The 72089-nt window shown below is 36.0% G+C and overlaps 1 protein-coding gene across 1 annotated transcript; it reads right to left on the reverse strand.

The window, feature by feature from the left end:
* Nucleotides 1–1648: 1648 nt before the first annotated feature.
* LOC149303057 (versican core protein-like) lies at nucleotides 1649–55509 on the reverse strand. Its single transcript, XM_089481816.1, is given in 14 exon segments — nucleotides 1649–1779; nucleotides 2241–2423; nucleotides 2933–3077; nucleotides 12039–12121; nucleotides 12223–12381; nucleotides 14498–14611; nucleotides 15178–15294; nucleotides 15934–24870; nucleotides 31143–33665; nucleotides 39045–39338; nucleotides 43530–43657; nucleotides 43991–44165; nucleotides 45221–45598; nucleotides 55440–55509. Coding segments are annotated over 14 exon segments (13437 nt in total).
* Between the last annotated feature and the right edge of the window lie 16580 nt (nucleotides 55510–72089).

Consider the following 72089-nt stretch of genomic DNA (forward strand, 5'->3'; position numbering starts at 1 on the left):
GTAAGGAAAAATAAGTGTGCTTGGCTTATGGAACTTTTGTCATTAATCTAATTTTTGGTTCAAATAAAAACAAGAAGAAGAAATCAGTGGATAAAAAGGTGCTTATACATTTGCCAGAATTTGAGAGCAAACGTAAATATAGCTCATTCAGGTGGACTTTGAATTTCAGTTTTAAGCCCTAGTACACGAGGTAGAAGCAAAATGTTTAGAAGAGGCCTAAGTGGAAATGATCATATTTTCACTTCTTTTTATTCAGTTTGTGCTTGTCTGAAAGCTATGGGGGGAAATATCTACTATTATTACTTTTAGATTTTGTGGCCTTTTTGTTGCACTTGTAAACGTTCTGAAATAGACACTATACACCACCTTGTCATAAACAAGAGCTGATATGTTTATACCCAATGCGTGGCAACTGTACACCCAATAAGTTAAATCAGTATGGCTTTTTAAATTTATTTGAGTATGCTTCACAGCTGCCGCATATATCAATAAACATTCAATATTTTATTAAAAAAGACCTAAAAATGATTATATGTACAAAATTATTTACCTTTTTTTTTTTTATTACTTTTAGTTTTACAAAAAACTTTAAAATGCACCTGTAAGATACAACAGTTAGTGTTTTCAAAGACACTCAAAGGTCCCCAATTAGTAAAAAAAAATTGCGATCTTATCAGGTGCAAATAACTTGACACAAAATCAAAGTTGACTCAGTTTTATGAATTTTTGTTGCATCTATTCAAGCAGCAGTCATGACTTCATTTAAACCTTAACATCAAAAAAATGATGTATTTTTTACATAATCTGATGCAAACATAGGTGCATCTGTGTCAGATCTGAGCTTGCATCAACAACCATTACAAATAAGTCCATTAATGAGCTAATAATTTAACTTTTTCGGTGTCAAATGAGTAAACACTCTCTGGCACCAAAAAGTTTCCTATAAAAAAAATGACTGTTCCATTCTTCAGAATAGTGAGTTTTTTGTAAGTGGTCATGGATGAACAGGAGTTATTCCTTTATTGCAGTCTACAAACAGGCTTAATTTCAATGATCTCCCAATTATTATGTTCTACAATAAAACCCCTATATTTGGCACACATATTTATATGATGCACCTTTGAAAAATGTCTCTTTCCTAATTGTTTTGTTTTATTTCCCGCCTCAGTAAACTAAAATCAGTTTTAATGAATGGTTTGACATTTATGGTATCTAGCAATTATTAAATATGCCTGACTTTAGTTTGACTATTTAATTTTATATACAGGATTAGAAAACATATTTAAATCATCTTATTTACAAATGTCATCGGTGCTACTGGTTAGCAGTTTAAATAATAAAGTAAGCTCGTATTAATACAATAGAATGTTTTGCATTGGTGACATATGCAAGCTAAAATGTCTAATAGGCTGGAAATTATTATTTAGGCCTACATCTAGTTTAGTTCCCTAAAACGACCAACATTTTAGTTCAAATTGTTCTTCAAATTGTTTTGTCATTTTTTGTTGCTTTTTTTGTATTTTTTTTTTTTTACATGCCATTGCCCTAAAAAAGTCCAAGACCAGACAAACAACATCTTGTATCAAAGGCACTGTAATTAAGGACTTTGGCAGCTAAAGTGTCCGATGGTGGTTCTATGAGAGCACATTCAGCGTGGTTAGTTCTGCCAGGTCCTGCTCCAGCGATGGTAATGCTTTGGAGAATTTTGAGAAGTCCTCATCTCAGGTGGAGAAAATTTGTAGTAATATTTCTTGGAATAAGTCCTTTGGTATAAGGAAGCTGCAAATGATGAAAAATCATGAAAAAAATTTAATAAATGAGCACATTTAATAAGTAATATCCATAATAATTCCATGTATAATAAAAAACATCAAAGAGAAAATTGAGAGTGGGGTAAATAACGAACCAAATGTTTAATTAAGTAAGTTAGCAAAAAAACTTTTATACTACAGTCCAAAATCTTAAGATTCATTGGATGTCATTTTTCATTACTTTGTATGAAATAAGCTAAACAACCCACAGTTGCTTCCTTCCATACATAGTTTAACTTGACTGTGTTCCGTAAAACAGTATGTATTTTGGGACACATATAACACAATTGCTGTTAGTCAGTCTTATTGCATGATATTATTTTATGAGCTCACAGAACATTAAGAATAAAATATGTCATCAGATTAAACTATTCTGGAGAGGTGCAGTTACAGGAGGTTTTTGTGTGGTTTTGCTAATGATGTACTTACGTTGCATACAGGTAACCTTGGGTAGATCCCACCGTCCGTCACCTCTGCATCGAATAGTTGGCATATGACGTTGAACAAAGCCATCTTTGCAGTGATATCTAATCATGGAATTTATCTCATATCGGGGTTTCATTTTTCCAAATGTCTTTGCATTTTCTACCACAGGTGGCTGCCCACAAGCAACTAAAACACAATAAGCAACAAAAGGAATATTGTTAAGGTAATGTGACTTGTATTTGGATGATGAAACACATCCAAATAGTATATTGTATAGAAATAATCATATATAATGTGATTATTAAAGAAAATTATTCATTGATTAGTTTAGTCTTCTCGGTTAATCTCCCCATATAAAGGTTTTTAATAATTGGATCAATGAGAATGCAGGTTTCTTATAAAAAATAAAATATTTTACTTGCAAATGCTGATTATTTTTGTTTTTTTATCATTTTCTCCTCTAAAAGTTTATTTTGTTTACTAGCTACCACTCTTTTTTTAATATTCTTGTATAGAAAAATATTTAAACATTAAACAGATAATATCAAGCTATCTGATAGCATATTTCTGTCTCGTAGCTTGTCCAAAAGAGACAGATATTAATTATAAACATTCTTATTTCTCATAAATCTTTCCCTATTGTACAAACAGTATCTTTTTCCAAAGACTCGAAAATATGAGAGGAATAGCTGTACCTGTTCCCTTCTTGCAGGTGTATGTAAGGTGATAATTGCAGGGTACATCATTCCACTGTCCATTTTCGTGCCAAATAATGACTACGCAGTCTTCTCCAGCAGAAAAGAAACTGTCTGGCTGGTTTGGTCTCCAGTTTTCATATTGCTGCAGAATAAAAGAAGACAATTGTGGTTCATATTTCTTATTTTTTTTTCCATTCATGTGTTTAAAATCTTGCAATAAAGGAATGACTTATAACCACATTTGCATCAAAAACAAAACAATTAAATGAATACATATATATATATATATATTTTTTATCTAATAAATTGCTATCTTGTTTATCCTCCCTATTCTGTTTGAGTACTTTTTACCGCTGCTACCTACTCTTTTTTTTCAGTATTCCTCTTCCTACCATCGCCATTTTTCTCCCAAGTGTATATCCCTATAAATCATTTGGTTTAGACCCTGTTGCTATACCTTAAACAGATGGACTTTGATGCCAGTGACAGAATAGGTGATTTTTAAAAAATATATGTATATAATTTGATGTTTTCATATGAATTTGAAGTATTCGTATGTATGGAAAAATAAAGACTTTTTAAAAACTATGAGACAGTTGTGCAATATGCAAATTAGAAAATGTAAGGTGGTATTGGTAAAATAATGTGTTTAAATAAACAACTGTTATGTTCATTCTTATTACATGTTTTATTCATCTAGAAATGTACTCTAGACCAGTTGGTGACTGCATTGAAATGTAAATGTCGTCATGTATGTTGATAGTGGTTATGTCTGTAGTTAAGCAAAAATCTTCTACAGTCTCCCTATACCTTTTCTTTTATTTGAGAGTCTTAGTTTATTTGTTTTTACTATTTATGGTCATAGATTAGCGATTTTGTTTTGCTTAGAATGTTTGTCTCCATGAGTGGCATTCTATTACATCACCAAACACCTTTATCTTAGCTTTAGTGCTTTGGTTTTTCTCAAGGTTAAAGCCAAAAGCCTTTAACACACACAAAAAAAAATGGAGTTGTATTTTTATCTTCCATTAGCACCTTGGCAGCTTTCCCAATAAAATATTTTATCATGATTTCAAAGAAAAGCAATGCAAATATATGATTTTTCACAGTTTCATGCTTTAGTGGACAGACTCGTATTAGCAATTAAAGTTTCATATATGTATAATATTTTACACTCAACAAAATCTTTAATATAAAAATTAATTATGATGGCTTGAAAACAGATTTTTTTTCAGCATGCTTATTGCCTGTCTGCTGGCAAGCACGATTCCTTACTGAATTGTGACCAATTAGATAAAAAGGCTCCAACCTAATTTGGTTCAAGTTTTCCAAAACTGTAGAATTACTATGCACATACAATGTTGGTAAGTTTATTTTTGTGCAAGGCTTACTACATGGTCATTATATGACATTAATTACCCAAGATGTTTTACAGAACAGACCGTTCAACGCCAAATTATAGTCTAAGAAGTAATTTCAATTTGTACCCTATAAGACATTTTTTTGTGTTTTTTTTTTTCCCATGATAAAAACACACCTGTCTTATATTCAGAATACTGCTAAATACTTAGTTAATGTGCCAGTAAACCTTTGGAGAAGTCTGCTTGTAGACAATGATCTGGTCACAACAGACACTCACTGCTCCAGCAATGCAACTTTTACCAAGAGCTGTAGAGAGGTAGGTTACCTTTTACCGTGTATGAGCTGATACAACAGTAGTAGCAAAAGAAGACCACCCCGACTGCCTCTTCATAGATACACCATCAATTCTGAAAATTTCTACAGCTATTGACAAATACGTTTGGCTTAAATCAGAGATGCCAAATTTATATTTAACATTTACTGGCTCTTTTTCCTAATTTTTTTTTTAATGTTTTAAACTTAGTTGTGTCTTCTACTCATGCGTGTCTTATATTGAAATAAGTATATATATAAGTATATAATACAGTCCAAAAATACTATTTAAGAAATATCTTAAATATATCAGACTGCACAAAGTCTCAGTGGAAACAGCATGATGTAAGTCTACTGAAATACTTCGGATGCAGCATTTTTATTTTTATGGGTCAAGCTATTTCAACTTTTTAAATGTCAGCTGACAAGCCTATTTCATCAAACAGTTCAAAAATGTAATATTGAACTGTTTCTGTTCTTTTATCTGAAGCGTATGCAATATTATGTAGCATTCTTTGCATTTATTGTTAGAGATGAGATGTCAGGTTGATGAAAGGATCGATTGAATACTGGGAGATTTCCAAGAACTATGAGGCTTGGTCATAATTGTCCTTGAAAGTACTTTATAATACTGCAGATTACAAGACACAGAGCCTAAGCAATAGAGAGTATGTATCAGCATAAAAGAAGAAACAAAACTGAAATGAAAATCTTAACCTTAACAAATGTAGCCATAATTACCTTCATACCTCTACTAGGAGACCTTTTGCAATTTAAAAAATATAAGCAGTCTTAAATTTCTTGAAGCCAACAGCTGATGCATAGAACCGCAATAACACTCCACGGGGTCTTAGAAAAGGTACCAAGGCTGGGCCCAATAGCTTTAAATGTGGGACAATTTATCTTTTAGTTTCTGCTTGATGGGTTGGAGTGGAGTGACAACAGAACGCTAACTTAAAAGAACCCGCTAGAGTGATCTGTTCAGGTCCTTAACAATAGTGTCAACCTTCAGACAACCATTAAGAAATATGTACATGACCAGGCCTCACCAAAGCATGATTTTTGACCACAGTTTTGGACTAGCATCACTGTACATGTAGGTCGACCCACGGTGAGCTATGCTGTTCTTTGTCAGGTTACATGTATTTCATGTATACTTTGTGATAACATTACCAATAAATGCTGAACGATTATTAACCTTCTTCTATAGAAGGATGCAAGTGTTGTTACAACTATATACAAGAGGATACCTTGATTGGCTAACTGAATTATAATTGATTGCAAGCTTTCAAGACTATCTAGGTCTCTTCTCCAGGCAAATTCTCAGAAGAAGACACCTAGATAGCCTTGAACGCTTCATTGTACTTCAGTTAGCCAATAAAAGTTTCATCTTTATGAATGTTGCCCTCTCTCATTTTAAGGCTAACAAGGAACAACTTTAACTGTTTACATAAAAGACAAACTGGTACAGAAAACAGATATCGGCTGGCATCTTTCAGACTGGGAAGTAACAATCCCTAAATATTTTGCTATTAAAGAGGAACCATTGTTGCTGTAAGGAATTAAGAAAGTTATAGCAACAAAGGTGACAAAGACCTTCCCCTATGTCTGTTATGGCCATTAAGTTCCACCAGCTTCCTCCAGGTGTATGTGACCCCTTCTATTTTAGGATGCCTGATAATATCTTACTTTACTTTCAATTGGCACGCATGTGGAACATTAATAATGCCAAGTAATTATACGAGACAGTAAACTATACTTTATTTCCAAACATAAGAAAATAATTACGTATTCTCATGTACTTCAGAAAGAAAAACATACAATATATCCCAAGGCATCTACAAATAAAAACCATAGGTATCATAGATAGTTATAGTGTCCTCCAAGCATTCAGAACTTTAGAGTGATGGTTTAAAGAGATGTGCATTTAAAAATCGCATTTATAGTAAACCTAATACTACTGGTATTTTTATTGTTGATTTATCAGTCATTTATTTAAAAACAGGGAAATTAGATTGGTCATTCTAAAGGGGACCTTTAATCACACATCCTTTCCTTATTGTCCTAAGGTTTATACGCTACTTTATGCCTAATCACTTAAATAGCATGATGTTCTTTTGATGATTTCCTTTTTCACTAGACGAGCCAGACTAACCGTTTACACGAATGTACACAATGTTATATATATCTTCAGTTCACAATGTTATAGTTTGTATATGGTCTCAGTTCTTGTAGGTCGAATTCCAGGTCTCTACTGCCACCTATAGTCTAAACTTAGTATATATGCAATTCTACCCAAACAGAATATTAATCCATACAGTAAGATCAATACACATTCTACTGGGAAAAAAATGAGAAGGGGTGATACCTACGAATGTTAAATGTCTGGAAGACAAAAGCACCCAACGACTTATATTTCTACACCTTGCAAAATGATCACAGATGGGCACATTTTACACCTCCGGTATTATAAATGATAAATTACATTATGGTATTGGTGGCAGAAAGTCATACGAGTTGCTGTCAGCAGCAACTGGTGTTACAGTTTGTGTCGCAGTCATTATGAGTATTTATGATGAAAGTTCTAGAGGATAATCTATCAATGCCAACATATATTGCAATATTTAGAAACGGTATTCTAGATGTTATTAGTTAAATAAACACTGATCCCATTATTGTGGTACCTAGAACGCAGATAATTCACATCAGAGAATAAGGGAATAAACTTAGAGCATCACGATATGGAGATAAAAAGAGAGGTGTTTGGTTTTTTAATTGTTCCTGCTGCATACTGCACTTCAGAGCTGTTCTTTTAAACAAAGCACATAGCCTTTTATATGCCTATAGTCTCAGATGATTCTACAACCCTACAACACCATCTGCTGGGTACTTGAATAAAAGCTTTTGTAACCATACATGGCCACAGAAACTGACATATAGCACATTATCGTTAAAATTCTGTGCAAATCTAGTAAAATGCTTATGTGGGACATCACAAAGGACTAGATTACACCTTGACACATCCATCACTCATGTATTTCATTACATATATTAGATACTGTATTGAGATAAATTACCATTATTTTCTTTCACATATGTTAACTAGATTTGACTTTAACATTACAACTTGAGTTTGGCACGAAGAACTGTACAAAAAACTGAAGAAGTAATAGCCACGGACAGCTAACGCCAGACTGGGCTTTCCACTGTAAAGGTCTATTTGTATAGCCTGTATGCCACGGGTAAACGATCACTAATGAGTTGAATTCTCGGGTAGACACTTTGCATCCTTCTATGTATATATGTAATCATTTGAGCATTAATATAATAATGACAAACAACATGATCTGTTTCTTTGTTTTGGTCATGAAATAATCTTAAAAACCCCAATTGCTTCCTTGGTATCTCTGGAATCTATTAACTAATGTTACCATGGTTTTTACTTCTGGCACATACAAATGCCAGACTCTCAAAAATATAAATACATTCTATGACTAATCTATAGAAATCTAAAATAATAGCTAATAAATCTAAAATAGAAATATAGGTTGTGCAGACAGACATATTCTATATCAAATATATTTTCTAATGTTCTATTATTGTAGTGATTCTCGGTTATTGCATGTCCAAAACCAATATGAATTTAGGGAAACTTAACTTACTCCCTGTCATCTGTGCAACTTGCAAAAAATGCTTCATGTGCTTCAGTTTTTGGAGTCTAAGCTACTAAGAAACTTGGCACATTTCCTTTTGTTGGTTGGCCTCTCAGATGTTTTACTGAATACCCATAGATGGAATTATTCATTTTGGGCATTTTGTGATCCAACTATTCTCAGAGAATACACCATAATTCTACTGAAAGAAATTTTCCATTTCATTTTTCATCTCAGGGTCAGGGGGGTGTTCTTGAGCCAGCATTCCATACATTAGTCTAATGTCATCAATGTCCATGACATTAGTGCATAAAGGGCAAGTGCCGAAATGTCCACTATAATGCCTGATAATGCCTACCTCTGGCCATTACAGCTCTCTTTTAAGTAGTTAGAGCAACAGATGACAAACTAAATCCCTCTGAAATAAGCCAGCAGAAGCTTACATATATATAATGGGCGCTAGAGAATACATGATGCTTCTTATCTGGGCTTCCATTTCTTTAGGACCATTCCAATATGCTCATGTAACCTCTTCATTGCAATGGCACAAGATAAATGCAAAGCAAATGGGTTCATTTCAGGGTATTTTGAACACTCTTACATATCTTATTTTTGCTAGAAAGGTTCTATAAGTGGGAAACAGCACTTAGAATAAGGTGAATGCTTTTCTGACATTTAAGACACGGTAAGCAACAGTATTTAGAAAAAAAAAACATAAATTAAACAAAAAATGTCCACTATAGTTATGGTAGCTTTGGGATTTTGAGAGTTTTATAGAAATAGGACATCAATCATACTGGAGTTGAAATTAAAATGTCTTATAAAGCAACTATCTTTAATGGAGAGGGAATTTAAACAGAATTACTCATTTAAACACTGCAGAAATGTAAAGCAATAACATAACTAGATATGATACTACATATAAATGACAGATGTTTACAATATGTGTGCCTAATGATCTCAGACTAGACATTGTGTTTTAAGCAATGTCTTAAGCATGCCTCATTAGTAAGAATGAATACTATATATATATATTGGGTAAAATGGTATAGGAAAGTCTGAGTTTTTGTAACAATTAACATAATACACTTTAAAACGTTAAAATGTTGCGTGTATTAAATATTGAATTATGTTCTTATTGTAGTGGCTAAAACTGTAGACGCCCCCCTGCAACAAAGACATTAATATGGTTTTTGTATTTGATACATTTATAGTAAACACTGAATAAAGTATTAATGTACAAACATGCATATATGTACAGAAGAAATATATCTGTACAAAGAATGATATATAATGTATTTATTGTTCACATAATGAAATTCTGCCACTTGGTGGCGATGTGTAATCAGTCCTGAACCTTTCTGCTTATACTTAATACTTAAATATACATTCAAATTGACTTTATTCCAGACTTTTTAAATTGATATTAAACATAACAAAGCTGTTGCTGTAATTCGAATGGAAATACTGTTTATTAGGGCTTTGTTTGACCTTAATAATGCATTTCCACATTTCCCATAATGATGGGTTTATTATATCTTCCGGTAAATAAAACAAAATAAATGAAACAATATTTGAATAATTTAGGAAATAAACATTCTCTTAATCCCTCATCCAATGTAGCTGCCACTAAATTGAATTATGAAAAACATCCCTTGTACATATGAGCAATGAATAATACGCAATTGTTTCCCCAATTATTTAATTATTGTAATTATATTATTTAAAAAAAAAATCCTTTTGTAACATTGAATATTTGTTGTATTTTAGCTTTGTTGCTTTTGTTGCCATATGCATAATAATAAATAATTATATATATATATATATATATATATATATATATATATATATACATATATACACACAAGTAAAGATAATTTTATTTCTAGTCCCTATTTTTTTTCTCTGTTATCTCTGTATACTTTCACTCCTATGCTGAAAAAAGATCTATTAATCAATTATTAATTATAATGAATTAAAGGTTTTGCTAAGCTCTGATCTCATTTTACAGTGAAGCTGTCCACACACTTCCTTCCTATAAGCATTTGCAAAGCCATAGACAATGTAGTTAAAGACAATAACCAGTGCTCTGATATGGGGCTAATCTTGAGTTCAATGCTATATACAGTGCCAATTATCAACAGCTTTTTTCCAAAGAATATGAATAGCTTTCAATCAGACAGGGTGTGATCTATTAAACTGACATATCTTGCGTACATACTTAATGGCAAGAGATCATTTCTTTCTATGAAATTGCACATCCATCGACATTCCAACACAGAACAGAAGGTCTGTTTGCACAAAGCATGTATGCTGAAGTATATATATATATATATATATATATATATATATATATATATATATGTATATTTATGTCTTTGGATACAGTTACATGTGAGGTATCTGAGCTTTGGGCAGGACAGAAGTATCTGTTGGATGGTGATGTTGAGAGCTGTAGCTAGGAAAATAATTAAACTGACATATTTCCAAACCTCAGCGGTGTCTTTCCCAAATATCTAGAATTTCGTTTCTAAGTGAGTCTGACAATGGCAAACTGCCTGAGCTTATTACGAGTTCTAAACTCTAAACTGTGCCGTCCAATCCTTTGGAAGGGTGCAATGGATTTTGGCTGCCGGCATCGTGTATGCTGGCACTTTTCTGTTTGTATCCAAAGCTCTGTAAAAGTTTAGGATAATTACATAATCAGGATAAGCAATGTAGTTTGTTTATGGAAAAGTGGCACTTGGCTTCGCAGCACCTCTAACCCACAGTACAGATTAAGTGATCTCACTGAAACTTTTATGGCGTTTCTCCTGAGGTTTTCCAGCTGGGATATTGTCTGTTTTACCAATATATACTTATAAAGCTATCTTGCCATACAGCAAGAGAACAAATCGATGGTCAGGCCATTAAGAAGCATTGGATTTCTGCCTTTTTGGAATTACATTAGCAACATATATTTTTGGTTCATACCAACTGCATGGTAGGTAATTAAATTGCATCCAATTATTTTTAATGTACCAAATTTGGAAGCGTCCTGCGTCCTCGAGGGATGCAAAATGTCTACAGCATAAGATATAAGATAATACTCACTATAGAAGGAGGGAAGTTTACTTCAAAGGAGAAATGTTAGAACAAGAGGTCATAATTTAAACCAAGAGGGCCATAGGTTTAGATGTAACATAATAAAGTTTTACTTTACTGAGATGGTGGTAGATGGATGAAACACCCACCGAACAAAAGTGGTCGAAGCTAATACAGCCAGGGAATTTAAACACACATTAGACCGAATGGTTTATGGCTATCCTTAATTCTAAGGCAAGACCAAGGACTGATTATGGTCTGAGTCTTTATATTAGGAAAAATGGGCAGATTAGATGGACTGCATGGTTCTTATCTACCATCAAATTCTATATTTGATTTTATCTTAAAGATGTTAATTCGACGTATTAGAAAGTCAGAGGATCAAATGCTTAGACGTAACTTTAAAACATAGCAGCAGCACTTGTAGATATGATACATAGCCTTCCAGCTGAATGAATATATTCTTTTACACAACCACCAAATTCTATATTTCTGTGTTTAAAACTATGCAAAACAAAAAGAACAGCCAATATTCCATACATAAACCTGAACTTTGCCAATGAATTAACAAGGTACTTAACTATACAAAACTTGCCATTTTAATAAGTATTAGATTGTATTGAAACATGAACATGATCATTTCTAAATTGTGCGACATCTTATCTGAAAATGTATCCATAAAATGAACTTACCAGTGTACTTCCATCAGACCAGCGGAAATCTTGTTCAAACATCTTATCATTAAGTCCAATCCACTGATAATCATGGCCCAATCCTTTTTTCAAAAGAAAGCAGGAAGAATAGTGTAAGAAAAAGAAACCCGAAAGAAAGTTATTTTCAAAAAATGTGTCAACATACTGTTTGAGAACAACTTACGATTGACAAACGCCTGTTCGTCTTGTGACAGGATACTTGTCAGGTGTCCTCCCTGGACCCGGCATTCTCTCTCAGCAGCATCCCAGGACCGCCGATGAGCAAAGTACTTGTAGCAATGCCCTTGAAACTTGTGCCAGCCATAATCACAAACTTCAGCATCTACAACAATAACACATTCATAACGCGGGTGTTACAATGGATATTGGCAATAATAAAAGTTTGATGAGCCTTAATTTTTTATTTAAAGTAAAAAGGTCAAACGTGTATTCTACTTTCCAAACTAATGTTATTGGGGTATATTTCCATCACTCCATGAGGTCCACCTACCCACTCATCCATTCTCTCAGTAAAACATAGCTGTGTGTTGTAACTCCCAACATAATATGTTCGATTTTGTTTAATATGGAAAGAAGCCTGGTAAGTTACGCAATAATTTAGAAGTAGCAAAAAATCCCTATTGTGGTCACTTAACCCAATCAGCAAAAATTCTGATTAAGTTATGACCTTGTATTGGCCAGATATTATATATTATATATACATAATATTTTATGTACAGAATGAATTCCATTCACATAGCAAGAACCCCCCACCAACGCACACACTTTTGCTTGGTGATGGTAGTCTCCTCACTTAGATGTGTGGAAGATCGGGTATAGCAGTGACAAGTCCTACTACACATTTGTTCTAATTCTGGAAACAGCTGTCACCTAGTTGGACCACTTCATGCTTCATGTCATACATCACAACAGCCTGTCGAAAGCAGAGTACAACTGTCTTTTCTAGTGTTCAAATTAGCAGCGAGAAAAAAACCTAAAAAAGGTACTTTTCAGAAGGAGAAGTGCCTTTAATTTCTTTTTATTTACTTTTTTTCTTTGTAGATGATGAATGGCTTAAACCGTACCATTTTGCTAATGCGGCAGTTAAATAAGCAAGCACAGCTCCATTGTGGAAGCTTCTGCAGTATGGAAAACTTTGCAAACACACAAAATAAAATCTGAAAATCCTTGTAAGCAATATTGCACGTCTTAATTAAAATGCTACGTAATCAAGTTTGTTTTTTTAATTTGCAACATATTTTGTAGTAGACATTTTAACTACTCTATTATAAATTAATTGATAATATGTAAAAACATATAAACAAACCTAGTGGAAGAAATTGGTCATAATAAGTATACAGAACAATACATTTTTAACATATTAGCTCACGGCAGAGCTTTCTAGGTGTGAGAACATTTCAGAAAGTTACAGCACAGGCTGCTATATGTGAAATACAGTTTTGACAAACTTAAAAAGTTATAAAAACTAATCTGAGCAGAAACCCACACCCATCCTGTGGTACGACGTGGTACATGTGCAGTCCCCTTGGCTGTTCTTTAAGTCCATTACATTTAAGACTGACGAGGCAAAATTTAGTCTCCTGCCAGACAAATGTGTCTACGTTACTAATACGGTTTTATTTTGTCTGGCAGAATGGAAATTTGGCTGTGGATACTTTTTCCCCAGTTCCCAAACCACTGCAGAGCCCTTGGCTAAGGAAATAAAAATGACATCCAGTAAAGAAGACCAAAACGTGTTACAAAGAGATAGGTAGGAAACTTTTTAACCCCTTCAGGAAGCAAACTGCCACCTCAAAGAGTGCATATTGACAATAACTTAGTGCTGAGGTGGCATTTTTTATAATATAAGATAGGATGGATGCTTACAAAAGCAACTTAGGTTTTTATTAGAATTATAACATTATTTTCCAGTTATATTAATTTACTGTACATAGTGATAGGCCAATGACATCACTGGTTAGGTTCCCATATGAGATATGTTGAAATCCCAGTTTCAGGATGAGGTCAATACATTATAATGAGTGTTTATTGTTGGGTTACATATTATTGGGATAGAAAGTAAGATTAATCTGAAAAATGTGGTACGATGTTAGCTGTCAGCAACTGAACTGGATAACATTTTTGAATCTTAAAGGGAATTGGGAATGGGATGAAATCACAAAGAGACGAGACTAAAACTGTCTGTATAGCACCACCCTGTGTTGCTCCTTATAGCCAACTGCATGACCCAAAATTTGTTTGAGTTAGGAAATCCCCCTAATACGGTATATAAGATATATAGCATTTCTTATAATGACAACATATATATATTATGTTTGATGAGACATCAATATAAAAATCTGGAGTTCCAGGGGTAATTTGCTTCGATGGTAAGTAAAAGAAACTATAATACAAGTTTTAGTGTTATTTGAATATATTGCAATATAGTTTGTCCATACCTTGCTCACAAAGTGATCCAGTGTAGCTGGGGAGACAGATACATTTGAAGCTGTTTATGCCATCCACACATGCTGCCCCATTTCTACAAGGATTTGCCTGGCATTCATCTATGTCTGTGTACAAAAAGAATTCATAACATAATAATTACTTTATTGAAATTTCAAATGAATTATGAGGGCTGTTTTCATCTAAAAAAAAAAGGTCTTCCGAAACGCATTAACATACCCAGGAACTCCCTGGTTTCACTTCGAGTCTCCGGGTAAAGCTCTGCTTCCCCAGGTCTGGAGGACACTTTCTCTTGGTAGGGGGAGCTCTGACTCCTCACCCACTAACCCTCCCCACTCTCAGGTGATTTAAGGCTATCATGATAACCATGCCCTCATGTTTAGTCACATTAACCCCTTCACCCACTCCCTCTCTCACTACGAGCTAAGTTAGGGCTCTCTGTGGCTAGCCTGCCTCCATGCAAAGCAAGACATACAGTGTATAGCTGAAGAACTCAACCGTCATTCAACACCTGAAATGCAAGTATATTTATCTAATCAAATCTTTGTTTAGCATGAGTACGTGGTATTTTTAATAGACATGGGTCTCCAATTCTTGAAGTTATTGGGGATACAATGACTGTGGTATAATAACAATACTCAATTTCCATTCTACAAATTATTTTGTTATTTACCAATTTCACATAGCTCTCCAGTGTAGCCAGGCATACATGTGCATACAAAAGACGAGCCACCCCGAGAGTAACACGTCCCACCCTGTTGGCAGGGATTCACTTTGCATGGGTCTTGAGCTAAGTTGAAACAAAAAAAAGGAAAAAAAATATAACATTTGGTTTGTAAGGTCAAACAAATGGCTATTATTTACCCAACGCTAATATAAAACATTATTTAAGCACAAGCTATGCCACAAATTGATTTCATATAAAAATATCTGGCACAAATTACTTACGCAATGTATTCATTTTTTTCATAACATGGCAATTATTACTTCCAAAGACCAGAAATGTAAAACATTAAGTTAAAGGTGACTTAGACTATTAATATTTTTCTGGCAAAGAATGAAAGAATTTTATATTCAGGGGCATATTTATTAAAGAAAGGGAGCACTGGTTCTTATATGCATGCCAAAACCCTATTTGTCATGTATCTTATATACATGGTTAGGTTGTTAGATTGCCTAAACTTTAATTTGGATAGGAAAAAGGAAAATATGTTTCCAGTTTGATAGTGTTCATATAGTGAAGTATAGTAAACAATAAAAAAAAATAAGCACACAAATAATGAATGCAGATGATATAGCTTGTTAGCAAAAGGTTAGTGTTAGAAAAAGTAGATATTAAGTATTAAGCAATCACTGAAGCAAAGGAGGTACATAAACACAAATTATGATTGTGAATGATGGTGGTATAACAGTCATGTTAGAGTCTTACTTGTTATATGAAGTTCAGTCCCTTCAACATTATTACTTGTTGAAATGTGGATGTCAGTTTCGTGGGTCACTGCTGCAGCATCAGGCAGAGATGTGACAACTTCGCCTGCAAGGCCTTCTACTGTTATAAGATCTGAAGGCTCTATGTCGCTTTTAACAGTTCTCTCAGCAGTGTTATAAGTCACGGTTGATAATTCTTTCTGCACAACTAAAACTGTTTGTGTATCAACTTTTTCATATGATGGTTTACCAGAAGCAGTTAATGAATGTTCAGGCTTGTATCCAAAAGGTGTTTCTGTGATTGATTTCTCACTTGAGGTGGAGTAAATCAAAAGTAATGGATCATCTGTAAAGGTGTCCTGTGCATCTGGTTCCAAACCTGGTTCTTCAGTGGTTGGTATATGTTCAAAGATAGCAGATGTAATATATTCTGGTGTGGATAGAGAAGCGGGGGTGGAATCAAGTATGGGATCTTTGTCAGTGTCACTTGATTCTGTAATTTCATCTTCTGATCCTATTGAAGCTCCCTCAGAAACATCAGCTTTTCTATCAGTATGGTCTAAGGGAGATTCAGAAGTATCTAAGGACTCTATGCCGTCTGGTTTGTAAGTAATTGTAGCGTCTGCATTAACTTCCTGTTCTGAGACAACGTGATCAGTTCCCGAACCAGCAGATGGCAAAGTACTTGGAATTATCAATCCAGTATGATCAGATGCCCCATTCACAAGTATAACAGTCACAGGAGACTTTTGATCAATGCTAGTAGACTCTTCCGTATAGGTAGCTATGCTTGGACCGCTTGTGCTTTCAGCGTCTACCTCTGATGAGTCCTGGCTAGTATTTTCATCCACTGTATAGGTTTCCTTTGTTAGGTCACTTGGTGTTTCTGTGGTTTTCTCAGTTATGTCTTTGGAACTAACTGAAGGTGTAGGCGAGCCATCTGTATCAGATTCCTGTGTAAGTAAGGAAGGCCTAGTTGTAAATAGCGTGGCCTCATCTTGGTCAGTTGTAGGAATCTTATGTGAGGTTATAGTCTGAGAGGTGCTGGTTAATTCAATTTTTTTAGCCTCAATGGAGAAAGCAACATGAGTAGACTGGTATTTGTCAGCTGACTCCGATGTTACAACTAAGATTTCATCATCTGCTTTAGTAGGACTGTCAATATCTATTATATTTGTTGCTTCAGATGTGCTTTCTGTCCCAGGTAATTCAATAATTGCTATGTCAGTGGTTGCTGCTTCATCAAGTTCTTTGTCAAAAATAGACACTGTTTTGATGGTTGTCTTTTCCATAGCAATCTTTCGGGTTGTTAAATCATATTTGATGCCTTCAGTTGAAACCTCAGTTGGCACAGTGGTTGACATAGATTTCAATTCTTTCTCTGTCGCAACAGGTAACACAGAAGTAGTAGCACTTTGAAAAATTTCAGGAGAGAGAGATTGTTTAGTGGTGAGATCCCGATCAGAAATTATATCTATGCCAGAGCCCTCAACTGAACTTTGGATTTCTTCAGTGGAAGCTGTTGTAAGTTCTTTTTTAATGAAAGCACTGGTAGTATCAACTGAGGTATCATGGACACCACTAATACTTGCGCTAGTTGGGATAACTTCTGATGAATCCTGAGTGAAAACCGTGTCACTTGCAAATGGCTGGGTTTCAGGTGCTAAGGTACTATCTTCTGTCACCTTTAATAATTTAACATCACTGTCTGTTACAGACAATGTAACCAAATCAATTTCTGCCTCTTGCTTAGCACTCACAGTTACAGAATCCACAGTTTTCTCTGTTTCTGTGTATTTCTCCTGCGATGGAGTAACTGAGTCACTTGAAGGTATAGAAACTGAAGATGAAGTTGTAGTCACAATAGAATCATCAGGCTCCCCAGAACCTTGCCCTGAAAAGAACTCAGTTACAAGATCTCTTTCATCGGTTTGTGTTGTGGGCTCTGTTGTATAAATATCTACTTTGTCAGAATCTGTGGTTTTGTGTGTGCCTTCTGTAACAAAAACAAGTGTTCCACTTTCCTTTTCTTCACCTGTTTGTGTAAAGTCTTCAGTAGGAATTGTTTGGGGTTCACCAGAACTGAGCTCTGTTTGATATGTGGTAGGTATAAAAACTATTGTGGTTTTAATTTTTGAATCTACACTTAATGTCTGCGACATCTCTGTAGTATCAGCTTCAACTAAGTGTTTTGGACCAGATGTGCTAGTGCTTTCTTCCACTGCTTCAAGAGTAGGTTTAGTAGGCTCTGTATGAATTTGCTCCACTTTTTCAGAAGCTTCTGCAAAAGCTGTGGATTGGATTTCAGCAAATGTATCCCCAGATCCTTCTTCTGAGGCAGGTGTTTTCTTTGTGGAAAATAATTGTTCTAAATCTTGAGGCGCAGTTGTGCTAGCTCTTAAACCTAGACTTGTCAAATCTTTCTCTACTGTTGATGACCCAATATCTTCTTTAATTGTTGCACTTGATTTGTAATCCAAAATAAACTCTGTGGCTAATGTTGAAGTGCTAGTTTCCCTGGGTTCAGTCTCCACCCATGTGCTACTAATAGTGCTTTCTTCTATAACATCTAATGAAGGTGTTTTTCCTGTACCAATTAAGTATTCATTTTCATCCTCTACATTTAAAGGAGAACTTGTAACAACTTTAATTTGTGCTAATTCTTCTGCACGAGTTTTTATTTCGTGTTGTGGTATTTCAGATGCACTTGTGTGAAAGCTAATCTTCGTTTCTAATGTTGCAGATTCCTTGGTGAAACTGTCCACATCACTAGCAATTTCAACTTTTCCTGCAGTTGGGGAGCTTATTTCCTCACTTGATTCTTCAGTGTGTGTTTTGGTTACAAAAGCTGGAGTCACAGTAGAATAATCTACAGAAACCTTTATTTCTGGGGACAGTGTGATAAACTCCTCACTTGATTCCTCAGCCTTTACCACAGTTGTAAAGGCTGGGGCTATGGTGGAATAATCTTCTTCACCCAAACCTTCAGTCATCAATGGTAAACCAATGCTACTCAGTTTTGCAGGTTTTACTGTGCTTGTTCTTTCTGTAATAACATCAGATGTTTTTGTCTCAGTTATAGAAACCGCAGCTGCTTCTATGGTAGAAGGGGTTTCTGCTTTGACTGTTCCATGTTCAACAGAATCTTCAAATATTCCTGTTGTTTCTGTGGTTCTAATATCAGTCCTTGCAGTAGGTGTCATAACCTTTACTGTTGTTGCAGCAATACTTGATACTGGGGTAGAAACCAAGTGATCAGTGACTAATTCATCTAGATCTCCTGAGCCCTGGTCAGTAGAAACTTGTTCGGTGCTGATGAGTTTTTGAAGTGGAAGCTTAGTAGTGGTTTCTGTTGCAATGATGGCTTGTACTGATGTGACAACATCTGACTCTAGATCAGTTGTTGTGATTTCTGCATCCACACTTTTGGTATGGTCAATGAATGGGAAACTTGTGCTTATAAGTTCTCTTTCCTTTGATCTTGTGTGAATGCTTGGTGTTAGTGTCTTAATCAATGATTCTTGAAACAAGTCATCTTTTTCTCCAGAACCTTCATCAGTGAATATAGAATCAGTGATCATGAGTTCTTGTGGTGGAGTATCTGTAATGGATTCAGTAGAGCTTATGGGTTGTGTTGAAATGCCATCTGTTTTCTTTGAAATGTCTATATCCACAGTTGCCTGTGTTCCGAATTTACGTCTTCCTTTGCCAACAGCCACTTTGGAAGTTAATATATAATCTTCCTTGCTGGTACTTTCTGCTACAATAGTTGGGAGAGTTGCGCTTTCCTCTGATTTTGCTTCAAGACTTGGCGTAGGTATCTTGATCAAAGGTTTTTCAAACAAATCTGCATTATCTCCTGATCCTTGATCAACTAGGAAGGAATCAGTGACAATGAGTTTTTGTGGTAGAGTGTCTGTAATGGGTTCTGTAGAGCTTACATATTGTATTGTGGTGGCATCTGTTGCTTCTAGTTCAACTTTTGAGGTTTTTACATCCACGCTGTCAGTATGGTCAGCAGCTGGGAGAGTTGTACTTAAAATTTCACTTTCCATTGATTTAGTTTCAACACTTGGCACAAGTGTTTTGCTCAAAATGTCTACAACTAAATCTTCCTGTACTGTGAGTAAGGAATAATTGACAGTGGGCTTTTGAGTTATACTTTCTGAAATGGGTTCTGTTGGGCTAATAGATTTAGATGAGGTAGCATCTGTTGCTTTCAGATAATCTCTTGCGGTTACAACATCCACATCATTAGCACGGTCAGAAATTGGAAGAGATCTACTTACAGATTCAACTTCTTCTGATTTTATTTCAACACTTGTCACAGGTGTCTTGATTGAGGATTCTGTGAATAGGCCTTCTGGTTCTCCTGAACCTTCATCAGTAGGAAGGATATCAGTGCTAATGATTGGTTGAGAGGGAGTTTCTGTAGGAGTTACGTATTGTTTAGTGATGGAATCTGTGGTTTTTAACGTAGATGCAGAAACTATGGTTGGCAGAACAGTGCTTATGTGGTCACTTTTTGTTTCATCACTTGGCATAGTTTTAATCACAAAATCTATGAAAGGTTTTTCATGATCCCCTGAGCCTTCATCTATAAGTGGTGAGTCAGTGCTGATTATGTCCTCAGCTTCAGTAAAATGCTCCCTAGAGCTAGGGGGTTGAGTTGTATCAGTTACAGTTGCCTGTGTTCCGAATTTACGTCTTCCTTTGCCAAGAGCCACTTTGGAAGTTAATATATAATCTCCCTTGCTGGTACTTTCTGCTACAATAGTTGGGAGAGTTGCGCTTTCCTCTGATTTTGCTCCAAGACTTGGTGTAGGTGTCTTGATCAACGGTTCTTCAAACAAATCTGCATTATCTCCTGACCCTTGATCAACTAGGAAGGAATCAGTGACAATGAGTTTTTGTGGTAGAGTGTCTGTAATGGGTTCTGTAGAGCTTACATATTGTATTGTGGTGGCATCTGTTGCTTCTAGTTCATCTTTTGAGGTTTTTACATCCACGCTGTCAGTATGGTCAGCAGCTGGGAGAGTTGTACTTAGAATTTCACTTTCCATTGATTTAGTTTCAACACTTGGCACAAGTGTTTTGCTCAAAATGTCTACAACTAAATCTTCCTGTAGTGTGAGTAAGGAATAATTGACAGTGGGTTTTTGAGTTATAATTTCTGTAATGGGTTCTGTTGGGCTAATAGATTTAGATGAGGTAGAATCTGTTGCTTTCAGATCATCTCTTGCGGTTACAACATCCACATCATCAGCACGGTCAGAAGTTGGAAGAGATCTACTTACAGATGCAACTTCTTCTGATTTTATTTCAACACTTGTCACAGGTGTCTTGATTGAGGATTCTGTGAATAGGCCTTCTGGTTCTCCTGAACCTTCATCAGTAGGAAGGATATCAGTGCTAATGATTGGTTGAGAGGGAGTTTCTGTAGGACTTACGTATTGTTTAGTGATGGAATCTGTGGTTTTTAACTTAGATGCAGAAACTATGGTTGGCAGAACAGTGCTTATGTGGTCGCTTTTTGTTTCATCACTTGGCATAGTTTTAATCACAAAATCTATGAAAGGTTTTTCATGATCCCCTGAGCCTTCATCTATAAGTGGTGAATCAGTGCTGATTATGTCCTCAGCTTCAGTAAAATGCTCCCTAGAGCTAGGAGGTTGAGTTGTATCAGTCACAGTTGCCTGTGTTCCGAATTTACGTCTTCCTTTGCCAAGAGCCACTTTGGAAGTTAATATATAATCTTCCTTGCTGGTACTTTCTGCTACAATAGTTGGGAGAGTTGCGCTTTCCTCTGATTTTGCTCCAAGACTTGGTGTAGGAGTCTTGATCAACGGTTCTTCAAACAAATCTGCATTATCTCCTGATCCTTGATCAACTAGGAAGGAATCAGTGACAATGAGTTTTTGTGGTAGAGTGTCTGTAATGGGTTCTGTAGAGCTTACATATTGTATTGTGGTGGCATCTGTTGCTTCTAGTTCAACTTTTGAGGTTTTTATATCCACGCTGTCAGTATGGTCAGCAGCTGGGAGAGTTGTACTTAGAATTTCACTTTCCATTGATTTAGTTTCAACACTTGGCACAAGTGTTTTGCTCAAAATGTCTACAACTAAATCTTCCTGTAGTGTGAGTAAGGAATAATTGACAGTGGGTTTTTGAGTTATAATTTCTGTAATGGGTTCTGTTGGGCTAATAGATTTAGATGAGGTAGAATCTGTTGCTTTCAGATCATCTCTTGCGGTTACAACATCCATATCATCAGCACGGTCAGAAGTTGGAAGAGATCTACTTACAGATTCAACTTCTTCTGATTTTATTTCAACACTTGTCACAGGTGTCTTGATTGAGGATTCTGTGAATAGGCCTTCTGGTTCTCCTGAACCTTCATCAGTAGGAAGGATATCAGTGCTAATGATTGGCTGAGAGGGAGTTTCTGTAGGACTTACGTATTGTTTAGTGATGGAATCTGTGGTTTTTACCGTAGATGCAGAAACTATGGTTGGCAGAACAGTGCTCATGTGGTCGCTTTTTGTTTCATCACTTGGCATAGTTTTAATCACAAAATCTATGAAAGATTTTTCATGATCCCCTGAGCCTTCATCTATAAGTGGTAAGTCAGTGCTGATTATGTCCTCAGCTTCAGTAAAATGCTCCCTAGAGCTAGGGGTTTGAGTTGTATCAGTTACAGTTGCCTGTGTTCCGAATTTACGTCTTCCTTTGCCAAGAGCCACTTTGGAAGTTAATATATAATCTTCCTTGCTGGTACTTTCTGCTACAATAGTTGGGAGAGTTGCGCTTTCCTCTGATTTTGCTCCAAGACTTGGTGTAGGTGTCTTGATCAACGGTTCTTCGAACAAATCTGCATTATCTCCTGATCCTTGATCAACTAGGAAGGAATCAGTGACAATGAGTTTTTGTGGTAGAGTGTCTGTAATGGGTTCTGTAGAGGTTACATATTGTATTGTGGTGGCATCTGTTGCTTCTAGTTCAACTTTTGAGGTTTTTACATCCACGCTGTCAGTATGGTCAGCAGCTGGGAGAGTTGTACTTAGAATTTCACTTTCCATTGATTTAGTTTCAACACTTGGCACAAGTGTTTTGCTCAAAATGTCTACAACTAAATCTTCCTGTAGCGTGAGTAAGGAATAATTGACAGTGGGTTTTTGAGTTATAATTTCTGTAATGGGTTCTGTTGGGCTAATAGATTTAGATGAGGTAGAATCTGTTGCTTTCAGATCATCTCTTGCGGTTACAACATCCCCATCATCAGCACGGTCAGAAGTTGGAAGAGATCTACTTACAGATTCAACTTCTTCTGATTTTATTTCAACACTTGTCACAGGTGTCTTGATTGAGGATTCTGTGAATAGGCCTTCTGGTTCTCCTGAACCTTCATCAGTAGGAAGGATATCAGTGCTAATGATTGGTTGAGAGGGAGTTTCTGTAGGTCTTACGTATTGTTTAGTGATGGAATCTGTGGTTTTTAACGTAGATGCAGAAACTATGGTTGGCAGAACAGTGCTTATGTGGTCGCTTTTTGTTTCATCACTTGGCATAGTTTTAATCACAAAATCTATGAAAGGTTTTTCATGATCCCCTGAGCCTTCATCTATAAGTGGTGAGTCAGTGCTGATTATGTCCTCAGCTTCAGTAAAATGCTCCCTAGATCTAGGGGGTTGAGTTGTATCAGTTACAGTTGCCTGTGTTCCGAATTTATGTCTTCCTTTGCCAAGAGCCACTTTGGAAGTTAATATATAATCTTCCTTGCTGGTACTTTCTGCTACAACTGTAATTTCACTTGTTTCTGTTGTCAGTCCTTCCTTAGATTCTGTGCTTGACAAAATTGTGCTTATTATTTCACTAAATGCTTTAGGTGATATATCTGTTTTTGTTACAAAGGAGTCAGTAGAAGAATCAATTATGGTATCCTCTGGGACTCCTGAGCCCTGATCAATAAGTAACGAACCAGTACTATCTACTTCATAGGCTACTGTGCTTGCAAACCCCTCTTTGGTGCTACTAGAGTACTTTGATGTTTCAGATACGATAGGTATTTCTGTACTGAAAATTATCGTGGCCTCTTTCTTCTCAGTTTCAGTAATTGCTTCAGTTGTGGGTGCTCCTGCACTTTGACTAAATGCTGCAAGCGGTGATGTGTTAGTGTACTTTACAGATTCCAATGCCACAGTTATTGTTTCTTTGTCGTCTTCTTTAAATGATGCTTCTGTTGAAAAGAAAATGTTTTTACGTATATCATCTGTACCTGTTTTAAGCGTTAGATGGACCGTTGATGACTCAACAGTATAATCTGTTACACTGATTGGCTGACTGCTGTCTGTGAGACTTGTGGTATCTAGTTCAGTTCTTTGACTGATGCTAGTTTCGGTGTCAGGTTCAGATTCTGAATGTCCAGATGATTCTAATGCAAATAAAGGAAATGTTTCCCTAGGTGGAGATTCACTTTGTATAAACTGTGTTTCAGGCTCTTGTGATGTAGACTTCACAATACTTTGAGATGGTGGCACAGTAGATTTTTCTTCAGTCAACGTGTCTATGTCACCACTGTATTCTGGATCTTGTATTTTAAGGTCACTTGTGGGTTCCTCAGTACCTGCAGCTGGCTCTGTGAAATTAGAATAAAGTGACTGGACCACACTCATCTGTGTTACTGAAGCATTTTCTGGAGTAACACTCTCAATTTGGTCTCTTCTAGCCTCCTCAGCTTTAGGATCTCTTGGTTCAGTGGTTATTTCATGTTTCCCATTAATAAATTGTAAGGATGGGGAGGTCGGAACAACAGTAGCGTTGTCACACTCTGAGCTCTCCTCGGATTCTGACTCAAAATGCAATATATCAATAAACAATGGGTCTCCGTCTGTTTCATTTCTTGAGTAACCCAATTCATCAAGGAGTGAGCCCACTGGGTCTGATAAAAAACAAATAGTCATTGATATTTTTAGAATGTAAACATGATGAGATTCAAAAAATACGACAGTGTACGGTGGTTAGCATTAGAGTATGTGATATATGTAATACAATGAGCAGCAAATCAACAATAAGTGAGCAACTTAGTTAATGCAGCTATTAATTTGTTTTTGTTTCATGAATGAATATGATGGACAATAAAATGTACTATATAATACAACATTATCAAACACCATGATGGAATGACTGCTAAAATTATTACCTTGAATATGTTTTAACAATTCTTTTCTGCAGGTATATTTTTAATCATGGCAAAATATGCCCGAATTTGCCAGAGAACTATATTTTGCAAATGTGCAAAAGAAGAAACAGGTGATTGCTTCTGTTTTTTTACTTAAAAGTAGCTTGTAACTAAAAATGTAATTAAAATCTTCTAATTCATATAATTCTAGTGATAGGTAACAGGTTCACTAAGACAAACAGTATATACAAGCTGTGTGTCACCATTCTTGAATAAGGCTACATCAAGGTCAAAACACACGCATGTTGAATATAGAACAAAGACATCTATAAACACTATGCAACATAATATGTTTTTCTAAAATATCAAAAATAAAAGTTTTGCAGAATAAATTATTTGTAGTTTCATAAATCATCGAGTGCTGTTGATATTATTTTATTATAAATAGGTCAGTAAAAATAACAAATCGTATAATTCTGAATTTGGGACTGCTAAATATTAATATTTACTGTAGAAAAATCATGTAGAAATATCCTTGCATAAAGAGAATATAACAATTTGCTAATATGAATAATCCCAGAAAACAATGAACAGACCCTGTCTTCCACAGCTGCCTGCAAATGAATCACTTTGGTGTCACGCGCAGTCATGGGTGGGCTGTTTCTTTATTGTTTGTCAATGGCTTGGTCTAATCCACTGCAGTTTTATAGGCTGATCTTGATACTTTAGTCTGTACTAATGTTTATAACCATTTGCGTTCCAAAGCTGTAAGCGTTACATTGCCTACCATTAACTAACCCCTCCAGGGTTCTAAGGTTCACATTAGACCATTTCCAAAAACAATGCTTTGGCTGGATTGCGAGTTTGGAAGGGAAAACACCTGTTCAGATGAACTGTTCACTCGAAGACATCTGTTTTCCATGAGTTTAAGTAACCTGGAAGGCACCTATTAACATAGCATTTAAATTTCATTTGTTATGTCCCTGGTACTCAAGTGGTTAAAAAATGCAAATTACAATTAATAATGACCTATTAGCTGACGCAGCTAAAAATATATTTTAGCAAACAATAATTTTATCTCTGTTAACCTCCGTTAATGACCAATGCATGACACCACTGATAATGGCTTCATTGACATATCCTGGCATTGGGTAACAAGGTTTAAGGCAGCAGGTCCCAGGTGGCAACAGCGTTTCTGCTGCAAAACTGAGGAGGGGCAGATCGCCATTTTGAGTGGTTAACCCCCCCCCTGTGCTGATCCTCAATGGGCAGATACAGAAGAGAGATCCCTGATCTACCCAACTGGCCCATTTATACTATGGAGGCTGTGATGGCGCAACACAGCCTCTGTAGACTGCATTAAAAGGTGTGCAGTGCCTTTAAGACACGGAGCACTGAGATATGACATCATATTCCACTGTTCAATGTCTTAAAGGCACACAGCTCCTTTTATTAAAAAAAAATGGTAGCTTTGAAGAGAAGAAATGGGGGCATGGCCCTCGGCCTGACCAAAGGTAAATACATTACTGGTCTCAACTTGTCTGCCGAACCACAGTTTAGTATTTTCTCCCCAGTGACACATAACATTTCTGCTATAACAAACTGCAGCTGCTCAATGATACTCTGGGAAAAGATCTCCCACAAAAATTATATTATTGTCCCTTGTGTCTATTAGGTAACCGAACCATCTCTTTGGATACTTTATCTAAATATGATTAGCAAAGTTAATGTTTTGATTCAACACGGAGATGAGCAGATAGAGTTACTCTGATGGGTCCGCACTGCCAAAGTAATTAAAGTTAAATATATGTCGGCATTAACTAACCCTTCCTGTATTAAACAATAAATCTGTAACTTTCACACACTTAACGCCCTTGCCAAACATTTTTTATGTGTTAGTCCATTATGAAGACTGTCTCACCATTATAAAATACCCCTACATTGGCGCTCAACTCACCCTTCTTTTATCCATGACCCTTAGTTCTTGCCTCCCACTCACACCTGCGTTCTCTCCGTAGAATTCACTGGCTTTCTCTCAGCATTCTAAATATATAATATAATATTCTAAAGGGATTCTTCCAAGATTAGTTTGTGAAAAGGACTTTTATTTAAATGGCTATTTCCACCAGGTAAAAATTTGGGTCTTGTTTTTTTTTTTTTAGCTATTAATGCTTTCTGATCCAAAATTGTTGTGTTATTTGAACACTGGAATTAAAAAAATGAAAAAGATAAAATATTATTTTTTTATCTTGGCATGGCAGCATAAGGGATTGGAATATGATGGTGCTATATAAAACAATAAATAATAATTATATAATGCAAAGCCACTGTACTCTAGCGACTTTATAGGCACTGTTTAAAATCCCAGATGTTACACTTTATACTCTTATATTTCTTTGTCTCCAGATCCAGGTTTTCTGGTATACTTGTTTCAATGGAATCTCAGAAAGTAAGATGCAAATCACATAACTTGTCTTATGAAGAAAAGCCAATATCGATAACCTCTTTCATTAAATGCTGGTGTTTAGCAAACAACACAAAGCACCATCCAAGCTGTCGTATTATAGCTCTCTTATTTCAAAGTAAATGCCCCATCTGTATTTCCTGCCTCCAGGAAAACCCGTGGTAATTACATACAGGATGGTTTCCTTAAGATCACCTGGGCATGAATAATAAGTAAAGCATCTGAAGCATTACTAAAACAACTTCTACGGTGGGAAAACTACAATAAAAGTTGGGAAGCTTTTTTTTACTGGCAAATCATTATTCTAGCAGTATTAACAAAAATACCACAATTTGCGTTATCGTAATCCTCCCATAGAGTGAAATGGAAAAAAATGAAATTAAATCAGTGATACATTTCATCTTGGTAATAAAACTTGGTAAGTCATCGTTTGAATGATTTTTTCAATCGCAATCTCTGGGCTGTCAGCTATTCAGTGTGAAAATGTGGAAATTAAATGTAAACATCTCCAAAATTAAATTTTTATATTTTATGTATTTTTTTATATCACCTACTCGATAGAATATGCAAGAATGTTGACACAACAATGGAAAATAATGCCCATTTTTCTAATATCAGTGAAGCAAACCTGGGTTGATTCACTGTCCTTGCTTCAAGGAAAAGCTGGGTCCAGGCTCAGCACTGAGCTTAAGGTTGCCCTCTTGGGCCATCAGCATAAAGGCTTACTAGACAGGTTAGGTCACGCACAGAGGGTGATCTTCCCAGCCCTACCTAATGTTTTGTCATCAGTCATTTAAAAAAATAAAACAATAAATAAAAAGTTCAATTAGGCCCTGAAAAGGATATAAACTTTAAAATAGTTGGCCTGTATGCAAATGCATATTTGTTTAAGCGATTAGCTCCCAAAGCCGATACTTGTGTGCTTTAATTTAATTACATAATAATAGATAGGACACCATCGGGAATAATCAAACAAATGACTGATAAATGCTGGATTATAGATTGTATCAAAGCCTTAAGCACAAAAGGCCTCTGGGGAAAAAAAGAGCAAATATGCAATAAAAGCAAGTGGTAATACCTACAACACGTCGGAATATGACGGCGCTATAAAACAATAAATAATAATATTGTCGCAGTCACCATAGCGTACAATGGAATGCTTCAGCCATTTTGTACCAGAATTGCTCGTAATACATACCCACCCATTGTACACCAGTGGGGGTATTTGATGCATTGACCATCCATCTGTTGCCACCTTCACTTAATGAATTGCCTAGAATTTATTGCAATGGAAGCTATACTGAAAGCTCTAAAGTAATGAGCATTTTTACATGCAGTGAATACATAGAGAACCAAAAGAACACTTCAAGTGTGTAATCTTTGTGTCAAACGCTGTCATGTTGCCATGGCAACAGGCAGGCAACAAAAGGAATTTGTATGCTTTCTAAGAGCTGTATGTAATATGATGGAATCACATCGCTGTATTTAATGAAGCCTGCAGAAAAAATGGTAGAAAGTGGGATGCTTTAAATTAGACACTTAAATTATGTGAACGCAGATAGGCGATAGAGTTTGTTATCTATTCAGCATTCCAACACCAAGGAGAACGGAATTAGCCTATTCAAACCATTATAGGAAAGAGAGTCCTATACAGTACCCCACTGAATGCCTGATCTTTCGAGAGCCCCTGACAACGTTTTCATTACTTTCTTAGACACCAAGACAACTCAGAGTATGCCAATAAAATAACCGTATGCTATGTACATTTCCCTGGCATGTTAAAAGGTTCAAACGGTTGCCTGATTTGCAGGTTTTATATTTTTGCGGGTTTGCAATCTGTATATTTCAAATATTATAGTTTATAGATAATATATAATATAGTCTAATCGATCTAACCTGTCACTCACTATGCATATTAAAGGCATGTCACTGTGGGAATCGAGGCAAAAGTCAAATTATAGTGCAGTTGCTGGACTATGATTGGACCTTCATATTAACCCCTTCTCAGGCCAACAACTGAAACAATTTAAATGAGCGGAGCCTGTCCTGCTGTCTGTATAGATCCTCTTATGGATGTAATAGAAGAAAACATAGTGAAGATCGTCACTATGTGGAGTGAGTACATTCTGGGAGTTGGGATACGTTGTGGTACGTAGGGCAGCGTTGTACCCATACAGATGTAGCCTGGAGAGGAGAGGGACCATCACTTTAGTAACGCTTTATATGCTAAGCATGTGTATTTACTAAACTGGGAGAGGTTCACAACTCATCATCATTGTTTTCCTGGAACAAACAGCTAAATCCCAGGGTCTGGGCAGCCTATGGAGAAGCGATCACAGCTAATTGCTACACTTAACAAGGCCTTACGATACATATGGGATACCCTGTGAAAATCAGGGAGCTAAAATGTTCAACCTGCAAATTCTTCCTTTGATGAATACACACATTTATGTACATACACACACACAAATACACTCTCACACACCAATATAAAAGATTTTATATAGACACACGAATGATTGCAAAACAAATCTAAATATATAGAAATAATACATAACGTGCCACGATGCCTAGCCAATAAATCAGTATACATTTTAATTTGCAGCATATATACCTATTGAGTTACATCTGTTTATGTTCAGCTACAGCAGTTCACAATCAGATCACACAAATGTGTCTGAACAAAGAAACCGACATTGCCTTAGTCTAGAACCCCTAATTCTACCATGCCTTCATGTTTCTTCTAATAAGATAAAGCATATCACCACTTTAAATCAAAGTATTTTATTTAATGCTTTTTCTCACTTTTATTTTTAATGTTACCTATTAAAAATAACACCTTAATTTTTTTCACGAAGCCAGGTGTGTAAATGGCTGCTTGGCTAGACAGCAGAGTTTGGCTATTCCCAGGAACCATTTTAACCCTACATTTGTAGCTTATAAAAAGTTTACGAGCAGATAAGTCACTGTTGTATTATTTTTAGTGTCTAAATATAAAGTGCAATTCAGGTTCTACGCTGTCAAACGCTAACAAAAAACACATTGTATGTATATGTTGCCGTGATTGTAGTTTTTATTTTACTATTAATATTGCCACCTGTGCTTTACAGCATTGTAGGAATTCAGCAAATGGCCCTTCTCGCCACACAATGCACTACATTTACAGTTTATTTTGTGAAATAGGTCCTTGTTTTACTTTGCGTACTTGGCTATTTTTATTGTTACACCTGCATTAAACCTCCATACTGGAAAATTTGGGTCATTTATATGATTTATTAATATTAGCACCTGCACATACACTGTCTGGGTTATAGTCATACCCAAAGCTATAAATGTACACATCAAAGAAGATGTACTTTATATGCAACAGCAATAAATATATATACATTTTTGGACTTATATATATATATATATGACCAGTCGGTATCATGACGTGGAAGTGAAAAATCTATATATAAGAAAGAAAGAACATGAACTTGGTCAACTAAGATGACTATGAATTCAGCAAAAAAGGTTTTTAGGAGGGAGTTGCTGAACAAACAGAAGTGAGAAAATAATAAAAATGTACCTGTTAAATTTCCATCCAATGTAACAACGATTACATTGATTTTGTCAAGAGATGGAGGTATCTGCAGACCATTTTCTTCAGAACTCGCTTCAGCAGATCCTGACGTTGATTCAGTTCCATCCTTTGTATCCTCACAACTGGATGTCGGTGTTGGTGTTACAGCGGAAGTTCCACTAGTGAAATATTCTGAATCGATCTCTGTTTCTGTTTTACCTGTCGTGCCAAATTCAGTTGTAGCTTTGACAGGAGAAATAGATTCGCCAATTACAATGGTCCCTTGACTGGTTCCTTCTTCAGTCTCCAAATCAATTAAGCCTGGTTTTTGAGTACTGATTGGAGGGGGGATTAATGTGGTGTGCCCTTCTACTATTTCTTTTGGAGGAGTTATTGCATCACTGGGGCTGGATAGCAGTGTTTTCGCTGTCTCGGTAGATGCAGGAATGCCAGGCTCAGTTTCAGCACCTTCAGTTGAAGATGGTAGTACGGAATCTGTTACAAGAGTTTTTGGCAGACTTGATACCGCAGCAATTGTGCCAGTTTCTATTGTCTCTGTTGTTAAAACAACGTCTTCTTCCTTACTAGGGTACTTTTCAAAATCTGTTGATCCCTTGCTTACAGGAACTGACGTAGTTGTTTCTGTGAACAAAACTGGATGTTGGGCACTAGTTACATCCTTTTCAATTAAATGAGTGATTCTTTTATCCTCTGGTTTATCAGTCCCTGTGGAGTCTGGTAGGCTGGTCTGTTCAAAAGTTTTGCTTTCTGATGTTGCTATACTATCTAATGCATCATGTTGTGTTGGAAAAGCAAATGTACTTGGCATAAGGTCTGAACCACTTCCTTCAGAAACTAAATCTACCTGTTGACTTGCTACTGTGCTTTCTACGAAACTCTCTATTGTACTCAATATTTCTTGTGTGTCACTGACAACTTTGGAAATTACTTCAGTGTATTCTGTAGGTAAGACATGACTTGCTTCTGTACCCTCAGGTACAAACTTGTCTTGTTTGGGGTCTTCGGATATTTGGATTTTTTCTTCAGGGGATTTTGCAATTGTATGTACTTCTGATTGTGCTGATGATAGTTCAGGGATGGCAGTTGTGATATCAACACTTGCTGTATCAGTTGGTACTACACTTAATGGAATCTTTTTTGAATCTGTGCCCTCTGAAATTCCTTTCCCATCTTCATATGTGGTTTCAGTTGTTATTTCTGCAATAAGATCTTTGGGGGATAATGTAAAGGGTTCTTCAGTTTTTTCTATGTCAGTTACTTCAGTTTGTATGTCTTCTTTGGGCATTCCAGAACCCTCTGCTTCATCTGTTGAGTGCAAGGATTCAATTATTGATGGCTGAGTTAAAATTGGAGCTGAAGAAGATGCTACTATTTTATCAGTACCATCCCCTGATATTTCAGGTTCTGATGCAGAAAAAGTGGTTGTTTTGGTTGCCGCTGTAGACTCAACAAGTACACGTGTGACATCTTCTTGTGGCAAGCTTGTGTGTACATCTTGTTGACCTGTGGTGGAACTGTCTACGCCAGCTGATATGTCAGTCACTACTGGGCTGGAAATGCGTTCTGTAGTTACTTCACTGACATCTGTGCTTTCATGTAAGGACAGCTTTGATGTTGGATATACTGATGTCCTGTCCTGTGACAGACTGCTGGTATCCTGGAGGTGTTTAAACACTGTAAAAACATCCAACTCAGGCTGTATACTTGGAGACTCTGGGTCTCTCTTTGTTTCTTTTTCTGTCTGTGACTCTGTTACAGTCCCTCTAATCTCTGTGAGAATTTCACCTGACGGAGTGTGGACTTCTGGTTCACTAATAACATCTTTAGGACTTGTAATATCCTGTGAAATTAAAACTGTTGGGATAACCTCTTCACTTTTCGCTTCCATTGACTCTCTTGGTGGTTGAGTACTTAGCACTAACACTTCTTTTGTTAGTGTAACTGAACTATATGTTTCCAATGACTTTTGCTCTGATATTGGTGTTTGTGCAGGAGGTTCCGTCAAGATGTCAGATGTTTCATCGTTTATTTTGTCTTCTGCAGATGTTGTTTTTCCATACGCAGATGTTGTTTGACTATCCTGAGCAATATCTGGGGATTGTGTGCCTTCAGCTTTGGCGTATGTACTTGTTGAGGGGGCTTGTGAAGGTTCACGTTCACCACTGACACCTGAAGTAACATCAGAGAATGAAGAAACTGATGATGCTTCAGTAATAGTCTTTGGTAATGGAGTACTTCCCTCTGGCTGCTCAGTTCTATGTTTATCTGAAAAGGTTGTTACATCAGATATTGTTGTTTCTTGCTGTAGTAACAGGGCCGGCTTATATGTTGCAGGTTCTGCTGTTGTTTCTACAACTTCTGTTTTTTCAGTTGGTTGCGTTGTGGATAAAACTGGCTTTGCTGTAACCTTCAAGGGTAGGCTTTCCAATTTCTTGATGAGGCTTGCCGTCATGGCTTCTGTAGGTAGTATCAGTCTTACAGACACTGACTCTGTTACATTCTTTTTACCTATAAAAATAAAGCACACAATTCAATAATTCTAGATAATGAATGTATAATTTTTCAGTAAAGCATTTAAAAAAAAACATGGGATTTGTTGCAAGAAAAATGAAACACTCTTGGAATTAGTTGCATTATTTCAATAGATTGGACAAAGCGTAGTCCAAATATGACTATAAAAAGTGCAATTTCAGTGTTTCTCTTTTTCTAAGAAATTAATTTCTTAAAGTGTGCTGAACATATGTCGATAAGAACATTAAGGGGTTTTTTTTTTACTTACATTTCTTTATAATATAAACAAGGCATACCATAACTCAAGTGTTTCCTTATAGGCAACTCAAAAGAGTTACATCTGAGAAATACCAGGATGAAATATATTGAACATGTGATTGTTGTGGAAGACTTAAGAATGTGTTTGACCCTTGGTGGGGGCACCAAAAAGACTAAGAATCCTGCTCAATGATAGCTTACTGTTGGTAAGACAAAAATTAAGGCATTGACACACATTCATAACTTAAGTTTTAATATGATTTTGCTGTATCATCATAAAAAGCTAGTTTAAACGAGCAAGCAAACAACTATTGGTAGATGTTTATTGTATATATATATAATGTTTATTAGGAAACGTGAGAATACATGACAGTACCAGAGGGGTATCCACATCAGGGTCACCCCATTAAGTCCTTGAGGTTCACAGTCCTGTCAGAATTAACTTTCATTTCTTTGACTAACAAATAATGTACCAGCTTTGCAACATTCAAAACCATACAACAATATTTGTAGGTTTCCATCAGAAAGCCATCTCTCGAGATAAATTGGACAGCTCTTGCTTGGAAATGCTTTATACATTGTGCAATTGTAACTGTATCGTGTGCTAACAATTCTTTTAGGGGTATGTTTAGAAAAAAGATTTTCAAAATCGGTACTCGATTGTAACTGTTCACATATGCCATGGCACAAATGAGAAAAAAGGACAATCTTTTCCTTTTATTTATTGTTTCCAATTTCCCCCATCCTGTTTTTATTATAATGATCTAGTGTAAAATTATTCTGGTTAACCCCGTCTGCACAGTCAGAAATCTTACAGAGATTTTAAAATCAAGAAAAAACACTTGGAAAAAAAATATATTTTACAACTGAACTATTAATATAGAAGTTGGCAACATTTCATGATCCCACTTTACTGGCTTTACATGTCTGGTGCTGACAGATGGTTTGTGTTAATGTTCTTATTAGAAAATATTTAATGTTCTAAAAGGTTTCACATTTTCACACTTTTGGAGCAGCATGTAAGTCACTAGGGTATATATTATTTGTTTTGTTGTTTACTTTAATGATTTTAATACATTAAAGGATTGTCCAAGGAGGGCTTTTGGCTCAAAAGTAAAGTAAGGCTAACCAAAAGTTCTACAAAGGTAGTTCTACAACTAAACAGCAGACAGGGAATAATGGGACTTATAGTTTCACTGAAGCTGGACTTTATGTGTTGGTTACTCTGTATGCAGTACAATAAATAAAGACATTGTATCAAGTCATGTATCTACATATCACGCTTACAGAACTGGATTCAAATTTATATTTTTGTGTCTCACCCATGTTTTAGCAATAAACTAAGCAAGTCATGTGACTTGTGCCTCGCTCTCAGGAGTCCCTCATTGGCCACCCTGCCCTCCAGGAGGTAATAAATGAACACACTGTATGACAGCGTTCTTTATTTCATGATCATACTATTGTATACTATAGTTTTATATTTATATATTAGAGTATTGTATAGTTTGGGATTTTTTTTCAGTTATCTGTATTGACACTGGACAAATAGCTAAAAAATACTTATAAAACCCACATGTAATATATATTTTGGTGACCTCTGTAGCCTTACATCCCCAACTAAAAATAATTTTACAAGGTTGTTCATCCTTTCGCTATGCTGATTGTTCATGATTTTTTTTTTGTTTTGCCTTCATCTGGATTCATGTAATTCCGGACATCTTTGAATGGTTGAACTCAATGGACTTATGTCTTTTTTCTTTTTAACTATGTAACAGATGTGGTTGAAGTCATCTAGCGATGACAATACATTGAACGTTGTTTCATAGGTGTGGCTGCATCACCAGGGCAATCGATCACAATAGAGCCGCACGCACATGTATGAGATAACTCGGGAACCCACTTGAAATGTTATCGCTTACAGATCTGGTCAAGAAGCTCTCACTATTCTAAAAGTAAGTAAAAACAAATGTATCAGCTTGCTTAACAATAGCATTTGTATATGCTTTTCATATAAAAGGTTGAATGCTATGCAATCTCACCTAATATTATAAGAATCTAATAATTTCAATAGAAGCAAAATAAAATAAATATATATTTTTCTTTGAGCAGACTTATGTGCTGTACGTGTGTTACCTGCAAGCATTTCCCACAGACTGAACTAACAGCTGCAGCTCAGACAGGAAGTGATTGAATCCCAAGATGTTAAAGAGCAAAACTCTCAAGCCTTGGAGATTTTAGTATATTTCATCATCCTGTTGTATTTCCAGGCAACAGAAATCACATACACCCATATTTTCCTTGTATTGATTTTGGTAACTAACCTTGAAAATATGCTTTTGAGCTGGCAAGTGGGTTAATATTCCTTTTTTTTTTATTAACGAGATACATACGCTAGATAATAATAATAATAATAATAATAAGTAGCATTCAAAATGTAAATGTAAAAATAACATCGGCTGTAATGTTCCAATATATTGTGAAATAAGTGTACCAGCTATTTTTATATAAAATCCCATATATATATATATATATATATATATATATATATATATATATATATATATATATAATGTGTGTGTGTGTGTAAATATATATTATTCTGGTTTTTTTCATGTAAATCTCTAATGAATTAGTTGGTGAAGTTATGATGTCACATTACCACTCCTGGGAATTGTCTGGGTTAGACCTGGAGTCTCTGGGTACAGCCCTGCTTCCCCGGGTCTCCAGGTCAGTCTCTTCTTTCTCTGTACAGGGGAGCTGTGTGTGACCAGAACGAATCCACACATGCTTTCTACTTCCACCTAGTTACCTGCGAGTAAAGTTTGCCTGGGACTAGCACCTCTCCTATGGAAAGCCCTTTCACCAAAAGAAGTAGAGCTCCAGGAAGCCTACCTAGAGAGTAGCCAGTTATGTACATCATTCTCCTCCACTTTGAAATGGATGCGCAATGACATAACCTTTGGCTGAACACTAGTTTTGGCATTAAGCATGAAGAACACCACTGAAAACTATGATTATATACATTACTTTTTAAATTATTTATGACTGATATGTTATCCAAGGGCTTTATTTTCAATAAATAGATTGGGCGCTAGCAGTTTGTAATTCTTATGATTGTGTTAAAAAAAACTTTTGTGGTATTAAATATCAAGTGCATTTTACCTGGAGGCTTGAGAAGGTTTTAGGTGATATTATTGGGAACATACAGGAACTGGAAATAAAGGCTTCAATCAGAGGATTGTACCCTGAAAAGCAGAAGCATTTACTAGCGCTAGACCCTAGTGTTCATAATTCTTCCAATCCTATCTGCCACTAAAAGTTGTATTTCTGATTTGTGCAATTTTGTATTTTATTGAATCTGGACCAAGATATTTATCTTATCCTATTTTAGCGTATGTATCTATTAATCAATCTTGCCAAATATTGAAGCTCAATTACTTGTGATAGATTTGTCTCTAGCATGGATACTTTTTGTCTCCTTTCACTACTGCACAGTTATCTACATAACATGTTTATTTTTTTAAACTGCAAATGACAATACTAGACAAAAAATGTTTTTTTTTAAATTAATGTTAGAAACCGCGTACTTGGAAATTTGTTAGAATTGTATACAATATTTGACTTAAGGATATGTTAACCGTGATGCATGTTTTAATGTAGCTAACATCTGTTGAGCAGTATTTCTTCTGAAATTTATTTTGGGTAGATAATGCTGATTTAGAACTGCTGCACACACTGTATTCCATTTCAGATAATGGAAATCAAAGATTAACACTATGCCCATTATTTTGCCAGAGATATAATTTCGATACTAGTTTCAATATAATTCAAAACGTTCGAAGAACACGAGATGATCAAAGACAATAAAAATTCACAGTACGGTTCACATTGGGACCATATGAGATTACAATCTTTGATCCAACATCTTTTTGACATACATTTTGCAGCCAGAATAATATTCAGTGCATTTTATAATGTGCTCAGATGTGTTCACCGTGTTCCAACAGGGTAAAGTATTGTTGTGTTTTTTCTGTATTACGTTTATTAGAAATAGTTTCAGCATAGAGTCCATAATAAATTAGTAAATTTGATCACTTTGAACTAAGGTGAATGTTACACATTTTGCTATAGTTCATTATATGTTAACGGTTTTGTTTTCCAATTAAAGGTATTGACACCAACTGACTATACCATGCATTTTTAGAATAAAAGAGTTGGCATAACTAACTCCATGTACTGAACTTACATTCCTTCTGTGAATTCCTAATTCTAGTACTCATACTAAATTGTTAATAAAAGCATTGGAAACTGAATCTAGTTGTAGCCACAGTTAGAACTCATGGAAGCTGTTCCTGAACTTTCAGAAGGGACATTCTACCTCAATGGCCAGAACCCTTTCAGGGGCAGGTATGGAAGACCAACAGACACAGTACATCACTGTCTTTCTTTCAGAACCATCATGAACATCTTAAAGATATACTATCATGGAACAGAATTAAAGAAACCCAAATAAAACTTAGTGACAGCCAAGACTGAGCCAACGTGGTTATTTTTCCTTAGGAATTCACAGTTCAACTCAGTAACCACAAATCTTGCATACGTAAAGTTGCACAAAAAGAACCTAGCGTGTTTTACGAAGGTGATTGCCAATTAACGTGATGCATTTTCAACTAAAGTTCATAAGAAGTCACTACTGTCAAGTCTGCAGCAACTTCCTATTAAGTTTACCTATTTTGTTAACTCTTGAGAGGTACAGAGACTTGATCAAGAATTATTTTCATTTTAATACAATTATACATTATTCCAGTTGGTGTTGTTCGGCTATTTAATAAAGTGGGATGAATATTTTTGAAGATCACACTGGCAATCTAAATATCAGTAAAATAAGGTCACATGACTGAGCAACCTTCTGCTTTTCAACAGTGAAATGGGTTGCCATGACCACATGGCCCATGGTCCCAAAACACCAATAGTTATGAAATACTATAAATATGAATTTTTCCAGGTCAGGGTTATATAGAACCCATATGGATGCCAACTGCACATATGGAACACAAATATTTTGTGCATTATGTTGCATACCATAAATAAAATGTAATAAACCATTGTTTTACGTACCTTGAATGCAGTACGCATCAAATTTGTTGTGTGGTTCAGGGAAGAAAGTCTGGTTACTGAAGCGGTACTTAGTCCTGACCCCAAGCAATCCTCCTCCACACTGAGGTCTAGCCAAAGACACTGGATAGCGGACACTACCATCAGCAAGCCAACCATAGTCACATTGGTCAAATCCTCTTCTCCATGCTGCATAGAGGTCACCAACTGTGGCAAGAGCGGCACTCCTCTTCTGACATTCTGCTTTAGCTTCTTCAAATGTTAGCTTTTTTGGAACATGCGCATGAAACAAGTCACCTGGAAAAAAAATGTACGTATTGCATTCAGAATGTGAAGTTTAAAGTTTTTATTTTAATTTCACATCATCATCAGTTCTAAAAAAAAATTCTTAATCATAACATTACAATCACTGTTGAAAAGAAAAACATACATTTGCACGGATAAATTGCTTATGTTTATAGTCCCTTAAAGTTTGAATTTATTTAGTAAGTTGGGGACAATATGAAATACACACATGACAACAATGGGAAAGATGCTTTGTTATCTCACTCTACATTTAACAAATCAAGCTATCGAAGCCAGCCTTTTTATTCTCTTTCTCTCTTTGCTGCCTCAATCTCTGAATAGACCACAGCTTGGGCAACACAAAAATCCACAATGAGATGTTTTCCCTCTGAAGAATTCTCAGAGCTTTCCGCTAGTAGTTATGAGCCGTGCACCCATGTGTAAATTCCAGGTTGAACCTTAATCTCATGAGATAAATGGGCTAACAATAGAAAGGAGGAGAAAAGGGGCCATGATGTCTCTTCTAACATTATCAGATGGCTTAGATGGTTTTGTGCTACTTTTATTATAAAACAACTGATTTCCTCAGTTATGTCCAGATTTTAATGGTTTAACTCAAATCAGTAGCATCAATGCATGGCAGCCTCAGGAAAACAGACAAAGGGCTTGTGAAGACACCGAACCATGGAAAACAAATGATTTAACTGAAAACTGCCCTTTCTATACTGGAAATGATGCCGGTCGAGTAAAAGCATTTGCATGGGTAAAAAGTAGTAGAAATTAATTATGTGTAATCAGAATAATAAATATATCAGCTAGGTAATGAATATAAAATTATATTTATTTATCATTGCAGCCTATTGGGTTAGAGGGAATCCATCTGCCATATTAAAATTGAAAAGGCAGCATTACTCTATTATCAAAGAGTGGGTTTTCTTTACAATGTGTCCATTGATTTTGATGCTGTTTTAATAATAATAATTGGCCCTTTATATTCATGGAGTTGAATCCTACAAACTCCCCTGGCAACTCCTGCTTTAGTGAATAACCCCAGTTGATTTAATTTAATTTATTTTAATACATTGATGTTATACCATTTGGTTTTAGTCTCTTACAATAACAGAAAACCTAATGTCTACACGCTGCATAGAGGGTGGTAGAGGGTATAGCATTACTAACAATATTTTAACACGGTTGTGTTTTCTAGTAATATACAAATTGTTGAGTATTATAATACAAATCCCTTGTCCTATTCGGTTTGTATAATAGTAGAGTGGGACCTGGCACTTCAGGTCCCCAAGATAGTCTACGTCTTCGATGCCACCTCCTGCATGCAATTGCTTGCGTAAATAGAAAAGGATCAAAAGGCACCTCTCATAATGAAAATCCTCATGAAGCAGTCTCTAGAAGTTGTAAGAATAAATATAATCAATTATAAAGTTAGGTGAAAGTTGCTGTGTATTAGGGGTTCTTAATATGCCATTATTTTTCTTTCATCGGTTCACATTAGATGTAAACAGGAACTTAGAAACATAGATGGCAGATAAGAACCATTCAGCCCATCCAGTCTGCCCAATCTCTGTATTCTTTTCTTAGTCGCTGGCCTTAGCGTATATCTAGCCCAGCCTCATCCCTGCCCTAAGCTTGTTTAAACTCCTTCACTTTATTAACCTCTGCTACCTCAAGTCATTTCCTGATATTACTTGTAAACCTCTTAAACACATAACAAGAATGCATTTACAGTATAACCAGATAGTGGCGTAAATAGATGGCATCGATCGCGGTGGCCTCTTTTCATTTAGCTGTTCTTTTTTTCAGACTGCATTACGAAAAAAGGCATAAGCGAACATATGGTTTGATCAGAACCATGGGAGTGGGTTCCATGCGCTAGTTACTAAGTCATGATTTCCTGAGCATCACTTTAATAGAAAGAATGAAAGGGTTATGGAGTGAGGGAAGAGGAGGGGGTTCTAAAAGCTTATCCTAATGTTTTCATAGCTGGAGCTGCAGCGAGAGGTAACCGAGCGAAATCAGCGAGGCACAATAAAGTCTGGAGCACACATGCAATGGAACCTCACGTTATAAGTCTGTCATTGCGAATCTGAAAATGGAAACCATGACAGTGTTTATGTTACAGACAATAAAGCAGTGTGTGTTAACATTGGCAGGCGTTTTCATCCAAAAAGTCAGTTGAAGTCAGCAGTAACAGTGCTTGAAGAATTGCTACAATTTTCCTGTACTGTGCGCTTGCACTTTAGAACAGAAAGAAAAACACCTGACTATTTAAGGTTTCTTTTTTTTTTTTATGGCCGTTAAATACCACAGACTAGACTTATGAGCTCGGCGCTGGGTTCCAGACAAAAGGCTGATTCAAAATCATCTCTCTGCAAAGCTCTAGACGCTGTCTTGTTCTTCGTGAGTTACTGAAACCGTAAGATCTTGGACCTGCGTTTCACTTAATTAATATAATTCCTGCTTTTTGGGTTGCTTTTCTGTATATATCAAAGTGCATGTGTCTCTTTCGTATATTAAAAATATTTTCAAGAAGGATTTAGAAAAAGAAGTAAAATTTCTTTCCAGACAACAGTAAAAAAAATCACTTCTGTGCTCACCTTCCCTGCATTCAAATTGTTGACAAAGAATTCCTTTCATATATTATATATTAAAATGTGTTACAGCAAAAGATAAGCCGTATAAATAACTTGATGACCTCAGCAGTTCGATTTATGCTATCTCATATATGGTCTTTAAAATGTAACAGGGCTCTACTAATGACACAAGAAGCACTGTTGAAGCAGGCAGTATATATGCTGCACGTGCAGGTATTCTATTGCATGACTGCTCAGCCCATATGCAAGTTGGGCTCCCAAATAAATCAATGGGAGATCTGCCTGGATACTTGAGAGCAGACATGCACTGAAACATATGTGCAGGCAACATATTACTCAAAGGGGAACTCCAACTACTTTTTACTGCTAGTATCCGACTGCATGCCATACGGCTACCAGTAAAAATAGAATGGCTCATCCAGTCAGTGTGGTGTTTGCGCATGAAAGGTAACCAAAAATGTCTGACTATAATGGCAGCATCCAGTCTGCAGTATTTTGAAATTCTAACCTAAATTACTGTATACATTTTACGGTAAATCATGCAGATATAATGCCAGCTTTCATATAAGCAGGCACGGAGAAGGAAAATGCCAGTATTTGGGGGAATAATGTACCTTTAAATAAAAGACCTAACTAAATCTAACAGGGCATTGTCTTCCAAATCATAACTGAAAATGGTTATGAGGTTTTTGTAAGGAAGTGTTCCAAATATTTGAACTCCCAGGAGTATAAACTTTTCTCTGTATTTCTGTTTCAAAATTTATTTACAAAGACTATAAACCACAAGTCTGGCTCCGAGTGCCAGATGCATGCATTTACCGAAAGGGTTAATATTGTATTTTTTTTGTTTTTTTAAGCCTTTGTTTTTCTGGATGAAGGTAATGGGAGTCATAGTAAAACAAAGACTTAAATGTGGTATAGTACACCAATTTTGCTGCCTTTAATAAGAAGTGGAGGAGGGGTTCACACCATATCAACTCTGCTCCTATATCTTACCCAGTGTCTAATTATAAAACTAATGAGGACATTGTCGCTTCCATTGATCATCTTAATTTTCTATTTTAAACCCGGTGAGCTATTCTATCCTTGTCTGCTTGGTGTTCAAACTGATATAAGGCTCTTTTGTGAACTGTCAGATGTAAAGTAAACTCCATCTCAAACCCCCCACTTTCTCAAAGTTTTTGTTATTGCCATTATGAGTTTTATTTGAACTTAAGTAATAAAACCTTACTTAACATCCCATCTGCTTTGTTTTAGAACCTATTTTTAGGCACTGTATACTGCCAGTGTTTCTAATTGTACCAAACTCCCTTGTGTACTACAAGCGCTGATTAATAAAGTGTTAATGTCACACTTGAAGGTTAAGATTAACCTAGTGTCCTCCTGGAAGGGTCAGCTACATCTCATCCATGTGAGCTTCTAAAGCTATATAAGGTACCAAACCTGAATAGCCTCTACATTCAGCTTTAATTGAGACCTAACTCACCACATAACTATAGGGTTGGGCCAGCGTTTGGTTTTCATATAAGATGGATGTAGTGCTCTGGAAAGCACAATTGTCTTGATAATTAGGCATCCAGTTTTAGAAACTCACCATCTAGGTCATCGACAAAACAATAGACATCATATTTCTCTTCAGCAGGGCGCCGTCCGTAGGTCCGTATTCCTTCTTTACCCATCTTATCTCCAAAGCAGCCTGCTCTTGGGTTGCGAATTGGGTATCTAACAAAACAAAAAAGTTCTAATTTATGTAAAAATACACACATTGCAAATTCTCATTGCAAATGAATCTCCATCACAATATTTAATATTGTCCCTAGCTTTTTGTAATCAAATAGTTCAATGATCTGGACAATACTAATTGCTTATTGTCAAATTGACACATAAAGTGAGATGAAGTTAAACTTCAAACTAAGCATTGGAGTGAGTCACTACTAGATGTGGAATTGAAAAAGGAACTGTTGATGGATGAAGAATACACGTCATGTTTCCATGTACACCAGACATCAAGTTTCTTGTAAACGTATCCAGGTTTCACAAATTCCATGAGCTTACCTAACGGATTGATCTGCCAGCCAACCAGCATCACACTGCTCAAATCCATCTTCATAAGCAGCTCTCAGCTGGCCAGGAGTGGCAATTGTGGCACCATTGTCCAAACAGGCTTTCTGAGCACCCTCAAAATCTAAAGTGTACTTGTTGGTTGGTGCACGGTAGTGAAATACAACCCCTGTAAAAATCAGAAGAGCCAATCAGAAGAGGAATTTGATGCCAATATTTTGGAAATGGGAGTGAAATCAAAGTTCAACCACACAGTCTCTTTGGAGTTTTACAAGAATCTTTACATGGTCTGGGGACTAGGAGAACTTAAATCTGTCACCCATATGTGGCTTGGTGAATTCATGGACCAGCAAATGGACACATTTGCATATCAAACTTGTTAAAAACTAAAGCACACTAATAACTTAATTACACTGTAATTAAGGCTCACTTTTTCCTTCCCATGGAAGCTATGACCATCTAGAGTAAGATTACTTTAATTACTACATACTTTATGCTTATCGTGACTTGCATCAACAGGCAGAGGTCAAGCTATCTTACACAACTGTCTAAACATTTACAGAAAACGTAATGCATCTTATCAGTAATGAGTCAAAATACATACATCTTACAGACACTGTCTGGGAATGCAAAAAAATAAATTTAGTCTTAGATCAAAAGGTATGTTTAAAAATAGTGTATACTAGTGAATGTCTCTGTTTCGCATTTTGTTTCCCGATATGGCAGAACATCAAAAGTTTCACATTTGTTCATTAAGCATCATTCTGTCTCCACTCACAGAGGATAAAAACAGCTTTAATACCCAGGGTAGTAGCATTTTTTATATAGTAGGGTTCTAAGATATCTAAAACTAAAGTAAAAAAAAGAGGGGGCAGGAATTTTACTTTAATGAGTAGGTAAGTGGAACAGCCTGCCAGCAACTTGGTAGAGATTAATACAGCAAGGGCATTAAAACATTCATGGGATAAGCATACGAGTATCCTGAACATAAGGCAAGACCAAGGACTGGTTAAGGCTTGGGGAGACTAGATGGTTCAAATGGTATTTACCTGCTGTCATATTCTGCATTTCTATGTTAAAGTATATTTAGCTCATATTCTTTTCACTTTATGGTCTGATCTAACAAATGTGTCATAGCAATGGATAAAATATCTGGGGCTAAGAAAGCCCTTTTGTACTCTACTTATCAGCACAAGAATGTGAAATAGATCCCATGCATCTTACCAGATACATCCAATGAAACAGTGTCTTGAGTGTCTTCAATTCCAAACAAGACCTCACAGCGGTAGACACCTGCATCACTGGCACGTAGCTTCACCATGGTTAAAGAGGCATCACCGATATCTTCAGGATGGCTAGGTACGGACACTCTGCCTCTGTAGTTTTGGCCAATCTTGATTCCTCCACTTTGGGCAACTAAAACAGTTGTTTCCTTTGGGTCCTTTCCATCTCGACTTTGTTCAATTTTTGTCCATTTTATTCTCAAAAATTCATTTGTGATATTGTAGCTTGGAGGCAATGTAGGTATTGTTGAGAAAAAACATGGCAGCGTTACTCTTCCAGATAATAACCCTTTTACTGGAGGACTTTTTTCCAATTTAACTGAAAAAGAAAAAAAAAAAGTACATTTTTAAGCAACAATTTCTAACAATATACACAAACAAAATTATAATATCGCACGCCCCATGTTACAACTGCATTTAATCACTAATTCCCTACAAGAATGTATAGGTGACAGTTAGAAACCACTATTTTTATCTTTTATGGATATGGTCAAAAAATATCTCAACCTCACGTTATAAAAGAATTACAGACATTTAACGTGTATGATTAAAAATTTATATTTTTTCCATTTGGTTTGATGAGTGCAACAAAAATCTTTACAATGTCAGCTGGTACCATGATTAATTGTAATTCAAAAGATATGTAACCAAAATATGTCACCCGACCAATATATATACCTATAAATATATATATATATATATATATATATATATATATATATATATATATATATATATATATATACAGATATATATGGATGGACTGCTACTGAAGTAATGGCAAAATAAAATAGCTGGAAACCATTCCATCAACTTACACGTCTCTGTCTCCAGAGCACATGGGGAAAGTTATGCAAATGAATCAACGCAGCTGTTATAATTTTATCTGTTCTATTTTTGATACAAAGGCTCATTTTAGCATGAAACATCTGTAAATATTTCCACACAAACATCTGTGTGATTCCGACCTGGCCAAAGACATGATTACGCTAGAGCTACAATAAAAGTTAAAAAGTGTTAGAGAGCCTAAACGTTGTAATTAGTAATACTGTTAATATTTTAAGAAGTTCAGTTTTGCTTTCTATCCTTTCCCTAATATCAAGTTACTTTATATAGTTAATTTGATATTGATTCGAATGGCAAAAGGCAGATCCGTATAATTTTATTTTCCCACCACATTGTACACTACTGTTTAGCACAGAAACAGAATTGTATTCTATCAAGTCTGGGCTCGATTTATCAAGACACGACCTAAGTGATTCTGGTTACAAGTGTGAAATTTTGCGCATTCACTGGAAACATTGTGTTGGTTTCCATAGTGATTTCTACAAATCTAATGATTTTTTCCCCCTGATTGGCTGTCGTTTAATCTTCAAAAATATGGCCTATATTGCCTAATTACCTTCCTAATACTATTCGTTTTATAATGGCATGTGGTTTGTAATATGTCCAGAGTAATGCAAAGGTTTTAAAAGGTTGCCAAGTAATTTGGATAATGATTTAATTGCTCTCTGCTGTGCATGAAACAATAATCCTTATTGTTGTCTACCGTTGCCTTTCTAAAAAATGATTTCCTTTGTTGCCTCGAGGCCTAAAGTAGTCCTGAAGCAGAACAATGGCCTTACAAATACTTCAAGCACACTTGTTATCCTCTTCCAGCTCAAACTTGTGATTACAAGGCATTTATCGGTCGTCACTCATATCCAGCTGCAAGTATTCAGTAGGAAACAATTTCTATATCCTCAGGCACACTGTATACATGATTCATACACTTTTCCCCATGCATTTCGCTTGAAGTGTAATATTAGCTCCACGGTGATCTTCTCTTACTGAATCACAACTTTAACCACTTTAAAACATGTATGACCTAAGCCTACTCACTTATGAATAGTGACCAAAGCCTGCATACCTGAAAAGTAATGTAACTTACAAAAGAATGTTACATTCATCACAACTTTTTTTTTAAATTTCCTAATTTCTCCTAAAAAGGTTATTAAATTGAAACCCATTTTTTTAAGAGAACACCTATGATCTTTAGTATACTCCAACAAGTCTTAAAAGAATAGTTGGCATATAAGTCCTTCAGATCTTACATACAGGTCTGAATTGACATGTTTTTTTTGCTCTTGGATTTGAAAGAAAAAGTTTAAAAGGCTTTGTAAGCGTAATACAAATATGAAATGTGTAGCGCATGAGAGAAATCCGACTAGCGCATGATCAAAATCAGTAGAGCATCTAAAGAAATGGTGCTGGGTTAATGTTAAGCCCTTCCAATTTTGCCTTCCAGTGCACCAATTAAAATAGGGCATTTTTTGCCAATAGTTAATTCTCCTGGTGGAAAATTCATAGAATTTGATGGCAGATAAGAACAGTTTGGCCCATCTACTCTGCCTTTTGTTTCCTGCTTCAGCTTTACAATCTGGTGTATGTTGCATATAAATTGGCTTGCAAGAGCTCATAAGCTCCTAGGATTTGATCCATGCATTGGCATGTTAGCACCCCTTCTTCTAAAAGAAAGGCACAGCTCCAAGTCCAAGGCTGGTCCAGGTTTGGAGAGCATTAGACTTGGACTATACCATATGCCGGATACTTGAAGCATAATAACCATTATTAAATCATTTGTGTGTTCAGCACCATTCAATTATTTTACACAAATTGTATCTCTCTACCATTATTGGAATAAAACAAATCTACATCACAAGCAAGCAATGTGAATGTAATATTGCAGGGGTTTTACGCATAGACCATGGCCACATCTGTGAATCTGCAAAAAAATAATTCAGAGTAGAACATATGTTTTTTATTCAGCAATATACTTAATGATGTAGTATCTTAGAAAAAATGTTAGGATAAATCAGATAGAATCAGAAGAAAAACCCACAATTTTATGTTCACATTACATTCTCATTCATTAATGTTCTGGGAAACTGAAGAAAAACCTAATTGTTTCCAAAACAAATATTCCACATATTTAATATAATATATGTAATGTCTCAGTTTATTTTCCAGTAGTTAACATAGCAACAGGTCATCTTAATAGTTTTTACTGCTAACTTTTTTCCAATCCATAGGCACTGCACACAACATAGGTAGGAGTTATTTGCAAATTATTATTATGTTCAAAGTAACTGAATGATCTTTGTACTAAGAAAATCGCTATCCTAGTAATTATTCCATAGGCCCCTAAAGTTAGTATACATTATGTGATGTGGTGTAAGCCCCAAGTGAGATTGTCCCTTCTGAACAGTTGGCCCCAATAGCCACAGATTTGTGTACTAGACCATCTGTTAGAACCAGCATGAATAAGGGGGAAAGAATCTGCAGAGATTCCTTCTTTGTCCCTTAATTATAGGTAACGCACATATCATACAAAAAAAAAAATCTGTTCCTTTCAAGGTGTTTACAGAAGCAGAAGACTATACTAGCTCAGACATTGCTGGACTTGTTCATAAACCCATGGCGAGCTAATGACTACAGAAAAATGTAGTTGGACCAAATATAAAATCCCTTCTAAATTAAGGAGACAATCTAATGGGAACATAGCTCAGAAGAACATGGCACATCCTTTGTAAAACCATCTAAAGTCACCTTGGAGTTCAGTTTGGTTGGAGGTCCCTTTATGTTGACTTCCTTATACTTAAGGGGCTACTCATTTTTTGTTTTGCTTTCCAAATATATTACCTTGCTAGAGAATATAATAGGTATAGTATGTATCCTCTTTCTCAAACTAAACTAAAACTTGATATTTCATTGGTAACTGGTGTGGCTTTATCTTTTCAAAATCCAAAACTTGAATTCTAAAAAAAGTCGAACAGTAGAATATTTAAAAAAAATTAAAATTCATAGAATATTTCCTTATAAGGTCTGCTATTCAGAGCACGGGTGGGGCATACTTCAACCCCCCTTCAGCTTCTGGACTATGATGCACACCATCCCTTTAATAAAGTCTGAAGGCTTGCCCCTTCAATGATCTACAGATTAATTCTAAGATCATTCAATAGCCATTTCCAGTCTATCAATCAAATCACTCATTAAGAATGAGATTGATGATGAGCTGCAAACAATCAATGATAACAGAGTCTGTCAAAATGACACTTAGACAATATCACTTGTGGATTGTCTAGTGCCCTTAGGTAACCTTTTAAGCTGGGGGGGCTTACAGTATATTACTTGTAATTTTTGTTGTATTATTATTGCATTCTTTGTAACCAAACCAAGAAATGAAATAAGCCCCCTTTTAAAAGAATTTTCAGTACAGTAGAGAAACCACAAAAAAGGAATTTGTTTTAAACTGTTATTATCATTAGGTTGATCTCCAAAGCAAACCCCTGTAATTTAACCATCTACACAGTTTTTGTAACAAAATGAAACAAGCGTCGCACAGCAAAATGCGTTTAAATCTCTTTTTAAATATTTTAAAAGTATCTGGCAACAAAAGTCTGCTATTGTTAGATAAAGCTGATGAAATACAAAATTCTTTTTAAATGAGGGGTTTGCGTTTTTTGCAGCAAAACCAGCTTGTAAATCAGTTTATAGTCACAGTTGTCTGATCCAGAGACTGCTAGAAATTCCCAGGCATCAGAAGAACTTGCTGGTAAAATACTGTAGATGCCTTAATAGGATTTCCCAAGAGACAGCAAACACATGTTGGTATGGACTGTATGAATAGCATTCCATAGAAAGTAACATATACGGCATGATGTCATTGGGAAGAATGATTAAATGATTAATGGAGTAGGTTAATAAAAGCCACATATTTATCCCTGATTGTGACAATTGTGACACTATCAAAAATGATTCATAAAATTATTGGTCATTAATAGAACCCACAACCTGACCCCTAGCGAATAAGTAAAAAAGGTTGTAATCTAACGTAAAATTGTGATTCCAATTGTGATTCCTTCCAAGGCCATGAAAGATGAAGAGCAATGATCACTACTGTAAAAAAAGACATGCATAGGTAGATTAAAATAGATATACATGGTATATTCTAACCCAGTGCATCTAGCCCACCACAGTCCAAATTTTAGAAATTGTCACTCCGTTGTGTCACACAGCTTCTCCAGAAACCTTGGACCGTTGAGATAGCATAGCTATTACGGGGTATGTAGACAAGGAGGCTTTGGTCTCACAGGTGTCCCCTGTGAATGAATAGGTATTTTAAGCCTAGTCACTAATTTATTTTAAGTAACAAAGTTCAGTAAAAGTCTAACACAAACATGCCTTTTAGTAGACAGACTATGTTATTCCACCTGCTGGTCTCTGAGCGTGTGTGTGGTATAGCAGGTCTATGTCTGTGTCTCCACATTTACACCGGGCTATTCCATTCCATATTATATTTTTTTATTTTGGTTTTAAATGGAAATTGCCACCTAAATGAAGGTGTGAAGTATTATTCACAAATAATGTAATTCTAGAAATGATTCTTGTCCTCCTGTTGTAATAACGCTATGAGCCCACTAGGGCTCTATAAATAAATGTCATTGAGTTACATTGGGATGTAGTTTTCATCCATTTAAAAGATACAATAGAATATAATACAATATATCATTTTTAGCCTTTAAGTGACTTTTGGTATTTAGGAAACCCTGTTCCTTCACCGGGTTCAGCATTTTGGATAAACCTCCTCAGTGCTATAGGTAAGAAATAGTTAATCAAATAACTATTATTTTCCATTAAGCATTTCACAGCAAGTAATATTGCGGAAATAACAATAATACAGCAATGGCTCCTAATTATCTTCCTAGGTAACTGTATTAGTGTTCGTTCACAAGCTAAATAAAATAAAAATGAAATAGTATATTTCCCCCATATATTTACAGCTTAGTTAAAAACAGAAGTGACTCCTGTAATATGTTCGGACCCTCGCCAAAACATACAACAGCTTACTATTTTAAAATAATTGGAGTTTGAATTTTCACACTTCAGTATTTAATAAATTGTCATGTGCAGTTTGTGAGTGCGAGAGGACATCCAACAAGAACATAGCTGAGGTTTGGCTTTTGGAGTAATAAATTGTGTTCGAACAAAAGCCGCTGTGTATTTACCAGATGGATTGTGGTGAGGCTTACTCTACGGTGAAAAGAAGGATGCTAAGCAGGCATTAGGTGCTGAGGGATCAATTACTTGATGTAGACTCTGTAAATCATTGGAAATTCAGCTAATTGAAATTCCATCTGAACACTTCATCTCAACTTTAGAGCCAATAGTTATTCCTAGAAGGATACCTGCTGAACAACTAAGTGTTGGCCAGGAAGAGGTCCTGCAGTGGTCATGTCGACTACAACTCTCATCATCCCCCAATACTTTGCATTATTATTATTTCTGAATGATGGAAATAATAATCCATGTGTCCTATAGCCAATAATTAATGCTTAAATACATGCTTAAATATTTTAAGTATTCCACTTATAATTTAAATGTATGCACAGGGCACAAAAATATAAGGAAACCCTTGATAAAAATATAGATATTTTAAGTACAAAATCAAATTTAGGTATAAATATTTACCTATGACTAAATTATTAACTGTGTTATGGCATATATGTTAATGTAAAGTAATGTGAAATTATTACACGTGTGTTGGAGCATATGCAATGGATAATCCAGGAGACAAGGTTTAGAGGGTTTACAAGTTTTCAATTTAAATCAGTCATAAAGCTGATGACACCTGCCACAAATTAAATGAACCAGGAAATCCAAATAGTTAAAGCATTGTTTAAAAATATAAGATAGTAACTGAGTTAAAAGGGAGATAAGTCACTGCTGATGTTGACCAGACAGAGCTGAGCAAACACAATGGGACTACTGAAAAGGATGGTCCTCGTCACTCATTAACATCACTTTACTTGAGAGACTACAATCTTCTTTAATTAGCTATCCTAGATATAACTTCTTAGAGGAATAGCAAAGAGGGATGCACTAATAAGGTAGCTAAAGCTGGGAAGGAATGAAATAGTTAAGCACCAGAAGTGTTTTTAAAAAAAATTATATAAATCCATGAATGGCTGACTATGACAACCTCGTTGACAGACCTGATTGTAGACATTAATGTCCCAGATGAAAGATACGGTTACCACCAAGGAAGGATAGGAAAAGTGTCCAAACAAGAACAGCAATGTCCACGCAAGGTTCGTGAATGCCCATTGAACATCATTAAATTGTCCAACACAAACCCCAGTAAATGTCCACCATGAGCGAAGTTGGTGTCTACCCCTGCCACCAAACAGTAGTGCCAAGCAGGTCTCACATAGTGACCAATTCTCGCCTATGTTTTTGAAGGACATTAGACATTTCTTAAGTGAGGTTGTGCGCATTAAGTGTTAGATTGTTGCATGTTGTGCCATTTGGTGTTGTATTGCTTCTACATGGCCTACATGGCTTCATCTATTTTTCAGGCTATGCCTCATTAAGTCAAAGATTCTGTATTATGAAAACAATAAACCGTATATGACTTCTGCTTTCACTATTCCGTAGGCTACCACTAGAGAAGGGCTCCAGAAAGCTGAAGAATTCCAAACTATACAAAAGTATCATGACCATGAATTATCAGAACTTATTATTAGTAGTTAAGTATGTAATTGAGGTAGGTTAGTTGTCCAATATATGAGCTGTTTCCCTTACTGCGATGTATAGTCAGACATGCTTGGCCACACACCAACTGGTGGCTTAAGAAAGCTTGTTATAGATGTGTTAAAATAAACATTGGTTTACTGAGTTGGCCATCCTTTTTTTCTCTTGTCAACATGAGGGAGATTCCTGAAAGGAGTACAGCTTATACATTATATATATATATTATGATTGCCTTCAGACAGACTGTATATATTTGAAAATCATAATGTTTTAGTATCCCATTCTTGCATGACAAGTCTCTGCCACCTGGTCTTATCTTTATTGTGTTACAAATAACAAACACCATTCTTTGTACATTTCCCCTGTTGTATCTTATCTTGTCTTTCCTGTTGTTACCTAATGATTACATACAATAGACATGTTGCTTCTGGAGTGCTTATTACAAGGATACATATGGCCATATATGGCTGCCTATAAGTGCAAGTTAAAACATGTTTACGGATGTAACTCATTTACATAGATTTAACACACAACCCTGGTGGCTGTGTACGGAACTACAACTAAAAGACTGGTAGATGGATGGGACAATGTCCCAGCAGAGGTGGTAGATGCTAATTTAAATATACATGGAACAGGCATTTTGAATCTAAGATATGATCAGGAACCGATTAAGGTCTGAGTCTTTACATCAGGAAACTGGGCAGACTAAATTGGTAGAATGATTTTTTTTATCCACAGTCAAATTCTATGTTTCCAAAACACCCATTAAAAGAATATTTTGTGATCCACAATATTAATATCAAGAAAGCACAGAGGCCAATTGTCCCCCCTTGGAAGCCCATCCCTGGCATTTAATGATGAATAAACAATAAGACATTTTATATAGTTTGCAAATATTTAGTATTAATGCCATACAAAGTTATTGACTTTGAACTGACATAAATAGTGATATTAACTCTTTCATTTCTCATTATGCAAATGTAATACTGTTGCTAGCTAATGAAAGTAGTTTTGACTTAAATTACTCCTATTTTCTCAAACTCCAGGTTCCTTTTTTTTCCATATATATATTCTTTTTTGGTTTTTCATGATCTACTCTGGAGACATTTTTGGAAAGAAATGACCATTAATCTGCTCTGTGAACCAGCTCTGTTATTGTTAAATTATTGAGCGGATTTTAATTTTTCTTTCTGGGAAAACTGAATTGTGTACACAAGCCAACGTTTCCAAAACTATTGTAACGCATTCGGTCGTTGTGGTTAACTGCTATTTTAAGTTTGTTTTACAAGACCTCTGAACATTACTGAATTACAAATTTGGTTCTCACGTGTAATTCATTGTAAAACTCCATGCAAAAATGTACTAAGTACTGTAATATTCCATACCCCATACATACATCATTTACTATTTTATTTTATACATTACCATAGTCATGAGACCATAGATAATGACCTGTGTTATACATTGAGTCACTGGTTCCTCAAAAACCTAAAATGTATATTTTAACATCTCCGTCTCTATCCTTACTTATGGGATCACGTATAATCCTTATGAGCTGCTATATGTGTTATAAAGTATGAAAAAAAATATGAAAGGTCTAAAGTACAAATTAATGCGTTTGCTACCTTGGTCTCAAACAATCAGTTCCTTTTCCAACTACCTCATAAAACCAGATCTTTCTTTGGCTGAAGCTTAAAGAAAAAGTTTCGAACTGCCAGGACTGAAGTCATGGAATCATTTTACTAATTTGCATTCTAATACAATTATAAGGCTGTGTAATTATGTTCCAGATGTTATATTACATTATTACTAGCAGCCATATTGCAAGAGGAGGGGATGCTGTAAAATACGGGGAAAACTGATGAAAAGAACATGGTAACTCAATGGAGATGAATTTGCCTTAATGTTACATCTGTTTCATCACAGCTCATTTCTACAGATCCCACAAGGTCATGTTTCATGTTGCAAATTGCAATATGGTATTTGGTCCAATTTTTTTACATGGAGTAGATGATGCATGGAATTGGCACATCATATCACAACCGTGTTGTATAAATTGATTTGAGACTCATTCAGCCTCCAGAATGGGCTTAGGAAATAATGCACGTTTTAAGACATTGTTGTCTACTTGATGGCACGTATGACACATCAAACCATCTAGATTATATTGTATTGCTCAACACCCAGCCAGAAGTTGTTAGGTTTTATTGGATGATATCATTAATTTAACTTGTCCTATGGTAATTAGTGGCATTTACAAAACCACTTTGCTTATTGCCAACCCATTGCTCTTAATATGGGTAGCTTTCACCTATTCGTGTAGTGATGACATCTACATTTGAACACATTATCTACTGCAGTAAACGTTGGATTGTATGGCATATTTTGGATTGAGGAAGAACTTGCTATTGTGACCGACTATTCAACTTGAGCCAACATCATCAGGTAGTGAAAAGTGAGGACCTTGATGGATGGTAAAAAGGGAAATGTGAAAGAGTGTGCATTTGTGCATTTGTGAAACACTGGAAAATTACTGTTCATAGTTGGAAAATAAAATAGTTAAACTTTTTGCTTATAATTGAACTTACCTGCTCGGAATGCATTTGTAACAGAGAATGCTGCGCATATCCAAAATATATATTTTATTTCTAATAACATCTTGGCCTGAAATAAAGAGGAAGGACATATGGTTAACTATACAAGAAATCATTAACAGTGAGTATGCAATGTTAATTAAGGGATATAATACAAATTGCATTATACATTATACAGTATATTCAATATACTATTTTTGCAAAATAATTAAAAAATGCTTCCAAAACACCAATTGCTGTGAATATGAGTAGCAATAATATCAATATATAAAGGCGATCACCTTCTTGGACACATAGAAATGATCAGTGCTCAAGCAACAGATATAGCAATCACAACAGCATTCCTTATTTTCTTTCCCCAGCTGGATTTAAAGAAAATCTTTTAAAAAAAACAAAAACTATTTGACACGGGGGAGCATTTAAAATCTAATAGGTGTCAACAGTCAGCATGGTCTTAATGAATTCCAAATGGCACAGTTCCACTTATATAAAGCACTGATCGCAATCTATAGTATGTTAAGCCAATAAAGCTTAGCAGATCTTGAGTTTTTTTCAGCTTAAATGGCAACAATCTTTCAGTGACTGCTTTTGTGTCACATGACAATAAAGTATTCCAGGCAAGTATGATTAGGGCAAAATCTTACTTGATTAAGGAACTGTTATATCATCTTCAATTGGAGAACTATATGTGAAATCTCATTTATCAACATATAGTATGGTATCTAAGCTCAATCACTGAACCAGATGGCACAAATAATATATATATATGAGCTGTAATGACAAGGATAAGGACCAGACACTCACCTTCAGCTGATAAGGACTGCAACTCCAAGCATGCGCAGTCGGATATTTGTTTAAACATGCTGGGAGCCAACCTACACAGGGGTCCTACACAGGGGATTACTTTTGCTATCACTGGAATAATGTATATTAATTGCTTGACACAAGTACAGACCTGGTCTACACTGCTATCAATGTGTAGAGATACTGGATCACCAGTGTTATAATCACATAAGGAGTTCCATTATTCTTTTGAATACCTTCCAGGAATAATCCAGTACCCCTGAATCAAGTGAATGCTTCTTGGATATATATATTTAAGTCTATTTCCGTAGTCCATATGAGCTGTAACATAAATAAGATAGTATGTGTATTGTTGTGCATGTGATAATAAGGGTTGTATTGTGAATATCAGTCAGGATGACGTGTTAAGTATGTGTAGCAGATGTCTTTCTAATAAGCATGACGTGTTCTATTAATCAAATGCAGATGTCTCTAGATTGTAAACTTGCAAGCAGGGCCCACTTTACTGAATGTATTGGCCAGTCTTAGTCTGTCAATTCTAGTTTTGCCATTCCCTGTATTTACTATAAGAAGCTCTGCGTAAATTGTGGGTGCAGTAAAAATAAAAGATAATAATAATGTTGGTTTGGTTACTTGCAATGGGTCTACCAGTGTAATCTCACTTGGCAATGCCCTTCTTTTTACTCTATGAGGTGTTTCAGATTGACCAGATTGGTCCAATCATCGAAACCCTGCTAGCGTGGATTTCATTGTAGACCATGACATATCTGCCCCGCGTCACTGAGCTTAATCCATAGCACTCAGTTTAGCTCAGGGACGCTTTTTTTCCCCTCTGATCTTTCCTTCCTGGCAAAATCCACCACCGCAGTTTGCACGTCCCCTCCCAGTGTGACTGGTGGTCTTTAACAATAACCAGTTGTCAAGCTCTGCCATTTCCTCTTGGTGGGTGGTGATATAATGGATTCCCAAAGGCATTTTATTCATGAGGCTCTTCAAAAGGAAAGTGGCATCTAAGAATCATTGACCTGAGATTCAGGAACATTTAGTCATAGATTAACACACAAGCTGTGTTTTCGTTAGGCTAGTTGTGTATTTTATAAACTAAGTTAATGAGAAGTGGGGGTTGGGTAGGAGAGGTACAATTATTTGTCCTAAAGTAGAAGAACTCATATGACTTGGTGGTCCCAGTGGTGGTCTCATAGAGGTCATACAGCTGAATAACATAGTAACATGACATCAAGGAGTGATGAGATATGTTTTGCACTGTTAGTGGCAACTCTCAACACCCTCAGTCAAGAAATCAATAGCAGATGAGCTGTGCAAATACTGATGATCAGAAGACTATGTTGTCACCAGGACATTATTATTTAGAATAATTAAAGATAAGGGTAAAAACCCGTGTGTGGTAAAAGGGGGCAATATTAGTGATAATTCTATAAAGCAAAACCAAGTGACTTTATATATTGCTCTATGAAATGCTCTGTGTAGGCGACTTTTATATCAAAACCTGAACACAATGAATGCAACGATTTACTATGACCTTAACAATCGGTGCGGGCAGGCGCCCAGCACACATTAATACCCGCATTCTTTTGCAGGCTTTACTGTATAAACTCAGTATTGTCTCAGTGTATGGATGTGGAACGTCTCAGTATATTGAGTGTACGGCTAGAGTCCACGTGGCGATTGATAAAACGGATTTTCCCTGTCGTTGTCCGTTTTGTTCACTGCAGCCGCCCTCCCTCCTCTCTTTGCAGTCACCGCCCTTGCTGTGGTTCATGGAGACAGCTGGCTTTTGTTATATGAGACTGATCAGGGACTGCATCATCTCAGCGCTGAAATCAGATCCTGAACGGGGCTCCCCGGTCTCTCCATTCACCGGACACCTCTGCTGCATTTCGTCTCGCTGTACAATTTGCTTACTTTGCAATTCATCTACTCACACTCAATGGAATTAAGGATCAAAGAGGAGTCTGAAAGGGGGGGGGTATCTTTAACCCCCCCGTTCCAGATTCACATTATCTATCAAACAGGATTGTATGTGCTGCAGCACTAGATCCTTTTTTCTGCTATTGAGCCTTTTAGATGCCAGAATGCTGAGCAACACGTGACGGGTTAAACGGACAATAGTGTTCACTATAACAATGCGTTATTAACAGTTTATAAAGTGGAATACATGTGTTAACTTTGTCCTTCTTGAATGAAGGGGTTAAATTGAGACAGAATATATGTTCTTTCGCAAGCCCTTTTGTCTAGAGCGCACACAATGCAATCTGCAGGGTTTTTTTGTTCTCGTTCTCGTAGTCATTTTAGATTATAAAATGTATATTCCAACAAAAAAGAGGGCAATCGAGACATTAAAGGTCAAAAACAGACAGTGGTTTAACGTAAATGCCTCTGAATTTGCAACTGTTTGTCTTTTTTTTATGTAGATTGCGGGATAGAATGAGTAAATGGAGAGATATGGCACAAAAGGGGGTGTGTGACAGACCTCGTGCTGGTAAAATTACATGGTTTTGCGGTAGAAAAGAGACAAGAAAAGAGTCTAAAAAGTTAGCTTTTTGGCCACTAGGGGCCGCTGTGACTCCTCTCGCTACGTGCAACACATTCCTAGACATCATCGTAAAAGAAGCGAAGCGGGTGAGAACAATGCATTAGCCCCTCTGACTCTTAAACCTCATCACCCCAGCTATTGGTGATTAGCCGGAGAATGAAGACAGCAGCTTAATTTACAGAGATTAAATCCATGTGACATGCAGAGGTTGTGACTCTCTTTGTTAGTAAAGTCATATATTTCTTTCTGTTTGCCTGGAGTAAATCCTTCATCCACACAGCCACACAGGGTATGTAAGTAATGTGCTCGGTTTGACTTGCTGTAGTTTACATAGATGTATTGAAATCCAAGAATGCAGTGTTACATCTGGAGAGTAAATATTGGTGACCAGGACACCAATAATCAAACAGGCTTTACAATGTAAAACAGCCTTGGGAGATCTACATTCATAGTTTACTCACTAACTTGGAAGAGCCAAGGGGTTGGGGTACTCACTATATAGGATTTGGATCACGTAGCATTTTAAACTGGTTAGTAGGAACTTCAATTGGAATATCTAGCCTTCTGAAAGCCAAGGAACTGTGCTATTCATTTTACACTTCTCTGGCGTTTAAATAGTTAATGCGTTTATAGATTTATTTATGGCAATCAGCAGTTATTGATATATTTTTTAATTGGTTTGTAAAAAAATCTTCGCCTTTTTTGTAATAAAATCTTTAGATATTTAATTTGTATTTTTTCTTTAAAAAAAATGTTTTCTCTTGTTTGCGGAAGAATTTTAATGAAATGTCAATTTTATATGCAAATATCGTATTCGAAATAGAAAATGCAACAATTTGAAAGATAGTAACAAAAAAATTCCAGAAAAAAAGACAAAGGTGACATTTTTTTATCATTAACTTCTTTGTTGCAAAAGACTAAAACAGACGTCTCATTGTTTTTTGGGTCAAAGATGAATTTCTTTCAAGGTTACACACCATGCAGTTTTATATACATATATATTTCCAAAATTCTAATAATCATTAACTCTTAATGCCTGATCACCTTGGCTATCTGGCTTGAAGCTAAAAGCCTTTGTGGTTCCTATTTCCTAGTGTACGACAAAAGCTCACCGAAACATAGCAGCTTTCCAGGAAAATGAGAATTATCCCCTTATTATCAGATAGGAACACAACTGTAATATGTCACCATCACCATTAACCCTAACCAACAGCATCCTTATTAAAATATGAGCCAACTGTCTTTTATTTTCAACCCAGTGTCATCTCTCAGCATTTCAGGGGAACAATACACAATGAACCAAAAAAAAAGTTAAAAACACACCAATAATGTAATCCACATATCACCAAACCTGCATTTCTTATTATATCAATGCATGCTTCCTAATTTCTATTTGGTATCCTAGTGAATTGAATACATTTCAGTTAAACTGTGTAGTATAAAACTATTATAATCCATAACTTGAAAAAGAAAAGCATGTAGTAAAATGTATTACCTTGATAGGTGAGTTAATGACTTGGCTGCATCAAATCCAGTGTTGTACAGTGACCTATTCCAGATCTGCTTGTGGATGTTGAAGTAATATATCCTCAGGTTTGTGGGTCTGCAGGATGCTTTGGGGTGCTTCTCTTTGCAAGCTCTTATCACCCTACTGCATTCCCTGTTGGACAATGGCACCTGATCCCAGACCTCTGTCCAGCGTGTGTCTGTATTGAGTCCTTGTGAAAGAAGAACCACTGAGCCCGTTTGGCTGCAAGTTCAAATGCTGGATTTGACACCCCTCATGATTATATCATTATACCGTCAGCACTCAGGGAAGGAGGGGCAAAGAGGAGGGCTCAGGAACCCTCCCTCGCTCCAAGGAATCAGAGCTCAAGACCTAACACTAGGGAGAGAGACAGCCACCCCAGAACAAGCTTCCCACCTGATGCTCCAAGACCAACACACAACAGCACAACTCCTAAAACCACCCTCTTGTACTAATCTACAAGTCAATGGCCATTTCTGTACGCACCATAACTTTCACTCATCAAAAATAAATCTCACATCTATCTGCATCAACCAATTTATGAGAAAGTTGTGCTTTTGCTGATTTTAATTCAATAAGGACCAGCTTCAGGAGCAAGCACTCAAAGTTTTGCAATGGTATGGTCCAGATGTTTTCTAATGTATGATTAGCTAAACACAATGATCTATTGACACAGAGTGTATGTAAAGTTTTTTGGTTTTTTTTAAGTAATCTGAAACTCTTGTGTGCCAGAGCCAAGGTTTGTAACTGCAATAATTTGACTTGTTCCTTTGTAGCTTTATTCTGGAAAAAATGTTTCTATATAAAAATACAGCAACAACAATGGGCATACATTTCTAATGTGTCTAAGGGTGTGAAGTATTTTAACAGTGAGGATCCCAGAGCAGTCAATTCATCACAGCACCCTTGGTTAGCATGAAATCACCAAGGTCACAGTGTTATTTCACAATCTACTAGCCCCCAAGATGAAACACATAATCAGTTTAACTGTTTAACTGCCAGGGGAGTAAAACAAAACACAGATTAATTGGACTCTCTTAAGTAACACAAGAGCACAATGTCTTATTTGGGAAACCCCCAATATCATTCCTGTATTTCGGTCCAAGGAACGCCTAGGAGACTCAACAGAGCCAAAGTTATGTCCCCCACATCCCTTTTGGCCAGCATCCTTAAGATTGCAATAAACATTTTTTTGACATCTGCTGATTAAATCTCTTGACGGCAATTTCCTCTCACCATTTACATTTAAGCAATATGGGCGCAGGTGAAAAAGAAAGGGAAAAATAAGAGAAAGGGGACAAAAAGAGAAAATATTTTGTTCTTCTTTTATACACACAAGATTCTTATTGGGCAGATATTGACAACAACCCATTTCCCATTATGCATGTCTTGGCAAGATGTAGTATGGAACATGCATCTTTAAGGTAACACATTCTTGTAGGAGCCACAAATGAATGAGATGATTTTGCCTGAGCACCTAATGTGTTTTTAATGAAATATGAGTCTTTTCAGCTGTCACCTAGATAAGCCATGTGCTTGTAGTAAGAAAAGAAGAGTTTTGTATAAACCACAAAGAGCAGACTGGGAATTGAGCCAGGATCCACCTCTAATCACTCTGGATCCATTCAAGTGAAACAAGTCAGATGTAAAGTATATGAAAAGATTCAGCAGCCAGCTAGATCAGTAGTGGGTATAAACCTTTTGTCTTCTATTGATTATATATAATTTCCCCACGGTGCCCCAGGCTTTGATTTACACACGGTTGTTGAAAATAATAGCACGGTCTTTAATGAATCAAACACTGAAATATAGGTTATGTACCTTGTTAAATAAGGAATCCTTCTCCAAAGTCACTAGGGTAATAAAACACCCAGTGTCTGTTCCCTTGCTCATCTGTTCCTGGCAATACCAATGCAGAGGTTAAGTAAGCAAAAGAGGGACAAACAAATTGTGTGTGGCTTTTTGGTTAAATCAGAGTCCTCTGGCACTGAAGAGGTTAAAGCTGATAACATGGGAAGGGGGCAGTTTGAAGCCCAGAATACTTGACAGCCAAGAAAATAATGCCTATATCTGTCCAGTGCTCAAATCTTCTATGAAATAAAAATGAAAGTGTTGGATGAATCAGGATAACATGTCACTGGGGTGGTGTGGCTGCTAATGGTGTGTAAATTGTACAATACACTAATAGGTCATATTATTATTATTAGTAGTAGTAGTAGAGTAGTCTACAGTTAGTTCTACTGCCAAAAATGGCATATTTTGGAGAAATTGATAAAATATTGAGTTTCTATGATGGATCTGGATGAACAATTGGTTTCCCCATAATACAACGTTTAAGAATACACTAGAGACCACCAAGGCACTGGAGTACACACAAGCAGAATAACAATACTAGCACCAGGTTATAATCATGCATTCAATTTGATCATATATGTGCACATTCTGCATAGATATATTACATAGCTCTTTTGTCTGTGCACTATTGGTCTTTAATGTTGCAAATGTCTGTCAAAGACGGAGTGAAAAGTGTAAAAAACCCCACAACAGATAATGGTGACTTATAGCAGTGTACTCTTTTTTCTGTGACTGACATTTTCTAGAGGGGTTTACTGTCAGTATTTTGTGTTGTGTATCCTTTCAGATTATTTATATGTATTGTCACACATACTATATGGCATTGGATAGGCCATGGCAGAGATTCTTTGTACACATCCCAAACAGTAACATACAGTGGAAAGGTTGTAACAGTGTGATAAAATGCAATATCTATACAACAAATAAAATACACATAATTACCAACAAAGGGAGTGCAGAACAGAAGAATCAATGTAGTAACAATCATAAAAGTATACATAAATCATACATAGAATTTAAAATCTAAGACTCATTCTGTGTTATTAGCTTTCATGTATTGGGTACATATATAATATATAAGTGATGAATTGTATGTTTCCAGTGTGCAGTGTATAGAGCACAAATCAATGCACTTAGATGTCAATGCAGAGCCTGTTAACCATTTGTCTGCTAGCTTGATGAGCAAATACATCTCATATGCATAGGGTTAATTAACCCAGCTTTAGTAGCACAGAGTGGCTGTGAATGGATCTGTTCAGTAGAGTGGGTTAGGTTTCTCATGTGAACACAAGGATGCAGTAGAGATCTTAAAACAGAGAACTTCAGCCCTAAGCTGCTGTAAAGAGACTTGAGAGGCCACTTGGCTCCTACTGTAAACTACATTTACATGTCCATTTCCCTTCTACTGATTGCACCATTGAGAGATGTGAAACAAATACCCCAGTAAATAAAATGCATGATACATTATAGCCTACAGGAATACTTTTACCAAATAGCAGAAAATTGGTGCACTTTTGTGACATTATTTCCCCATCATGCTTCTGTTAAGAAAAACATGGAAAGAGCTCAACAAAATTGTGATGCCAAGGAAATCATCACAAGAAGAACACAAGAAATGGATTATAATGAATCCAGGATCACCTTTCTAATCTGTGCAAGATACTAACCTTCTTTGTCAGCATTCTTTGTCTTCTAAATATTTGTTAAATCCCTTGCTTCATCAGGCCTGTCTGGGCACCCCTGGGTTAAGCATTGTGTCTTCTCCCTCCTGTGCTGCATGTAGGCCAATCAATCACACCCCAAGTATCTCTTCTTTCTGTCTCCTAAATCCTAATTGCTTCCTATTAACTACCAGCAAACTGGGCTGATGCAAGCCACGGAAAGGCAATTTGAATGCAAAATGTGATATAGCCTGGAAACTCTGATCTCTTTTTTTAAAGAGAAAATACATAAAAAAAAGAAATACAATAAAAAGAACAAAGATTGGGGTATATATATCATATATATCATATGTGTTTGTTAATAGTGCAGTTTCATTTGTATATAGAGGATACAGAGGATGGCAATTAACATGATGAAAATATCTCTCAAATGTGCAATTTCATTAGTTCTACATTAAGACAACAACACATTTAATGATTTAATAAAATGTATACACAACATGTTGTTGTGCATTTAACCTAATAAATGAATACTAATTCATTGATTAAATAAGTTGAATATTTTTGATATGCTCACTTCTCCAAAATAAGAAATCAGCACATTTGTACAAAAAAACTCAAAAAAACATTTTAGGCACATACTCTTACAGTTATGTAGGTATCTGACATCATAATAATTATTTCTTGTACAGCAGAGCTAATTTATATTAAAATGCATTGATGTTTCACATGAAGAGGCCTTAAACTTTTTTTAACTTATTCTAAAATGATCTTTTTTACGTACCTGGAAGAAACAGCTTGATATCTTGTAAAACTATCTACAACATTAATTACCTTCAGTTCTTTGTTACATGTAAAGGATGACGTATGTTTAAAAACACCAGGTACTTACCATAAGTACTAGGTAATATTATATTAATATATATGACCAGTCTTGTTTTGGATGTGTCTCAAGAATGTAAGCTTGCGAGCAGGGCTCTTTCCAACTAATGTATCGGTTTGTCTTAGTCTTTTAATTCTCATCTTGGCATACCCATTGAATTTATGTATTCTATTAAGCGCTGCGTAAATTGTTGGCGCTATATACATAAAAGATAATAATAATAATAATAATGTAAACTTTACAAATGATCCAATGAAGAAGAATGGGAGTAACAACACTTTTTATATCATACATCGTGTCTTCCTTGATATCTTGTTAACTTTATCCCTCATGGAAAATGTGTTGGGTGGGGAATTATATGTCCTATTATAGTTACATCGGGGGAACAATCTTGAGGCTGTTTTAATGAAGTCATAAAACCACAATATTCAGATAAAACCTCGGGTAAATCCATTCTACTTACTGCAAGATTGGGTGGGGTAAAAATATTATGCATGTTTAAACTGAAAATAATACAAAAATAATAATTACTATTAGTGATTTGTTACTAGAATTATAAAACCTTCAAGTTAGGTAAAATTGGAATACTGATTTGTTCATTGGCTAATCACTGTCCCCTCTGTCACTGGTCCCTTGCATTTAAATGTGAATACCCAGCTTCAGTCTATAACAAAAGTCTTATGTATACATTCAAACCAACCAAGCGAGATCAAATCTAGGAGTAGGAAAGAAGTTCTGATGGTCAGGTGAGCAACCAATCAGCAACCCCATTACCTACAACATCAGATCCTTACGGGAATGAAGGAATCTGACTATGCAGAATGTATGAGATAAATGGTTAGCCCTCCTGCCCAGTTTTGCAACCCATGTATCTCATATGTGGTGGGAACTCTAAGGATCAGTGCCCTGTACTGAACACTGGATTGATAGATGCATATAAATATTTATTGGTATGTGAAACATCTACAGCCAGTGACCTTAGTTGGTCATTTCTTCCTGACGCACTCAGATTTAATTTTAACACAGAGAGCCAGAATCATGATCATAGGAGGGGTTTTTCATCTGAAGCGACTGAAGTATGTAATAATTTCCATGGGCTGAGTTTAAGGTCAAGCTTTCATTTTACAGTAATGTGTAGCCCAGTAAAACCGGCAATAGATAACACATGTTGCTCAAAAAAAGAATAGCATGGGTTCTTGCAACACATTTCTATATCTGCACTGTCTTCTTAATACTGTGCTGACTAATATTAAAGAAACATGAGGTGATACACAATTCCAGCTTTTCTCTTTCTTTTATTTAAGGCGTGTTTGTTTTAACTGTCATACAGAGAAGGGTTCAAGAGTATCCACTGTGAATTTTTTCTAGTTGAAGTAAGGTTTTCATTCAGATTTATGATTTGGGTGCAAAGCAGCGATCTGTGAGACACTGGGTTGCAATCTCCAATTTAGGGTTAGTTCAACATTTCAATGGGCTGAGCTGTGTGAGACTTCCATTGTAGTCTTACATATGCCAAGATACCAGGCTATGTAATCTAAAGGAGACCATTTGGAGTAGGTACTTGTATGTGCTATTTGTCAATACAAATTGTAAGAAAAAAAATAGTATTATTATGTAAAAAATAATACAATACTTCATTTTATTTCATGAGAAGCATCGCTGTGATTTTGGCCACTGTGCTTTGCCCAAACCATAAAATATTAAACTTTGCGGTAACATCCCCATAAGCATATCATCCTTGTTCAATTCAGTTGATTTTGCAAATGTAATGAACACATTTTTGTTTTTGGCTATGGCAAGCAATGTATATTTGTAGCATTAATTAATCAATATTCCAATGTGTAATTAGCCTTAGGTGTGCTATAACAGCACAAAAACAACACATGGACCATGTTAAAAAGAAGTGTTATCACAAGTGATGTCAAAGCGATTTGGTCATGGAGCGTGTGCATCAGGGGAGGACTGGCAAGGGGGGAAGGGGGTAATTGGCCTGCTCCAATTTGAAGATTTTGGGCCACTGTCTGAAACTTATGTTTTACTTGCAGTTCAACATATAACCTCTGGGGTTTTTAGCCCATCAAGGACTCCAGGCATTAGTTACATTGGCTGGAGCTTTTCAGGCAACTTTTATGGTTTTATTTGATGTTCTTCTTTCTGGTTTCTCTACTGTGTAGTGTACCTTACCCAACTCAGCTAAGTGCTGTCAAGTCTTAAGATCAGGAAAGAAGAACATTTATGGGGTTCCACCACAGGATTGTGGAGAAATGATTTATACGTGTGAGATATTTTTCTTAATGGTGCATAACTAAAATATCCTTTGAATCTGAAACCTAGAATTCAACATATGTATTGTATTCCTTAGTTTACATATAATTACATTCATTACCTGGGTGGTAATATTAGCTGGGCTTTGATAGAACATTTATAGTGTGGCTGCACTGCTCAAGTTCTAAAATAATGTTCAAATTCTAGCTAAACAATAGCCTATACCTTTCACAGTATCACTGACACATACTTTCATTAGAGTCAACTGAGAATCCACAAAAATTAAAGACTCGGAAGCAGGAGCTGAAGAGTCTCCTGTCTTATCCCAGCATAATCTTTAGATCTGCAGTTCTGTCCTCAATTGAAAATGCTAAACTAATTGTGAGGAACATTGTTTTCTATGTTATACCCAGCAGTAATAATCTGAAAATACTTAGCTTTTCTAACTTCAGGCGAGGATTTGGAACGTTGAGTCTAAGGGTGATTGACAACTCATTATTATGCATTTAGAGATGATAGATGAACATATATATTCATGAATTAGAGACTAGTCATAAGGAGACTGCTCAAAATGTGTTTTTGTTTGTTACTATAGAAACATAACAATGAAGCATTGATTCACAAGTTATAAAAAGTCAGAGATGTAGCATGTACATTCTCGGTTCCACTTAGCAACGTAACAAAGTATACATAAACAATAATTTAGTATGTGCTTGGTTTTTTTGGGATACATGATGCAGATGACTATTTGGCCAAGATCTATCCATCCATCCATCCATCCATCTATCTATCTATCTATCTATCTATCTATCTATCTATCTATCTATCTATCTACCCCCGACACTTTCTTCTGCTATCACATCTGTGCACTGACAGTATAGATCCATATTCTGTTGCCTCATAGGTTTGAGGGCAACTCTCGCGAAATACATTGGGGTCAACATGTGGGGTATTAGGAATCAGCACATCAGGGCACACAAATGTTAATTAGATGGATGCCAGTGGTGCAGCACAAGATTAGCGAGTCTTGTCAGCCCCAGAGTGGACCTCATTCACATAGACAAATGAATTAATAAAAAATAAACGAGGGCACTCCATTGGAATTGCAAGTGGTTTAGTTGTTTAGTGAGGATCAGAAGGAGGCCCTAGTTTAGGGCAAATCGTGTCTCCCATATATTCCAAACCAAATAGTAACCCATAAAAAACTTACAGAATAATGTCTTTAGCACAATTTTTGTTCAAAAATAAATATATTTTTATCAATTTGTGTGTCATTGTGCTTTTAATTTCTTTGACATTACTTTTATTGCTGGAGTGTTTGGAAGTGGATCCCTGCATGCCAGCATGATTATTTCTTTTCCTTTTCAGGAAATTCTTAATTTTCACGTAATGCAACAGCAGGCACGATAAGTTGTTTCCATAGAAACTGAAAAAAATTATTTAACAAATCTGTGTTATTTTCATATGATGACAGACCTATGTTTTTTCCGTAACGTGCTAAGCATGTTAAGTGAAACAACACCTTTAAATTAAAAATTAGAAATTTTCATCATAAAATGCACAATATATATGATAGAATTCAAAAATCAATAGTACTAAACTTACAATTGATTTTGGTAGCAAATTAAGGCCAGTTGTTTTTTTTACACTTAACTGTAAATGATCCAAATGCTCGGTTTATATTATCATGTGTTCCGAATTGCGCTAAAAGAGCACATTACTTCCAAGTTTAAAAACCAAACCTGCTATTAAATAATTTCGGGAGAATTAGTAAGCATTGAAAACGTGGGAGGCTTTAACTTTGTTGTAAAACTTCCACGTTGTCCTTTGGAACCTATTCATCTACGGGATAGAGCAACATAGGACTTTTTTCCAGTTGGTAAATTTCCCCCATTAAAGAAACAAAAACCATGAACACCCAGTTTTAAGTAAGAAATTAAAATGAGTGTCAACCTGCTGTAGATATCCCTCAACCTTACAAATTATAAATGGGAAAACAGTATACCAATAAATCAGCAATAAAGTTTGTCAACTTAAAAAAGTGGACTATGACAATAATTTCATGAAAAAGACTATGCATCAAAAAATTAATTTTTACTTCAGCAGATTTTCATAAGAAGAAAAAAGTCCCATCCAGTTGAGTGGATAATGTAAGTGGCATAGCTGGTAAAGTCTTCCTATGTAACGTATTGGGTTTTATTCAAAAAGGACACCTGTTTAATACATTTAGCTGCTATAACAGAAGTTCAATCCTATTCTAAAAGGGTACGAAGTGGAATTAGTAAATTGTTCCACTGATTCACATCAAGTGCAGTCGTAGTCAAAGGAAAATATGCTGAATATACTGGGCAGCAAAAAACTAGAAAAGTTTAGATCAGGGAAAGAAATATATATATTTTTTTATAACTACGTAGTTAAGTTGTGACTACGTGTTCCATCCATTTTTTATGTGGGAATGTTGGGAATGTTAGGACAAAACAGTTTGGGAGTTGCTAGCCGATTTCCTAGGTCAATCGATCATCTTTAAGGCAGGAAAAAAGGAGCATTGCACGATGTCTTCCATTAACCTCATCAAACAAGGCCCTGAATTTAAGCATAACTGAGAGTTAAATAACTGAGGGTTAATTCCATTACTGGCCTTAAAAGGAAAAAGGTGTCGTTTGCGATAAACCATATTGTATAAAAAGGCAGAAGGTATAAAAAAAGCTGCAATGTATTGATATTTCTATCACAAACATTTACAGCACTATGCCATATATAAGATATATTCTAAGCCAAGAGAGATGGACGGATGATAAATAAGCTGAAACACGTAAGGCACCTTAGCAATCTATTGGCACACTGCCTTCCATGATAAGGGCTAACTATAAGGGAGCTGGCCATAGGAGTAAATAATTCCGTTCCCATGGCAAACTTACTCATACAACAGCAGGATCTGACCTTGTACAAATAGAAAAATAATTACATTACAATGGTACATGAAAGTAGCTTTCAGCATGTCTTTGGATTTCTGCAGTGGGATACATCCACATAAATGCTATAGAGAAAGGCATGGAAGTAATTTATTTACTCAGCAAATTGAACTGTAAGATGAACTAAAAAAGATTGGCGTTATTAAATCATATGCTAATTATGTGTTTTTAAAGGCCACTTGACACTCTTTGGGTAAGTGCTGTCACATGAAGAGAGCTTGTATACAACATTAAACAGTGTACAACAGTGTACTGTATGTATAATGCATATACAATAAAATCTGGGGCATAATACACACATCTGTATAACACACACTCGTATCATAACTCTAGCTTGAGTGCATGGGAATTCATTAGGATGCAGAGTCATAGGTTCAGTATAGGGCTGTTTGGGCGTATAGATCACAGCACATAATTCAGAATCAATAGGGGACATGTAATACCATAATACCAACGCAAATAGTACCCAGGGTTCAGATCAGTGTGAATAGGGCAGAAGGATTTTGACTTGGGGAGGGCTGGTGAGCAGGAATCATGGGAGGTTATAAAAGGCAGAGCTTTGCTGACTTCAGACTTGATTGTAAACAATCTCCACTAGGATTTGTTTCCCTTCCTTCCAATGCTTTTCTTGCTTTAGGTCAGGATCAATGCTGAGGGGTGTCCCTAAGGGCCAGCATCAGTGTGGAACTTGGCTGTCTAAGGTACAGTTAGTTTTGGTGGCACTTGCACTAGTAAGAAAGTGCAGGACTCATTGCGGGCTGGATCCCTGGTGAATGGCAAGCAGTGCATCCACGATGCAGGGGATGTTACGCCAGTGGCAATGCATATGTCAGTAGTCTCAGAGACCACAGACATTAAGATCACATTGGTTAGCAAGTTTAAACACGTTTTATCAGTTTCCCTTAACACATTGGCAATGTGTTCAATACATGGTAGACTTTTATCTCCATGACTCTGCATCTTTATATTAAGGTATTTGAAGGCCATATTTACATTTCATATAATTAAGAATATATTTATATGAAAGGTTACTATAGCTGGTGACAGGAGGCACATTTCACATAATACACCAGTGTACAGCGCTATGGGATATAATGGTGCTATATAAAACAGTAAATAATAGTATTAATAATACTATTAATAATAAACCATGGTGATATAATTTTATATACAGGACAATTGATTGTGCTAGAATTATTATTAATACTGAATATGCTTTATTTGAGTCCATTAATTGTAATGACACCAGGCTACCATGTTGCCCTTGTTGCCCAAGATGACTCAGACAGTGCCGAAAAAACCAATTTCATTATAAATGGTAAAAGAATATCCTGGTATGATGCAACAGTTGACATAACATTTGTATATATTTTGATTAAACATTTTACATATTTGTGCAAAATGACTTTTAGTTCCACAAAAACTGATTCATTTAACCTCTCCTGGCTTCGTCTGCCAACTGGATTTAAAAGGCTTTTGGCACATTCATCACCTTTGAAAATTCACAGGCATACATTAAGGCTCCTTTCTCCTCCAGCTGACTGGATTGCAGTTTATTTGTTGAGTCAGCCCTGTAACTTCAAACCACTCTGGGTCTGGAAGGAAATCCTATATCTTTACTGATATAATAAAGACATTGAAAGACTTTAAAAGGAATGACATTAAAAAAAAAATAAAAAAATTATTCTATGCACTCTGATCTACATACCATTTGGTAAAACCACACAACTGACCTAATTGCACAGAAGGTATAATGTCATAGCCATCCACAGATTTGTTTCTATGTGTGTGGGGGGGGGGATACTAGCCCTGTCCAAAGGGGGTATAGGCAGGATGAGGCGGAGCATCTCAATGGGCATGACATCATCATGGAAAGGGAGCACTGGCATTGCCATTTTTGATCATTACCATTGATGCTATAATAGTATCATTTGTACAGTACATAGACACACTTGTCTATTTTACTTATTATTCCTGCCCAGGCTAGCCTTGTGCTGGAATCTAGCACTGTTCTGTAGTTATTCAGCCAAATTGAAATATTTTATCGCCGAGGCAGCAGACCTGGTTTTTAAATGAAATTGGAGGCAGGACAGCATGGAATTGATTTATCCCTGCCGTTGTGT

This window comes from Sceloporus occidentalis, unplaced genomic scaffold, assembly GCF_023333645.1.
Source record: "Sceloporus occidentalis isolate IW3139 unplaced genomic scaffold, rSceOcc1.0.p SCAF_16, whole genome shotgun sequence".
NCBI lineage: Eukaryota > Metazoa > Chordata > Lepidosauria > Squamata > Phrynosomatidae > Sceloporus > Sceloporus occidentalis.